The sequence below is a fragment of the Ranitomeya variabilis genome, chromosome 5, assembly GCF_051348905.1.
Source record: "Ranitomeya variabilis isolate aRanVar5 chromosome 5, aRanVar5.hap1, whole genome shotgun sequence".
NCBI lineage: Eukaryota > Metazoa > Chordata > Amphibia > Anura > Dendrobatidae > Ranitomeya > Ranitomeya variabilis.
Window position 1 is genome coordinate 585,552,549 of NC_135236.1, and position 72,089 is coordinate 585,624,637.

The window sequence follows — 72,089 nt, forward strand, 5'->3', positions numbered from 1 at the left end:
TGGCCAGCAAGGACAGCATCATGATGCTAAGCCAAAACCTTTAAGCAGAGATGAAGTGGTACAAAAGATTTGTTGATGGGAAGCTCAGATGGTACCTCCTCCTGAGCCTCGGCAATCTCAGCCTCAACCTCGGTAGTGAGAGCCGAAACCACAACACCCTTTTGGAGGATGGGTACTGGATCCTCCTGAGGTTCTGCCCCTGTAAAACACCTGGACAGAGCATCCGCCTTAGTGTTTTTAGACCCCGGTCTGTAAGTGACAACAAAATTGAACCGCGTGAAAAACAATGCCCAGAGAGCCTGCCTGGGGGACAGACGCTTGACTGACTCCAAATACAGCAGATTCTTATGATCGGTAATAACAGTAAGCTGATGAACCGACCCCTCCAAGAAGTGTCGCCATTCCTCAAAGGCCAACTTGATTGCCAACAACTCCCTGTTGCCGATATCGTAGTTACGTTCGGCGGACGACAGTTTCTTGGAAAAATAGGCGCATGGACGCAAATCACTCAAAGATGAGACTTGTGATAGTACCGCCCCCACACCAACCTCAGACGCATCGACTTCCACAACAAAAGGTTTTGATACGTCTGGCTGCACAATAATGGGGGCTGAAACAAAACTGTTCTTAAGAAATTCAAATGCGCGCACAGCAGCCTCAGGCCAAATGGAGAAATTGGTACCCTTTTTAGTCATGTCAGTTAGCGGTTTAGCAATGATAGAAAAATCCTTGATAAACTTCCTATATTAGTTAGAAAACCCAAGGAACCGCTGAAGTGCTTTCAGGTTATCAGTTCCCAATGCAGCACCACTTGCACCTTAGCGGCGTCCATTTTAAAACCAGAAGCAGACACAATATAACCCAAGAAAGGCAACTCTTGAACAGAAAATACACATTTCTCAAGTTTAGCATACAGCTTATTCTCTCTGAGAAGCTGTAACACCTGCCTGACATGATCTAAATGAGTATCACGGTCGCAAGAATATATGAGAATGTCATCTAGGTACACGATAATGAATTTCCCCAAAACATGCGAAAACACATCATTAATGAAATGTTGGAACACTGCAGGTGCGTTAGTCAACCCACATGGCATCACCAAATTTTCAAAATGACCCTCAGGGGTATTAAAATCCGTCTTCCACTCATCACCTTGACGGACTCTTATGAGGTTGTACGCCCCCCTGAAGTCAAGCTTGGTAAACCACTTAGCACCTGCCACCTGGTTGAACAAATCTGGTATCAGTGGCATAGGGTATGGATCACGAACCGTAATCTGGTTCAATTCCCTGAAATCCAAACACGGGCGTAATCCGCCATCTTTCTTCTTCACGAAGAAGAACCCTGCTGCCACAGGCGAGGATGAAGGCCTGATGTGCCCTTTGCTCAAACTTTCAGCAATGTAATCCTTTAACGCTTGTGTCTCCGGACCGGAGATGTTAAACATCCTTGCTTTAGGCAATTTGGCTCCTGGTTTAAACCTGATAGTACAGTCATAGGGGAGATGTGGCGGCAACTCTGAACAACCCTTCTCAGAGAACACATCCACAAAATCCAGAAGTGTCTCCAGAACGCTTGAAGACACAGCAGACACACATGTGGCAAGGCAATTCTCCTGGCAGAACTCGCTCCACTGAATTATGTCCTGAGTTTTCCAGTCAATTACCGGGTTGTGCGTAGACAACCATGGAAAACCCCAAACCACCTGAGCAGGAAGATTCCTGAGCACCTGCTCGGAATGTAGAACCCCAATGTGGAGTTTCACCTCAGCCACAAATTCAGTAATCTCCCCCTGTGAGAGAGGAGCAGCATTGATGGTGACCACGCAGATAGGATGAGGCAGCTTTTCAATCCTAAAACCTGCTGAGCGCGCAAACTCCTCATCAATGAGATTTGTGGCTGAACCACTATCCACAAAAACAGTAATTGGCAGCTCACTGCCAGCGATAATAACCTTAGCAGGGAGCATGCATTGAGAAACCACCATGGAGGATATACATAAGCTCAGATTGGTCTCCTCCACACCCTCTGAGCTTAGAAGTTTTCCGCCGTTGCGTTTTTCTTAGACAGCAGAGGACAGATGTTAACAAAATGACCAGTCTTACCGCAGTAAATACAGGCTCCCTGCTTCCTGAGCTCAGGGGCTCGACGCTTCACATGTGACACCCCTGCGATTTGCATAGGCTCCGTGGGCTCACCTGCAGCAACCACACGTGAACCTAAACCCTCTCCCATAGGCGGTGTCTCATGCTCCCCCTGACGCAAATGGCGATCAATGTGGACAACCAGACTCATAGCGGAATCTAGAGAAGTAGGAGTCTCGTACATCAGAAGGGCTTTTTTAACCCTTCCAGAAACCCCATGAATAAACTGACTCCGCAGCGCTGGATCATTCCACTGTGTATCGATCGCCCAGCGACGAAATTCAGAGCAGTAATCCTCTGCAACTCGCTCCCCCTGGCGAATAGTGCGTATCTTAGATTCTGCTAGAGCCATTCTGTCAGGCTCATCGTAAATATTTCCAAGAAAGAAAAAAAAACTCTCCACAGAGTCAAATGCAGCAGAATCAGATGGCAAAGAAAACGCCCATGCTTGGGGATCCCCGCTTAACAATGACAACACCAGGCCCACACGCTGAGCCTCATTACCTGAGGAGATCGGGCGCATACAGAAATATAGTTTGCAAGCTTCACGAAAAGAAACAAATTTACTGCGTTCCCCAGCAAATTTTTCAGGCAAAGGAAACTTAGGCTCAGCAACTCTACCTGTCGCTCCAGCTTGCACATTAGATACTGCTAGTCCCTGTTGCTGCACTTCCCCCCTCAACTCAGTGACCTGTAGGGACAGCGCCTCCAACTGGCGGGTTATGGAAGTCATGGGATTCATGACAAAACAAAAAAAAAGGAAACCCCTTTTTTTTCTTGTTTTTAAGGCCGATTATAATGTCACGGGAGTACTAGGTGGGCAAGAGCTAATAACCCGGGCCCCTGCAATTTCCCTCAGACTAGGGAAATCCTGACTGACCCTCTACCTAGAGTTTACAATGATGGTGTGCATGTCTAGGCCTCGACCCTCGCCCTGTCTCCTGCTTCAACCCTAGGCTGAAACCACCGCTCACCACCCAGTGAAAAGATAATACACCAATACCCACAGTTAGCACAGACAAGGATAATGGAAAATATACACCATGCCGCAGTCACTCAGGAATACACTATAAATACGCAGGGCAAAATAAATACAAATATAGGAAGGAGTAAATAAGACAAAGGGAAATACACCACCAGTAACGATACTCCAACTACTAGCTCACCACTCCAGACCGAGATAACAACGCACAAGACAGAAGCTATAATCGGCGACGCCCAATGTTCAGAAGAACTATTTAAAGGCAGTGGGCATGGCCCAGCTTCCAATCCGAGCACCAGCTAAATTAACCCCGGACCAGCTAGATAAAATCTAGCCGACGCCACTGAGCACATAGTGGACAAAAGCGGAATTACCGCTGTCTGTCAAACGCCCTGGTATGAACAGCGTCCGACATGACACAGAGGACCTGGAAGACGGAGCGGCACGCAGCAGTGGATCAGGGCCAGGTGACTATAGCAAGTGACGGGGGCCTGAGCTAGCGGCGACTCCGGCACCTGACCCCCACAGGTGTCCCCGCCTGCTCAGGCCCCCCAGCACTCGGCGCATAGCGACGATAGGTATGTTTTTGTTTTGTTTTTTATTGCAGCAGCATACAGGGCATATAATACTATGGAGCATCTTTTGGGGGCCATCAACCTTTATGGATCAGCATACAGGGCATATACTATGGAGCATCTTATGGGCGCCATCAACCTTTATGGAGCAGCGTATGGGGCATATAGATGGGAGCAGCACATTACAGAATGGGGGCGCAGGATGGGAGCAGCACATGACAGAATGGGGCTGCAGGATGGTAGCAGCACATGACAGAACTGGGGAGTAGGATGGGAGCAGTACATGACAGAATGGGGGCTCAAGATGGGAGCAGCGCATGACAGCATGGGGGCACAGGATGGGAGCAGTGTCATGGTTCCCAATGGCAAGGAAACGTCAGAGAACTTAAACTACAGACTAGCTCCTGGGTGATGGAATCTCGAGCTGACCGTGAGCTAAACCTACCACACAACTAACAGTGGCCGGGTGACGTACCTACGTTTTATCCCTAGACGCCCAGCGCCAGCCGGAGAACTAACTAACCCTAATAGAGGAAAAGACAGACCTGGCTTACCTCTAGGGAAATTCCCCCAAAAAGGAGACAGAAGCCCCCCACATATATTGACGGTGAGTTCAGAGGAAAAGACATACGTAGTATGAAGGTAGGTTCAGCAAAGCGAGGTCCGCTTACTAGATAGCAAGAAGATACAATAGGGAACTTCACGGTCAGCTGAAAACCCTATTAAAATACCATCCCGAAATTACTTTAAGACTCATGTGTCAACTCATGACACCGGAGTGGCAATTTCGGCCCACAAGAGCTTCCAGCTACAGAAAAATAACATAACTGTGAACTGGAACAAAAATGCAAAACAAACTTAGGACAAAGAGTCCAACTTAGCTGATAGTAGTCTAGAAGCAGGAACATGCAACAGAAAGGCTCTGGTTACATTGATGGCCGGCACTAGAATAACTGAGCAGCAAGGCTAAATAGGATACACCCATATCCTGATGGAAACAGGTGAACAGAGAACGTGAAGCACACAAGTCCAGTACCACCAGTGACCACCGGGGGAGCCCAAAAACCAAATTCACAACAGTACCCCCCCCTCAAGGAGGGGGCACCGAACCCTCACAAGAACCACCAGGGCGATCAGGATGAGCCCTATGAAAGGCACGGACCAAATCAGAGGCATGAACATCAGAGGCTGTCACCCAAGAATTATCCTCTTGACCGTAGCCCTTCCACTTGACCAGATACTGAAGTTTCCGTCTGGAAACACGGGAGTCCAAGATCTTCTCCACAACGTACTCCAATTCACCCTCAACCAACACCGGAGCGGGAGGCTCAACGGAAGGCACAACCGGTACCTCATACCTGCGCAACAATGACCGATGGAAGACATTATGGATAGAAAAAGATGCTGGGAGGTCCAATCGAAAGGACACGGGGTTAAGAATCTCCAAAATCTTATACGGGCCGATGAACCGAGGCTTAAACTTAGGAGAAGAAACCCTCATAGGGACAAAACGAGAAGACAACCACACCAAGTCCCCAACACGAAGACGAGGACCAACACGACGACGGCGGTTAGCAAAATGCCGAGTCTTCTCCTGGGACAACTCCAAATTGTCCACCACCTGTCCCCAAATCCGATGCAACCTATCCACCACAGTATCCACTCCAGGACAATCCGAAGACTCCACCTGACCGGAAGAAAAACGAGGATGAAACCCCGCATTGCAAAAGAAAGGAGAAACCAAAGTGGCAGAACTAGCCCGATTATTGAGGGCAAACTCCGCCAACGGCAAAAAGGCAACCCAGTCATCCTGATCCGCAGACACAAAACACCTCAAATAAGTCTCCAAGGTCTGATTAGTTCGCTCAGTCTGGCCATTAGTCTGAGGATGGAACGCAGACGAAAAAGACAAATCAATGCCCATCCTAGCACAGAACGCCCGCCAAAATCTAGACACGAACTGGGTCCCCCTGTCAGAAACGATATTCTCCGGAATACCATGCAAGCGAACCACATTTTGAAAAAACAGAGGAACCAACTCGGATGAGGAAGGTAACTTAGGCAAGGGCACCAAATGGACCATCTTTGAAAAACGGTCACACACCACCCAGATGACAGACATTTTCTGAGGAACAGGGAGATCAGAAATAAAATCCATAGAGATGTGAGTCCAAGGCCTCTTCGGAATAGGCAAAGATAACAACAATCCGCTGGCCCGAGAACAACAAGGTTTGGCCCGAGCACAAACATCACAAGACTGCACAAAAACTCGTACATCTCGAGACAGGGAAGGCCACCAGAAGGACCTAGCCACCAAATCCCTGGTACCAAAGATCCCGGGATGACCTGCCAACACAGAAGAATGAACCTCCGAGATGACTCTACTGGTCCAATCATCAGGAACAAACAGTCTACCAGGCGGGCAACGATCAGGTCTATCCGCCTGAAACTCCTGCAAAGCCCGTCGCAGGTCTGGGGAAACAGCAGATAATACCACCCCATCCTTAAGGATACCTGTAGGTTCAGAATCACCAGGGGAATCAGGCTCAAAACTCCTAGAAAGGGCATCCGCCTTCACATTTTTAGAACCTGGTAAGTATGAGACCACAAAATTAAACCGAGAGAAAAACAACGACCAGCGCGCCTGTCTAGGATTCAGGCGCCTGGCAGACTCAAGATAAATCAAATTCTTGTGATCGGTCAATACCACCACTTGATGTCTAGCCCCCTCAAGCCAATGACGCCACTCCTCAAAAGCCCACTTCATAGCCAAAAGCTCCCGATTACCAATGTCATAATTTCGCTCGGCGGGCGAAAATTTTCGAGAAAAGAACGCACAAGGTCTCATCACGGAGCAGTCGGAACTTTTCTGCGACAAGACCGCCCCAGCTCCGATCTCGGAAGCATCGACCTCAACCTGAAAAGGAAGAGTAACATCAGGCTGACGCAACACAGGGGCGGAAGAAAAGCGGCGCTTAAGCTCCCGAAAGGCCTCCACAGCAGCAGGGGACCAATCAGCAACATCAGCACCCTTTTTGGTCAAATCAGTCAAAGGTTTAGCAACATCAGAAAAACCAGTTATAAATCGACGATAAAAATTAGCAAAGCCCAAAAATTTCTGAAGGCTCTTAAGAGAAGAAGGTTGCGTCCGATCACAAATAGCCCGAACCTTGACAGGATCCATCTCAATGGAAGAGGGGGAAAAAATGTACCCCAAAAAAGAAATCTTTTGAACCCCAAAAATACACTTAGAACCCTTCACACACAAGGAATTAGCCCGCAAAACCTGAAAAACCCTCCTGACCTGTTGGACATGAGAATCCCAGTCATCCGAAAAAATCAAAATATCATCCAGACACACGATCATAAATTTATCCAAATATTCATGGAAAATGTCATGCATAAAGGACTGAAAGACTGAAGGGGCATTTGAAAGACCAAAAGGCATTACTAAATACTCAAAATGGCCCTCGGGCGTATTAAATGCGGTTTTCCACTCATCCCCCTGCTTAATTCGCACCAAATTATACGCCCCACGGAGATCAATCTTAGAGAACCACTTAGCCCCCTTTATTCGAGCAAACAAATCAGTCAGCAGTGGCAGAGGATACTGATATTTGACTGTAATTTTATTCAAGAGTCGATAATCAATACACGGCCTCAAAGAGCCATCTTTTTTAGATACAAAGAAAAAACTGGCTCCTAAGGGAGATGAAGAAGGACGAATATGTCCCTTTTCCAGGGACTCCTTAATATATTCTCGCATAGCAGCATGTTCAGGTACAGATAGATTAAATAAACGACCCTTTGGAAATTTACTGCCCGGAATCAGATCTATGGTACAATCGCAATCTCTGTGAGGAGGTAGTGAACCAAGCTTAGGCTCCTCAAAAACATCACGAAAATCAGACAAAAATTCCGGAATCTCAGAGGGAATAGATGACGAAATGGAAACCAAAGGTACGTCCCCATGAGCCCCCTGACATCCCCAGCTTAACACAGACATAGCTTTCCAGTCAAGGACTGGGTTATGAGATTGTAACCATGGTAATCCGAGCACCAAAACGTCATGTAGATTGTACAACACAAGGAAGCGAATCATCTCCTGATGGTCTGGATTCATACGCATAATCACTTGTGTCCAGTATTGTGGTTTATTACTAGCCAATGGTGTAGAGTCAATACCCTTCAGAGGTATAGGAACTTCCAGAGGCTCTAGATCAAACCCACAGCGCCTGGCAAAGGACCAATCCATTAGACTCAAAGCGGCTCCAGAGTCGACATAGGCATCCGCGGTAATTGACGATAATGAACAAATTAAGGTCACAGACAGAATAAACTTAGACTGTAAAGTGCAAATTGAAATAGACTTATCAACCTTTTTTGTACGTTTAGAGCATGCTGATATAACATGAGTTGAATCACCACAATAGAAGCACAACCCATTCTTTCGCCTAAAATTCTGCCGTTCGCTTCTGGACAGAATTCTATCACATTGCATATTTTCTGGAGCCTTCTCAGAAGACACCGCCAAATGGTGCACAGGTTTGCGCTCCCGCAAACGCCGATCAATCCGAATAGCCATTGTCATGGACTCATTCAGACCTGTAGGTGCAGGGAACCCCACCATAACATCTTTAATGGCATCAGAGAGACCCTCTCTGAAATTCGCCGCCAGGGCGCACTCATTCCACTGAGTAAGCACAGACCATTTACGAAATTTTTGGCAGTATATTTCAGCTTCATCTTGCCCTTGAGATAGGGCCATCAAGGCTTTTTCAGCCTGAATCTCTAAGTTAGGTTCCTCATAAAGCAACCCCAAAGCCAGAAAAAACGCATCCACATTGAGCAACGCAGGATCCCCGGGTGCCAATGCAAATGCCCAGTTTTGAGGGTCACCCCGCAGCAAGGAAATTACTATCTTAACCTGCTGTGCGGGATCTCCAGCGGAGCGAGATCTCAGGGAAAGAAATAATTTACAATTATTTTTGAAATTCAGGAAACGAGATCTATCCCCAGAGAAAAATTCTGGTATAGGAATTCTAGGTTCAGATATAGGAGCATGAATAACAAAATCCTGTAAATTTTGAACCTTCATAGCAAGATTATTCAAACCTGTAGCCAAACTCTGAGGATCCATTTTAATCAGGTGAGATCAGAGCCATTCAAGGATTAGAAGCAGAGAGAGAGACAAAGGCTGCAATTAGAGCAGAAATGCAACTGAGTCAACTAAAAAGCAAGCTCAGAAGAAAAAAAAAAAAAAAATCTACAGACTTCTTTTTCTCTCCTTTCTTCTGCCAACGGTTTTAACCCTTGGCCGGCCATACTGTCATGGTTCCCAATGGCAAGGAAACGTCAGAGAACTTAAACTACAGACTAGCTCCTGGGTGATGGAATCTCGAGCTGACCGTGAGCTAAACCTACCACACAACTAACAGTGGCCGGGTGACGTACCTACGTTTTATCCCTAGACGCCCAGCGCCAGCCGGAGAACTAACTAACCCTAATAGAGGAAAAGACAGACCTGGCTTACCTCTAGGGAAATTCCCCCAAAAAGGAGACAGAAGCCCCCCACATATATTGACGGTGAGTTCAGAGGAAAAGACATACGTAGTATGAAGGTAGGTTCAGCAAAGCGAGGTCCGCTTACTAGATAGCAAGAAGATACAATAGGGAACTTCACGGTCAGCTGAAAACCCTATTAAAATACCATCCCGAAATTACTTTAAGACTCATGTGTCAACTCATGACACCGGAGTGGCAATTTCGGCCCACAAGAGCTTCCAGCTACAGAAAAATAACATAACTGTGAACTGGAACAAAAATGCAAAACAAACTTAGGACAAAGAGTCCAACTTAGCTGATAGTAGTCTAGAAGCAGGAACATGCAACAGAAAGGCTCTGGTTACATTGATGGCCGGCACTAGAATAACTGAGCAGCAAGGCTAAATAGGATACACCCATATCCTGATGGAAACAGGTGAACAGAGAACGTGAAGCACACAAGTCCAGTACCACCAGTGACCACCGGGGGAGCCCAAAAACCAAATTCACAACAGAGCAGCACATGACAGAACGGGGGGGTAGGATGGGAGCAGTACATGACAGAATGGGGGCTCAGAATGGGAGCAGCACATGACAGGATGGGGGCGCAGGATGAGAGCAGCACATGAAAGGATGGGGTGCAGCATGGGAGCAGCACATACCAAAATGGAGGCGCAGGATGGGAGCAGCACATGACAGCATGTGGGTGCAGGATGCAAGCACTACATGACAGGATATGGGCGCAGGATGGGAGCAGCACATGACAGCATGGGGGTGCAGGATGGGAGAACCACATGACAGCATGGGGGCGCAGGATGGGAGCACATGACAGGATGAGGGCTCAGGAAGAGAGTAGCACATGACAGGATGGGGGCGCAGGATGGTAGCAGCACATACCAGAATGGGGGCGCATGATGGGAGCAGCACATGACAGGATTGGGGTGGAGGATGGGAGCACCACATGACAGGATTTGGGGTACAGGATGGGACCACCACATGACAGGATTGGGGTACAGGATGGGCGCACGTGACAGGATGAGTGCTCAGGAAGACAGTAACACATCACAAGATGGAGGCACACAAAACAGGATGGGGGCTTGCACATGACAGGATGGGGGCGCAAGATGGTAGCAGCACATGACAAGATTAGGGCGCAGGATGGAAGCACATACCACAATGGAGACCATATACCAATATAAATGCTCGCCACCTGGGCGTAGAAAGGGTTCAATAGCTAGTATATATATATATATATATATATATATATATACAGTGCCTACAAGTAGTATTCAACCCCCTGCAGATTTAGCAGGTTTAATAAGATGCAAATAAGTTAGAGCCATCAAACTTCAAACAAGAGCAGGATTTATTAACAGATGCATAAATCTTACAAACCAAAAAGTTTTGTTGCTCAGTTAAATTTTTATAAATTTTAAACATAAAAGTGTGGGCCAATTATTATTCAACCCCTAGGTTTAATAATTTGTGGAATAACCTTTGTTTGCAATTACAGCTAATAATCGTCTTTTATAAGACCTGATCAGGCCGGCACAGGTCTCTGGAGTTATCTTGGCCCACTCCTCCATGCAGATCTTCTCCAAGTTATCTAGGTTCTTTGGGTGTCTCATGTGGACTTTAATCTTGAGCTCCTTCCACAAGTTTTCAATTGGGTTAAGGTCAGGAGACTGACTAGGCCACTGCAACACCTTGATTTTTTGCCTCTTGAACCAGGCCTTGGTTTTCTTGGCTGTGTGCTTTGGGTCGCTGTCTTGTTGGAAGATGAAATGACGACCCATCTTAAGATCCTTGATGGAGGAGCGGAGGTTCTTGGCCAAAATCTCCAGGTAGGCCTTGCTATCCATCTTCCCATGGATGCGGACCAGATGGCCAGGCCCCTTGGCTGAGAAACAGCGCCACAGCATGATGCTGCCACCACCATGCTTGACTGTAGGGATGGTATTCTTGGGGTCGTATGCAGTGCCATCCAGTCTCCAAACGTCACGTGTGTGGTTGGCACCAAAGATCTCGATCTTGGTCTCATCAGACCAGAGAACCTTGAACCAGTCAGTCTCAGAGTCCTCCAAGTGATCATGAGCAAACTGTAGACGAGCCTTGACATGACGCTTTGAAAGTAAAGGTATCTTACGGGCTCTTCTGGAACGGAGACCATTGCGGTGGAGTACGTTACTTATGTTATTGACTGAAACCAATGTCCACACTGCCATGAGATCTTCCCGGAGCTCCTTCCTTGTTGTCCTTGGGTTAGCCTTGACTCTTCGGACAAGCCTGGCCTCGGCACGGGAGGAAACTTTCAAAGGCTGTCCAGGCCGTGGAAGGCTAACAGTAGTTCCATAAGCCTTTCACTTCCAGATGATGCTCCCAACAGTGGAGACAGGTAGGCCCAACTCCTTGGAAAGGGTTTTGTACCCCTTGCCAGCCTTGTGACCCTCCACGATCTTGTCTCTGATGGCCTTGGAATGCTCCTTTGTCTTTCCCATGTTGACCATGTATGAGTGCTGTTCACAAGTTTGGGGAGGGTCTTAAATAGTCAGAAAAGGCTGGAAAAAGAGATAATTAATCCAAACATGTGAAGCTCATTGTTCTTTGTGCCTGAACTACTTCTTAATACTTTAGGGGAACCAAACAGAATTCTGGTCGGTTGAGGGGTTGAATAATAAATGACCCTCTGAAAAGACTTTTCACAATTTAAAAAAAAAAATAAACAAAGAAATAACATTCTTTTTTGCTGCAGTGCATTTCACACTTCCAGGCTGATCTACAGTCCAAATGTCACAATGCCAAGTTAATTCCAAATGTGTAAACCTGCTAAATCTGCAGGGGGTTGAATACTACTTGTAGGCACTGTATATATATATATATATATATATCTCTAATATATAAAGCTGAATGTGTGTATGTGTGTATGTGTGTGTGTATGTCTGGGATTGGCATCTGAACCGTCGCAGCTACAGCCACAAAATTTTGCACAGTCACACGTCTGGACCCCGAGAGCGTCAAAGCTATGTTGTGAGGTGAAATTTTAACCCCGCGCTTTCCAATTCACCAAACAATTTTGCCCCTATCTACATAATGGGGAAAAAATGAAAGGAAAAGTGTTGGAAGCAAATTAACAGCTGCCAGATGTGAACAAGGAGGACTTAAAGAATGAGAGCGGTGGCGCCAAAGAGTATATACTGTACAGTTGCTAAGGTGGGGCCCCAACATGGGATAATCACCACACCACCACGGGGATATGAACACACACGCAAAATGCGCCACACACTACCACGTGCTCGAACACATATACCACCCTCAGCGCACATTTCACCACACATACACCAACCTCGCAACATAAAAGTCGAAACACAAAAGTCGTCGCTCAAAACTCGCCACGCGCAAAACTCTCCACATGCAAAACTCGCCACACGTGCAAAACTCACCTCATGGAAAACTCGCCACACGCAAAACTTGCACACGCGGAAAAATTGCCAAATGCAAAGTTGCAACACATGCAAAAGTTGCCTCACACAAAACTTGCACATACTCAAAATGGACAACACATAAAACTCGCCACGCGCAAAACTCGCCATGCGCAAAACTTGCTGCACACAACTTGCTACACTAACCTGTCACATGCAACTCGACACACAAAAAGTTGCTACACGCATGTCGCCACACAAAAATCATCTAACAAAAGTCGCTACATGCATGTCGCCACACGCAACTCAACACACACAACTTGACACATGAAACTCGCCCTAAAACACACACAAGTCTGGTATTATCCTTCAAAAATAAAAATCTGATTAATAAGCAGACAAACTACAAGAGCAACAAATGTACCATATAGGAATCCGGCAGCTGTCAGTCACATGACCTGTCTATTATGTGTATGTGTGAGCTAATATATACTGTCAGGGGGTGGGCTTACTGTTGGCTGGGGATTTATCAGGCTGCCAATTTAGCTTACAAATACTGAGGTAAAAATACTGACCAAATAAGGTGTGAACGAGGTCTAATACAGGAGATGACATACAGATATATACTATTTACAGGGGATATGACACACAGGTATATACTATATACAGGAGGAGATGACACACAGATATATACGATATATACTATATACAGGAGAGATAACACACAGGTATATACTATATAGAGGAGATGACATACAGGTACATACTACATACAGGAGATGACATACAGGTATATACTATATACAGGAGGAGATGACACACAGGTATATACTATATACAGGAGCAGATTACCTACAGGTATATCGTATATACAGAAGGAGATGACATACAGGTATATGCTATGTATAGGAGGAGATGACATACAGGTATATACTATATACAGGAGGAGATGACACACAGATATATACTATATATAGGTGAGATGACACACAGGTATATACTATATACAGGAGGAGATTACATACAGGTATATACTATATATAGGAGGAGATGACATACAGGTATATACTATATACAGGGGAGATGACACACAGCAGGTATATACTATATACAGGGGAGATGACATACAGGTATATACTATATACAGGAGATGACATACAGGTGTATACTATATATAAGGGAGATGACAAACATGTATATACTGAGGTGAAAATGAGAGGTGTGAGGTGAAAATGAAAAGGTGTGAGTGCAAAATGAGAGGAGTGAGGGAAAATAGTGGAGTGATCGGAAAATGACAGATGTGAGGTCGAAATGACAAGTGTTAGGGGGGAATGAGAGGAGTGAGGGGGAAAATAAGAGGAGTGAGGGGGAAAATGAGAGGTGTGAGGGAGAAAATGAGAGATGTGAGGGGGAAAATGAAAGATGTGATGGGGAAAATGAGAGGCGTGATGGGAAAATAAGAGAAGTGAGGTGCTATAACTAACCACAGATATTTACTATGCCCAGGCAACGCCGGGCTCTTCAGCTAGTATATACTGTATATATATATATACCTATTCTATGTGTATATTTATTCTATTCTAACCTGTCAGTGTGATTTTACTGTACATCTTGCTGAATTACCGGCTTTTCAAAGAACACCGATGCGTAAAAATCGGACAGCACTCGCATGGTGATGTGCGATTTTTTTTCTCGCACTCATTGACTTGCATTAGCGAGTCTCGTCCGAGACTCACAGCAAATTGCAACATGCTGTGATTTTTTTCTCAGTCCGATTTCGGCTGAGAAAAAAATCGCAAGTGAGATGTCACCTATTGACTCACATTGGTCCGAGTGCAATCCGATTTTTTATCGGATTGCACTCGTCCGTTTTGCTCGCAAGTGAGTATGAGCCCTTAAGTCAGTATAAAGTGAACGCCAAATTGTATAATATACAGACAGATGAAAAAGGAACCGTTGCTAAAACTTGGTCCTTAAATAGTCTAGTCCCCCTTGTGTAGGCCACCTGTTCATAGCAATCATAAACGACCAACTAACAATCCCTGTTGAAATAGTAAGGGTATGTGCACACGTTGTAGATTTGCCTGTGGAATTTTCTGTGCAGATTCTTCATCTCTTGGCAGAAAACGCAGGTAAAATTCCGCTCGGATTTGATGCGTTTTTGACGCGTTTTTGATGCGGATTTTCATTCGTTTTTTTTATGCGGATTTGTGTGCGTTTTTGTAAGCTAAATAAAGATCTATATTTAACAAAACAAAAAAGAATTGTGATGTAATTCCTTGTCCAACCTCTTCATTTACATACTCCATTGAAAAATAATATTTACACACACAGAAAGATAGATCAATAGATAGATGATTGATAGATAGATAGATCGATCTCTAGATAGATAGATCGATAATTAGATGATAGATAGATCGATAGATAGATCTATAGATAATAGATAGATATATCTATAGATAGATGGAATGATACATAATACTAAGCCTGATGTTTTGTAATAAACATAACAAAATGGTACATAAAGAGTTAAAGACACACACAAAATCTGCATTAGGCCGGGGTGACACTTGTGAGAAACTCGCAAGTGTCTCAGACCTCAATACCCGACACTGCCGCCGGCACTCGGACCGAAGCGTTCAGCTACATAGAAATACATGCAGCTTCACACTCCTGTCCGAGTTCCTGCGGCAGTGGCGGTATTGATTCGGGAGACTCGTGTGAGTTTCTCGCAAGTGTGACCATGGCCTTAAACGCAATAGCTCTTTAATTTAAAAAAAAAATTCTGCACCAGAGAGGGAAAGCCAGCGACTAGGGGCTGATGTTTATAGCGTGGGAAGGGGTTAATACCCAAGGATCTTCAAAGGCTGTGAATATCAGTCCACAGCTGTAAACTTAGCCTTTACTAAAAAAATGAAGTGGGGACCCCCTATAATTAATAGCTAGAAAAAGCTATGCAGACAGCTGTGGGCTGATATTCATGGCCTAGGAAGCGCCATGGATATGGCCCCCACCTGGCTACAAACAAAGCAGACAGCCGCCCCAGAAATGGCACATCTTTAAGATGCAGCAATTCCGGCACTTAGCCTCTCTCTTCCCACTGCCCTGTAGAGGTGGCATATCGGGTAATAGTTGGGGGTTGATGCCACCTTTGAATTGTAAGGTGACATCAAGCCAGCTTAGTAATGGAGAGGTGTCAATGAGACACCTATCCATTACTAATCCTATAGTTGTGAAGAGGTAAATAAACAAAGATACAGTCAGAAAAAAGTATTTTGATGAAATAAAACACTACACAGTTTTGCCATCTTTATTGTTCTGAGAATCCATGTGACGCCCTCGATCTCATGAAAAAAAATTTAAATAATAAACCAACACAAATACTCTCTGGTCTGATGCAGTCTATTTAATGACGACTGTCACACGACAACCTCCCCTATAGAGATGCTCTACAGGCCTCCCGCAATGCACTGACAGGAGACAATGGATCCTGCAGTGCATCACTGAAGAGTTTAGCTGAGCTCAGGCTCTCACTTTACGGCAACGCTGCGTGAGAATTTTACCACGCAGCGGTGCCACAAGTGATAGCGACCTCTGACGATGGAGTGATACAGTGCGGAGGATTACCTCCTGTCACTGTATCACCAGAGACCCTAGAGAGCGTTCGCATCTGCCGATGTTACAGCTCTCCACGGGAGATCGTCGTGGGACACTCGTTATTAAATGGATTATATCAGGTCAGGGAGTATAATGTTGTTTTTTTTATTTTATTTTTTTTTACAGGTGATCGAGGGCTTTGGGGACTAGGTGATTGGTGAGTATGTACTGTATGTTGTATGTACTGTATGTGTGTATGTGTATATGTGTGTATTTTTATATTATGGGGGTTTTTTTACACCTGAACACAGTAGCCAGATGATGGGATTACTACTGTCCCATCACCTGGCTGGCTGTCACTGTAGCAGGCATAGCCGGAAGAGACTAGTAGCCCCATCGGACGATGCCTACACACACACAGCCCCGCACACCCACACAGATGAAACACCCGCCAGGGCCGTGGGGTCCTCGGTACCGGGTTCCGTACTTAAAGAGATGTGTCATGGTCCGTGGCCCTGGGCGCCCAAGTAAAAGGGACTGTCTTTAAAGAGGTTTGTAAAATAATAAATGTTTGTGACACCACCTGTGGTATTTGGTCAGGGATGACCAACGCTGCTTAAAAAGGTCCGCTGGGGTGATGTTATGGCAGCTGGGATGGTAAGACTTCCCACAGGTGAAGCTGGGTCCCCAGGGCTCCCGATGTAGTAGGGACAGATGGTAGATGGTGCCAAAAATAAATAGAGGACTCAAGGTTGCAGTCTCTTTACCTGGTTTAGTGATGCAAGGCAGCCACAGTCCAGGGTACCGGATCACAGGTACTGGTATGGCCCGGCCGGCTTGGATGCGGATCTGGAATCCCCCTAACCAGGTGGGGTTGCAAGCCTTCCTTGTAGCTCTGTGTTGTAGTTCCTTGCTGCCTTAAGCCTCTCACAAGGTCCTCACATTCTCTCTGTCCCCCTTTAAGAAGGACACTACCCGCATGACTGGTAACTCGAGCCTTATTACAGGATCTCTATCACGAACTGGGCTCTATCTGCTACTGTGTCTTCGGGTGTAAATGGTGGAGAGGTAACTTGCAATCTGCTGTTTGCCGGTTTCTGCCGTGGGGCATAGAGTTACCCCCACAACCTCGGTTTTGCAGCTACCGGTATCTGCGCTTCAGCGTGGAGGAAGCCCAGTTGCAGCTTCTCTCTCCAGCTCTTAACTCTCCTTTGCTCCTTTTCCTCTTTCACATTCTCTACAGCTTGTTCTGTCCTTTTACCTCTCCTTTCCAGGAGCTGCAGCACCTCATACGGCTGCACGGCCCCACACTTTCCTCACAGGAGCTGCAGATCTTCTCGTCTGCACGGACCCTTTCCTCTGTCTCTCTCACAGACAGACTCACTACTTTCCCTCAGCCAGAATATATATAGGGGAGCCACACAAAAACTGGATCAGAGCTCCCCCTTCTAGCCTGGAGTAAGAACATTTTGCATGTTTGTGAATACCTGATAAAGGGATCCTTCCTCGCTTACAAGCATGACATCACTCTCCTCGTGAGGAAAGCAATGCCACTGTAAAAACCAGGAACCTGGGGTGTTACACTGACACAGACACACACCCGCACACAGACACACACATCTTCTCACACAGTGTCCACCCACACACAGCCACGCACACACACACAGCCCCGCAGACTCCTGCAGACACACACAGATACAAACACCCGCACAGACACGCACATCTTGTCCGCACACTGTCAGTATTCATGGTTTTCCAAGTCACCTTGTGAATGATCTTGCCCTTTGTTAAGATGGAGTTTGTTGTTTTTGTCTGCCCTACTTCCGGCTCCTTTGTTTAAAACCCGGCTCAGGTGTCAGCTTCCTTGCTGGAGTATTCTGCTTCCGTTCCCCTTCAGCTCAGCTGCTTGTTCTTAGTGTGCTTCTACTGCTCTGGACATTTTCTGCATGTTATCTTTAGTCTGTTGACTTTGGAACTTAACCCTTGGTTCACTCCTCCTGGTAAGAACTGTGTTTCTGAATTATGTTTCTGAACTGTGCTTCTGGACTGTGTGTTGCTACTTAATCCTTCATTACTCCCCCTGGTGGGAGCTGCTGGAACCAACACCAGTATAATACTGTGAACCTGTTTCTGGACTTACCCGTGATCATGCCACATCTGGGATCAACTTGTGAACTAGTTTCTGGACTTACCCGTGTTCTTTTCATACCTGGGATTAACCTGAGGACATGTTCTGGACTTCCCTGTGTATACTACATACCTAGATTTGACTCTTCCTGCACTGCCAGTGTTTTGATCCGCACCACGTCACCGTTCACACTCACCTTTTGATCACCTTGCTGAGGATTCTGTCTTAAGAACTCCGCCGTTTTGCTGTATAAGTTAAAAGGACTTGTTTCATTGCAGTTCACTGCTGGTTATCAGTATATTGTTTTGGGTGTTATTCGCTGTTATACAAATACACTATTTGCACTAAAGAAACCCTTCTCTGTCTGTTCATTGCCCCACGCTACCAGAATCCTCGAGTTCCTACAATAGTATTACACACACACAGTCTCCGCCCACACACATAGTCTCTGCCCACACACATAGTCTCTACCCACACACTCTTCCCCCTCCCGATCTGCAGCATTTCTCGCAGGCACATCCGCAGCAAATCCACAGATCTTTTTTAAACTTCTGGTTTTGCTGCAGATTGGCCTGACACAATGGTAGTCAATGGGTGCAGAAACGCTGCAGATCCACAAAAATATTGACTTGCTGTGTAAAATAGTAGCTGCAAATCCATGCGTTTTTTCCGCAGCATGTGCACAATTCTCAATTTCACATTGACTAACATTGCTTGTGCACTACACTGCAGACTTGATGCAATTCCGCGTGTCCAAAAATGCTGCGGATCCGCATCAAAATCCGCAACGTGTGTGGAGCGCCCTACCAGGGCAGGGGGGTACTCAGTATCGGGTCCAGTCTTAAAAGGAATGTCAAAGTGGCTGTGACCTGGTCCGTGGCCCTGGGTGCCCAATTAAAGGAGAAAGTCTTTTAAGGGAATTTGTAATGTTCGTGATGCCACCTGTTGTGTTGGGTCAGTGGTGACCAACGCTGCTTAACCCCTTTACCCCCAAGGGAGGTTTGCACGTTAATGTCCGGGCCAATTTTTACATTTCTGACCACTGTACCTTTATGAGGTTATAACTCTGGAACGCTTCAACGGATCTTGGCAATTCTGACATTATTTTCTCAAGACATATTGTACTTCATGATAGTGGTAAAATTTCTTCAATATAACTTGTGTTTATTTGTAAAAAAATGGAAATTTGGCAAAAATTTTGCAATTTTCAAACTTTCAATTTTTGTGCTCTTAAACCAGAGAGTTATGTGACACAAAATAGTTAATAAATAACAGTGCCCACATGTCTACTTTACATCAGCACAATTTTGGAAACCAATTTTATTTTTGTTAGGGAGTTATAAGGGTTAAAAGTTGACCAGCAATTTCTCATTTTTACAACAAAATTTACAAAATCATTTTTTTTAGGGACCACCTCACATTTGAAGTCACTTTGAGGTGTCTATATGGCAGAAAATACCCAAAAGTGACACCATTCTGAAAACTGCACCCCTCAAGGTACTCAAAACCACATTCAAGAAGTTTATTAACCCTTCAGGTGTTTCACACCAGGTGAAGCAACATGGTAGGAAAACATGAACATTTAACTTTTTAGTCACAAAAATGATCTTTCAGCAATAATTTTTTTATTTTCCCAAGGGTAAAAAGAGAAAATGGACCTCAAAAGTTGTTGTCCAATTTGTCCTGAGTATGCTGATACCCCACATGTGAGGGGGAACCACTTTTTGGGCACACGGCAGGGCTCAGAAGGAAAGGAGCGCCATTTGACATTTTCAAGCTAAAATTGGCTGGAATTTAGATCGGACGCCATGTCACGTTTGGCGAGTCCCTGATGTGCTTAACCAGTGGAAACCCCCCACAAGTGACCCCATTTTGGAAACTAGACCCCCTAAGGAACTTATCTAGGTGTGTGTTGAGCACTTTGTACCCCCAAGTGCTTCACAGAAGTTTATAACGCCCGGCCATGAAAATAAAAAATCCTTTTTTTTCCACAAACATGATTGTTTAGTCCCCAATTTTTTATTTTCCCAAGGGTAACAGGAGAAATTGGACCCCAAAAGGTGTTGTCCAATTTGTCCTGAGTACGCTAATACCCCATATGTGGGGGGGAACCACTGTTTGGGCACATGGCAGGGCTAAGAAGGAAAGGAGCGCCGTTTGACATTTTCAAGCTAAAATTGGCTGGAATTTAGATTGGATGCCATCTCACGTTTGGCGAGCCCCTGATGTGCCTAAACAGTGGAAACCCCCCACAAGTGACCCCATTTTGGAAACTAAACCCCCTAAGGAACTTATCTAGGTGTGTGTTGAGCACTTTGAACCCCCAAGTGCTTCACAGAAGTTTATAACCCCCGGGCGTGAAAATAAAAAATCCTATTTTTTCCACAAACATGATTATTTAGACCCCAATTTTTTATTTTACCAAGGGTAACAGGAGAAATTGGACCCCACAAGTTGTTGTCCAATTTGTCTTGAGTACGCTGATACTCCACATGTGAGGGGGAACCACTTTTTGGGCGCACGGCAGGGATCAGAAGGAAAGGAGCGCCTTTTGACATTTTCAAGCTAAAATTGGCTGGAATTTAGATCGGACGCCATGTCGCGTTTGGCGAGCCCCTGATGTACTTAAACAGTAGAAACCCCCCACAAGTGACCCCATTTTGGAAACTAGACCCCCTAAGGAACTTATCTAGGTGTGTGTTGAGCACTTTGTACCCCCAAGTGCTTCACAGAAGTTTATAACGCCGGGCATGAAAATAAAAAATCCTATTTTTTCCACAAACATGATTGTTTAGTCCCCGATTTATTTTCCCAATAGTAACAGGAGAAATTGGACCCCAAAAGGTGTTGTCCAATTTGTCCTGAGTACGCTGATACCCCATATGTGGGGGGAACCACTTTTTGGGCGCACGGCAGGGCTCAGAAGGAAAGGAGCGCCTTTTGACATTTTCAAGCTAAAATTGGCTGGAATTTAGATTGGATGCCATCTCATGTTTGGCGAGCTCCTGATGTGCCTAAACAGTGGAAACCCCCCACAAGTAACCCCATTTTGGAAACTAAACCCCCAAAGGAACTTATCTAGGTGTGTGTTGAGCACTTTGAACCCCCAAGTGCTTCACTAAAGTTTATGACTCCCGGCGTGAAAATAAAAAAAATTCTATTTTATTCCCACAAAAATTATCTTTCAGTCCCCAATTTTTTAATTTTCCAAGGGTAACAGGAGAAATTGGACCCCAAAAATTGTTGTCCAATTTGTCCTGAGTACGCTGGTACCCCATATGTGGGAGAAAACTACTGTTTGGGCACACTTCAGGGCTCGGAAGGGAAGTAGTGACGTTTTGGAATGCAGACTTTGATAGAATGGTCTGCGGGCATCATGTTCCATTTGGTGAGCCCCTGATGTGCCTAAACAGTAGAAACTCCCCACAAGTGACCCCATTTTGGAAACTTGACCCCCTAAGGAACTTATCTAGGTGTGTGGTGGGAATTTTGAACCCCCAAGTGCTTTACTAAAGTTTATGACGCCCGGCGTGAAAATAAAAAATTCTATTTTATTCCCACAAAAATTATCTTTCAGTCCCCAATTTTTTATTTTCCCAAGGGTAACAGGAGAAATTGGACCCCAAAAGTTGTCTAATTTGTTTTGAGTATGGTACCCCATATGTGGGAAAAAACTGTTTGGGCACTTCAGGACTCAGAAGGGAAGCAGTGACGATTTGGAATGCAGACTTTGATGGACTGGTCTGAGGGCGTCATGTTCCGTTTGCAGAGCCCCTGATGTGCCTAAACAGTAAAAAAAAACAAAACACAGATGACATCATTTTGGAACCTAGACCCGCAAGGAACTTACTTAGATGTGCCCCCTCTTTGGAACTAATCTACTGGTTCCTGTAAAGTAAATTAGTAGTGCATGGAGGTGTGGTACAATTTGAAGCAATCCTTCATACATAGGCCAGGTTTGTCGGGGCAGGTGTCGCATTGATAGATGGTGTCCTTGCGTACTCCTCTTTTGTAGCACACTCGGCACATTTTTTGTGGCTTAACTTTTCTATCAGTTGGCGGGACCACCCCCGGAAAATGCTGACCTGCTACGATACGAGCACCCTCAGTTCCGGAAGTACTGGGGCCCGCTCCTTCCCTCGTGCCAAACATCAGGGCATTAACAACTACATCCTGGAACTGAAGGTACGAAGTATCGGTGTGGCGTGCACATCGTGACAGCAAGAAAGCGTAGAGCATTGCCATTTGTACGATGTACACAGACAGCTTTTTGTACCACACCTTGGCCTTTCTCAAAGCACTGTACGGTTGGAGGAGTTGATCAGAGAGATCAACGCCCTCCATGTTTTTGTTGTACCCCAGTACACAGTCCGGTTTGCTGACCTGTGTAGAGGTACCCCGTACACTGCTGAGGGCACTGCCATCACCGTGCATGGTGGTCAAGAGGAGGACATCCCTCTTGTCCTTGTACTTGACCACCAGCAGGTGGTCGCTACATTGGGCTTTGCTCTCACCTTTTCTGAGCATCTGCCCAAGTAGCATCTTCGGGAGGCCTCTCTGATTTTTGCAGACAGTACCGCAGGCTGCGGTACCTCGCGCAGAGAGGGATTTGTAGAGTGGGATGCTGGAATAAAAGTTATCGGTGTAGAGGTGATAACCTTTATCCAGCAGTGGGTGCACCAAATCCCACACAATTTTCCCAATCACTCCCAGGATGGAAGGACACTCAGGCGGTTCAATCCTGCTGTCCTTCCCTTCATACACTCTAAAGCTGTAGGTGTACCCTGAGGTACTCTTACACAGCTTGTAGAGTTTGATTCCGTACCTGGCCCTCTTGTTGGGCAGGTATTGACGGAATCTGAGCCGCCTCTTAAAATGAACCAAGGACTCATCCACGCAGATGTCCTTTTGGGGCACGTACACTTCAGCAAACGTTTTGCTGAAGTGTTCGATGACCGGCCGAACTTTGAACAGACGGTCAAAATTGGGGTCATCTCGTGCGGGACACCGTGCATTATCGTTGTAATGCAGGAACTTATGGATGGTCTCAAAATGCGTCCGAACCATGACCATTCGGAACACTGGAGTGTTATATAAAATATCAATGCTCCGATATTGCCGAATTTCTGGCTTCTTCACGATCCCCATGTGGAGGACCAGGCCCCAAAACTGCATAATTTCAACTGCGTCTACAGGAGACCAGTTAGAAAATGATGAACCGGGGTTTTGCTCCAAAAATTGGCGAGCATACAAATTAGTTTGCTCCACCATGAGGTTAACAAAATCCTCAGAGAAAAAGACTTTGAAAAAGTCTATTTCTATGAGGCCGGTGGTGTCAAACTTGATTCCTGATTCTGCCACAAAATCAGGAATCAGTGGCTCGTAATTTTCAGGGGGCGAGGTCCATATGGGGTTTGAAGAGGGGCGCGCTGGTTCATCTTCAGGAGTGGGCGCTGCCTGATCTTCTGTCCTGGGGCATCTGCGTGGCGGTTCCGCAGGACCTAGGGAGGAAGGTGAGGAGGAAGAGGATGAAGAATCTGAAGAGTAAAGGAATGTGGGATCCTCTCCCTCGCTATGGGACGAACGGGACGAACGGGACATTTTTTTTGTAAGTGTGGTGCTTGGGTAACTATGTGTACGTGTGGGGGGGGATAGTGTTTGGTGCAAACTATTCTGAAAAGAAAAAGCTAAAGAAAAAAAAAAGCAAATAGGGAGAAAAAAAATACCTGTGAAAGGAAAAGTCTAAAGCAGTAGGCCCTAGCTCTGATAAGTGAACTGCGTCACTTATCAAAGTTCGACGCCTGCTGGGTGTGTGAACGGGGATGTGAAAAAAAACGGCAGGCACGAGAGCTCTGATAAGTGAACCGCGTCACTTATCAAAGTTCGGCTGCGGTGGTTGGGTGCGCGCAAAGGGATGTGGAAAAAAAAAAAAGAAAAGAAAGGCACGGGTTCAGACGCAGCAGCGGGGTGCGCGCAAGGGGATGTGAAAAAAAAAGAAAAGAAAGGCACAGGTTCAGACGTAGCGGCGGGGTGCACGCAAGGGGATGTGAAAAAAAAAAAAAAGAAAAGAAAGGCACGGGTTTAGACGCAGCGGCGGGGTGCGCGCAAGGGGATGTGAAAAAAAAGAAAAGAAAGGCACGGGTTCAGAGGCAGCGGCGGGGTGCGCGCAAGGGGATGTGAAAAAAAAAAGAAAGGCACGGGTTCAGATGCAGCGGCGGGGTGCGCGCAAGGGGATGTGAAAAAAAAAGAAAAGCGGGTTGTTAGAAGCAGGGCACAGCGCGGTAAACCCGCCGCTGTGCCCTGCGATTGGCGCGATCGATGTGATCGTCGATCGCGCCAAACCGGGGGGTTTTGGCCGATGCCTGGCATTGCCAGGCACCGGCCCCAGGATCGAGTACATCGGTACTCGATCCTAGCCTGGGACCTCACTGTTTCAGCCAATCTAATTGGCTGAAACAATGAGAAAGGCTGTGATTGGCTGTTCAGAATTGAACAGCCAATCACAGCGATCGGGAGGCTGGAGGGGCGGCGCCATACCCCAAGATGCCGAGGCCATCTTCCGTAAGGTAAGATGGCGTCGGAATTTTAATGCGATCACCGCGACTTAACTCGCGGTGTCGCATTAAAGGGCATGATGTACTATCCCGTCGGTGGTCATACGGGCCCACCCCACCTCGACGGGATAGTACGTCTAATGTCAGAAAGGGGTTAAAGGGGTCCTCTGGGGTGATGGTATGCAGCAAGATGGTGACGCTTCCCACAGTTGGAGCGGAGTCCCTAGGGCTTCCCAAGTGTAGGGCACCAATGGTGTGGTGGATGGTATAGCAAAGAACGAGGACACAGGTTTGCAGTCTTTACCTGGTTTACTGACGGTAGTAGTAGTCCTCAGTCCAGGGTACCAAGTGCAGGGTAGCGGTGGTCCGGCCGGCCTGGAGGCAATAGGAGATCCATCTCCCAGGTGAGGTCCGTAAGCCTTTCCTACTTGCGCTACATAGTTGATTAGGTCCCTGCCACTTGAAGTTCAGTGCAAGTCCCCTCTCTCCTGTCTTAAGGCAGATGTCTGTACGATAGGCAGTTCGAGTCGGTTTATAGGGACTCTATCAAACCCCAGGTTCTAAAGTTACTGGTTCACCTCAGACTTGATGCAGGCAATTGACGTACAGTCCTATGCCCTCCGGTTCTGCTAAGTGTCCTCGAGTCCCACTATAGCCTCGGGCTCCCGGTTCCCGATTCTGCACTCTGGCTCACAGGGTAGCCTTCCGCTGTTCCCCTGATGAGCCTCTTCCTCCTCTGTGCTTCTTCCCTCTAAGCTCCTCCACAATTCAACTCTCCTTCTGATTCTCACTCTTTCCAGGGGCAGCAGTTCCCTCGTGGCTGCTCGGCCCCTACGTCTGCTCCAAATGTCCTTCTCCTCTCCTCACTCCTCTACAACTAGCTAAGACTGACTGGCTCCTCCTCCAGACCAGGAAACAAAGTGTAAGGAAGCTCCCCTGAATCCGGGTCCTGAGCTTCCCCTCCTGGCTGTAATAATTATAGGGGATAATTCAGGAGACTCTTTGCGTGGAACAAGACAACAGGACACAGTTTTATAAGTGGTAAAGTTTATATTATCACACGGTGATTCAAGCAGGTGCAGAGAGAAACTCAAGTCCACAACACTTGGTGCAAATAATAAATGCAGCTTAGCAGTCAATAGGAAACTTCAGAGGTAGATGCAAACAAACAGAGTCTATGAAGCACAGTTATTCTTGAGGAAACTTGACACGAATAGATCCTTGACTTAGTCCAGACACAGAAAGATATGCTATTAGGCAGTTCAAATCATATCTTAGCTCAACCAGGGAGGCCTGGTTAATAGTCTCAGGTTTTGCAGAGCAGAAACAGCTTACATGTCCAGCAAATGCAGATGGAAGTAACACGAGCAACAGATGAAGGAGGATTACTGAACACTGGTGTATGCAGCAGGAACTCAGAGCAGAGTGGCAGGATCTCCAACACAGGTTCACAGGAGCAGGTGCAGGTGCAAGGCCAGGGAGTAATCAGGAGCTGGATGCAAAGCAGAATAATCTAGCACAGACTGAAGGCTGGGGTGGAGTTTTATAGCAAGAAGACAAGTGCACATGAGACCAAAGACGCCATGTTGCAAAAGGGCAGTAATGCACAAAAGGTAATAAAAAATGTTCAGAGTCCTGACACTGGATTTTGCTGTGTATTTCTTTCCCTAAGAAGACACAGCAAACCCTATTTAGAAGGTAAACTTTCACGAAGGTCACTTACCCTCCTTCTGTAAGGGGGATAATGGTTCTGGCGTAGGAGTTGTTTCCACGACTTGAACCACTGATGGCCTTGACACTGGCCTAGATTCAGATGTGTTGAATGCCAGTGCCTTACCTGACAGAGAATCTCCCTTGCCTCCAAGCGTGACATCACCCCCGTTAACTCCAGTACTCCCGGACTGGGAAAAAGGAAACATAAGCAACAGGTTACAATAAGACATGCAAAACATTTTTGGAATGCTTATAAAAAATTAATATAAACTTGAGTTTCCCTTTATGGCAGCAATTGATATTTGGAACGTTGCAAACATATTTAAACCAATAAATTAACTTTCAGAAATATAAACATACTTTCATGAAATATGCAATGCAATTACCCTCTAAGGGTTTACTAACTTCACGATTAGAGTGCTCAACTTTTCTCATAACCATCAACTACCTTTTCAGGTATACTATCTCACATATATATTATTTTATTTCAAAAGTGCAAAACTCTCTCTAGCTAATTCTCTAACATATCAAAATTAGTGATGAGCGAGCACTAAAATGCTCGGGTGCTCGTTGCTCGGGTCCAGCAGATTGGAATACTCGGCCAGAACAACGAGCCCAATGTAAGTCTATGGGAGACCCGAGTATTTTTACCGTGATCCCCCCAGGGGTCCTTTTAAGGTCTAAAAACATCTGAAAATTATGGAAACACTGCTCAAATGACACAGGAACATCATGAGGATCACCCCTGGAAGCATTCCTGACTCCTAGTTCACAGCTTTAATCAATTAAAGAGATTCATGCCATTTTTCCCCCTGCCACAAAAAACACATTAAAACAAAACCAAAACAGGTTTTGCTGGGAAATATGTCAAGGTACCTCCTTTGCAGGTTAATGACTGGTCGGTAAGGCCAAATATGTAACCCCAGAACGAAAATTTCCTCCCCCACTTAGGCTTAGTTCAGACGCAGAGATTTTTAAGCGTTTTTCAACTTTAACATTGCTTTCAACCACTACAAATGCATTCACTGGGAAATGTGATTGTAACATTTAACAACCCTAGCTGGCCATGTGATGTGTGACAGATAAGCAGACCCATCTTGTTTCATTTAGGAAGGAGGGACTCTCAAAGTCACAAAGCCTATTTTTAGAGGGGCATCAGGCGGCATTACGGTAATATTCTTAAAGGGCCATTATTAAACGGTGGGTCTCTTATGCTGTTATTGCCTAGCCAGTGAGTGGCTGGGCTGCCAAGAATTACGACGCACCCCAATACCCCTTTCACGAGAGGTACAGGAAGGCTTCCTGAAAAAATGTTGCATTGAATGCAAGGCCTACCCTGCTATCAAGTCATATTCACCCCAATAAGCCTTTGAACCCAGGTACTGGATGGCCACAGGAAAATACACTTCACATTATTCAGTTGGTCCTGCCATACTGTTTTCTTATGTATTAACAACAAGGCCTGCCCTGCTACCAAGTCATATGCACCCCAATAAGCCTTTGAACCCAGGTACTGGATGGCTACAGGAAAACCTACAGGTGAAAAAGGCGGTACCTCTCTCCCACATCAGTTCTGCCTTCTGTCCCTGATGGGGAACCTACAGCATGCCTGATTGCAAGTCGTCGTGGGATGCTGGGGGTCCATCTGACCGATCTAGGCAGTGGGGAGCCCTGCCTCGGGCATGGTGGTCTTCTCCTCTCCCCGAAATGCCACGGTTCCAGAGTCGGCGGGCCTTATGCGTGTGCAGAGGGAGAGGCAGTGAAGCAAAATCGAGTCTGCCTCTCCCTATGGATTCCTACGGCCAGTAATAGGTGGCGGCGGTCACCTAGTGTTACACCGCCGGTCCACCTGTGGCCCAGGAGAGGATGGTAGCGGTGGCTGCCTGCAGGGAAGGGCTGCTGATAATTGGGGTATCGGCGGCTTCTCCCGGCACTTCAGACGCTCCCTCCTGGTGGCCGGACGCCAGGGAAATGAGCCGCACGTGCAGGTGCTGGCCACAAAGCGTCTCTGGGAAATCCAGAGTGCGCAGGCACGGGGTGTTGTTTCCGGAGTGGTGCGCTGCATTACTGGGTAATCGGTGCTGCGGCATGCCGCCCGCATGAAAAAGATATGTAAAGTCAGCAAATGGAAGATCCGGTACTCAGTTTCACTATGAGTGACCAGGAGCAACCGGTAGAGCAGACCCTGCAGTCCCCTCTAGGGTTGAACGAAACGGATCGTTCATTTTCATAAGTCGCCGACTTTTGGCAAAGTCGGCGTCTCATGAAACCGACCCGATCCCTGTGTGGGGTCTGCCATGCCGTACGCGACTTTCGCACCAAAGTCACGTTTCAATTACGCTAAAAGCGCCATTTCTCAGCCAATGAAGGTGGACGCAGAGTGTGGGCAGCGTGATGACATAGATCTCAGTCCCCACCATCTTAGAGAAGGGCATTGCAGTGATTGGCTTGCTTTCTGCCGCGTCACAGGGGCTATAAAGGGGCGTTCCCGCCGACCGCCATCTTACTGCTGCTGATCTGAGCGTAGGGAGAGGTTGCTGCCGCTTCTTCAGAAGCAGGGATAGTGGTAGGCAGGGTACATAAAGCCACAAACCGCTTGTGCTGTAGCGATTTCCACTGTCCAACACCACCTTTTGTTTGCAGGGACAGTGGAAGCTACATTTTTTTTTCCTCAGCGCTGTAGCTCATTGGGCTGCCCTAGAAGGCTCCCTGATAGCTGCGTTGCTGTGTGTACGCCGTGCGCTGTGCAAACCAACTGCTTTTTTCAAAGCACAAATCCTGTTGTTCCTTGAATTCTGCACAGCTATCTTGTGTGTTTGTCCCCACTTTTGTGTGCAGCAGTCCTTTTTATAGCTGCCTGCCATACTTTCCTGAGATTACTGCAGGGAGATAAAGATTGGCAAGTCTGCCTCTGTGCCAGTCCTGTGTGTGGCATCTGTCTCTCATTGTGTGCCACCAAAAAGCACTGTGTAATACTGGCCTTTTTTTTTTTTTTCTAAATTCTCCCTTTTAAAAAAAAAAATAATTAGTGGGAGATAAAGATTGGCAAGTCTACCGCTGTGCCAGTCCTGTGTGTGGCATCTGTCTCTCATTGTGTGCCACCGAAAACCACTGTGTAATACTGGGCCATTTTTTTTTTTTTTTTTTGGGGGGGGGGGTAAATTCTCCCTGTAAAAAAAAAATAAAAAATTAGTGGGAGATAAAGATTGGCAAGTCTGCCGCTGTGCCAGTCCTGTGTGTGGCATCTGTCTCTCATTGTGTGCCACCGAAAACCACTGTGTAATACTGGCCTCTTTTTTTTTTTTTTTTCTAAATTCTCCCTTTTAAAAAAAAATTATTAGTGGGAGATAAAGATTGGCAAGTCTGCCGCTGTGCCAGTCCTGTGTGTGGCATCTGTCTCTCATTGTGTGCCACCGAAAACCACTGTGTAATACTTGGCCATTTTTTTTTTGGGGGGGGGGGTAAATTCTCCCTGTAAAAAAAAAATAATTAGTGGGAGATAAAGATTGGCAAGTCTACCGCTGTGCCAGTCCTGTGTGTGGCATCTGTCTCTCATTGTGTGCCACCGAAAACCACTGTGTAATACTGGGCCATTTTTTTTTTTTTTTTTTGGGGGGGGGGGGTAAATTCTCCCTGTAAAAAAAAAATAAAAAATTAGTGGGAGATAAAGATTGGCAAGTCTGCCGCTGTGCCAGTCCTGTGTGTGGCATCTGTCTCTCATTGTGTGCCACCGAAAACCACTGTGTAATACTGGCCTCTTTTTTTTTTTTTTTTTCTAAATTCTCCCTTTTAAAAAAAAATTATTAGTGGGAGATAAAGATTGGCAAGTCTGCCGCTGTGCCAGTCCTGTGTGTGGCATCTGTCTCTCATTGTGTGCCACCGAAAACCACTGTGTAATACTTGGCCATTTTTTTTTTTTGGGGGGGGGGTAAATTCTCCCTGTAAAAAAAAAATAATTAGTGGGAGATAAAGATTGGCAAGTCTGCCGCTGTGCCAGTCCTGTGTGTGGCATCTGTCTCTCATTGTGTGCCACCGAAAACCACTGTGTAATACTTGGCCATTTATTTTTTTGGGTAAATTCTCCCTTTTAAAAAAAAAAAAATAATTAGTGGGAGATAAAGATTGGCAAGTCTGCCTCTGTGCCAGTCCTGTGTGTGGCATCTGTCTCTCATTGTGTGCCACCGAAAACCTAGTGTGTAATATTGGTTTTTTTTTTGTTTTTTTTTTACATTTTCCCATAAAAAAAAAAAAATAGTGGGAGATTAAGATTGGCATTTCTTTCTGAGTGCTGGTCCTGTGTGTGCCATCTGTCTCAAATTATTGGGGCACAGAAAACCTAGTGTGTAACATTGGGCCTGATTTTCCTTTCAGTGTCAGGCACCTATAAAGGTATATATAAATCCAACAGAAGTTTGAGTTCACCTTATAAGTTGTTTTACAGTAACAAATACCGTTACTTTGGTTACGTTTTGCAAACAATGAGGAAGTCTAGTGGAAGAGGTCGTGGCCGTGGGTGGTCATTGTCAGCTGGTAATGATGGTAGTGGTGGTGGAGCATCAGGTGGTCGTGGTAAAAGCAGTACAGCACCTAAGTCTCGAGTTGTTGAGCCAGGTTCGTTGTCTGGCTACACAAGGCCTCGAACGCTCTCTTTTCTGGGAGTAGGAAAACCACTTTTGAAGCCGGAGCAGGAGGAACAAGTATTGGCTTTCATTGCTGACTCTGCCTCTAGCTCTTTCGCCTCCTCCTCGGAAAGTGCAAAATGTCAGAGCAGTGCATCCTCAGTGGATGCTCCCGGTCAGGAACAAGTCGCTTCCTTGTGTCCTTCACCCAGAACAACAGTGAAGGATGCGTCAGTCGACAGAACAGGTTACTCCATGGAGCTCTTTACACATACCGTTCCTGGGTTAGACAGTGAAACAGTTAACAGGCCATGCCCATTCGAAGTTGAATCGGACATGGAGTGCACAGATGCACAGCCACATTACTATGCTGTTCCTTTGACTCAGACCAGAACATTGCCCTCGCAGTGTACTGAGGCAGAATCAAACCCAGCGGAGACTATGGTGCCCCGTCACGAACGCAATACCACCGGCTTACACGGTGACACAGACGAAGTTGCACACGACATAGAAGAGGAGGTCATAGATGACCCAGTTGTTGACCCCGATTGGCAGCCATTGGGGGAACAGGGTGCAGGCGGCAGTAGTTCTGAAGCGGAGGAGGAGGAGCCGCAGCAGGCATCAACATCACAACAGGTTCCATCTGCCGGGCCCGTATCTGGCAAAAAACGCGTGGCAAAACCAAAAGCAGTTGGGAGGACAGCGTGGCCATCCGGTTAAAGAAGCTCAGTCTGCAATGCCTGAAAAGGTATCCGATAGTAGAAAGAGTGCAATCTGGCATTTTTTTAAACAACATCCAAATGATCAGCGCAAAGTCATCTGTCAAAAATGTTCAACTACCTTAAGCAGAGGTCAGAATCTTAAAAGTCTAAATACAAGTTGCATGCATAGACATTTATCCACCATGCATTTGCAAGCCTGGACTAACTACCAAACGTCCCTAAAGGTTGCAGCACCCTCGGCCAATGAAGCTAGTCAGCAACGCTACATCCCTTCCCTCACTGTAAACCCACCATTTCCCGCACCACCTGCAGTATCTGTGCAGCTTTCGTCGCCAGGCCAAAGCAGTCAGGGAATCACCAGGTTTGCAGTAGGAAACACTGCATGTAGGGCACCGGCAAGAATACCATCTCCAACCCTCTCTCAGTCACCCATGTCCACCGGCACCACCGCTAGTTCCACGATCTCCAGCTCTCCAGTCCAGCTCACCCTACATGAGACTCTTGTTAGGAAAAGGAAGTACTCATCCTCGCATCCGCGTACACAGGGTTTGAACGCCCACATTGCTAGACTAATCTCATTAGAGATGATGCCCTACCGGTTAGTTGAAAGCGAAGCTTTCAAAGCGCTGATGGACTACGCTGTACCACGCTACGAGCTACCCAGTCGACACTTCTTTTCTAGAAAAGCCATCCCAGCCCTCCAACAGCATGTTAAAGACCGCATCGTCCATGCACTCAGGCAGTCTGTGACTACAAAGGTGCACCTGACAACAGATGCATGGACCAGTAGGCATGGCCAGGGACGTTACGTGTCCATCACGGCACACTGGGTGAATGTGGTGGATGCAGGGTCCACAGGGGACAGCAATATTGGGACAGTTCTGCCTAGCCCACGGTCAAGGAAAGAGTTGGCTGTAGGCGTTCGCCCCCCTCCTCCTCGTCCTCCTGCAGAAGTGAGAGCTCGTCCACAGACCGCAGTCGCAAATCCACTCCATCCGCAGCTGCCACTGTTGCACACCAGGTGTGCCATTATGGGACAGCTAGTGGCAAGCGTCAGCAGGCTGTATTGGCAATGAAGTGTTTGGGCGACAACAGACACACCGCGGAAGTTCTGTCCGAGTTCTTGCAGAAAGAAACTCAGTCATGGCTGGGCACTGTACATCTTGAGGCAGGCAAGGTAGTGAGTGATAACAGAAGGAATTTCATGGCTGCCATAGCCCTTTCCCAACTGAAACACATTCCTTGCCTGGCTCACACCTTAAACCTGGTGGTGCAGTGCTTCCTGAAAAGTTATCCGGGGTTACCCGACCTGCTCCTCAAAGTGCGCAGACTTTGCTCGCATATCCGCCGTTCGCCCGTACACTCCAGCCGTATGCAGAACTATCAGCGTTCTTTGTACCTTCCTCAGCATCGCCTAATCATCGACGTTGCAACAAGGTGGAACTCCACACTGCACATGCTTCAGAGAGTGTGCGAACAGAGGCGTGCTGTTATGTATTTGTGGGAGGATACACGGGCAGGCAGTTGGATGGCAGACATGGAGTTGTCAGGTGTGCAGTGGTCGAAGCTACAAGACCTGTGTCAAGTCCTTCAGTGTTTTGAGGAATGCACACGGCTGGTTAGTGCAGACAACGCCATAATAAGCATGAGCATCCCCCTAATGCGTCTGCTGATGCAAAGTTTGACGCACATAAAGGAGCAGGCGTCTGCAGCCGAGGAAGAGGAAAGCCTTGATGACAGTCAGCCATTGTCTGGTCAGGGCCGTGTAGAGGACGCGGTAGCGGGCGAAGAGGAGGAGGAGGACGAGGAGGATGATGGGGATGAGTACTTTTTTAATGAGGAAGCTTCTCCTGGGCCAACAGAAATTAGTGGCGTTGCAAGGCCGGGTTCTGTTTTTTTAAGGGAGACAAGTGACGTAGATTTGCCTGTAACTGCCCCTCAAACCAGCACAACCGCAGATTTGACAACTGGAACTTTGGCCCACATGGCGGATTATGCCTTACGTATCCTCAAAAGGGACCCACGCATTATTAAAATGATGAGCGATGACGATTACTGGTTGGCCTGCATCCTTGACCCTCGCTATAAAGGCAAATTGCTAAATATTATGCCACATGAGAACCTCGAACAAATATTAGCAACCAAACAAGCTACTCTTGTAGACCGTTTGATTCAGGCATTCCCAGCACACAGCGCCGCTGATGGTTCTCACACAAGCTGCAGGGGGCTACAGGGCAGAGGTGTTAGGGTACCGTCACACAGTGCCATTTTGATCGCTACGACGGTACGATTCGTGACGTTCTAGCGATATCGTTACGATATCGCAGTGTCTGACACGCAGCAGCGATCAGGGATCCTGCTGAGAATCGTACGTCGTAGCAGATCGTTTGGAACTTTCTTTCGTCGCTTGATCACCCGCTGACATCGCTGGATCGTTGTGTGTGACAGCGATCCAGCGATGTGTTCGCTTGTAACCAGGGTAAACATCGGGTAACTAAGCGCAGGGCCGCGCTTAGTAACCCGATGTTTACCGTGGTTACCAGCGTAAACGTAAAAAAAACAAACAGTACATACTTACATTCCGGTGTCTGTCCTCCGGCGTCTCAGCTTCCCTGCAGTGTGAGCGCCGGCCAGCCGGAAAGCGAGCACAGCGGTGACGTCTGACGTCACCGCTGTGCTTTCCGGCTATGGCGCTTACACAGTGGAGAGAAGCAGAACGCCGGGGGACAGACACCGGAATGTAAGTATGTACTGTTTGTTTTTTTTACGTTTACGCTGGTAACCAGGGTAAACATCGGGTTACTAAGCGCGGCCCTGCGCTTAGTAACCCGATGTTTACCCTGGTTACCCGGGGACTTCGGCATCGCTCCAGCGCCGTGATTGCAAAGTGTGACCGCAGTCTACGACGCTGGAGCGATAATCATACGATCGCTGCGACGTCACGGATCATGCCGTCGTAGCGATTAAAATGGTACTGTGTGACGGTACCCTTAGAGGTGCACAGTTCAGAAGTGGCGTTGGACAGAGGGGTTTTCTGACCAGGTTGTGGAGTGATTTCGCAATGACCGCAGACAGGACAGGTACTGCAGCATCTATTCAAAGTGACAGGAGACATTTGTCCAGTATGGTTACTAACTATTTTTCATCCCTTATCGATGTTCTCCCTCAACCGTCATTCCCATTCGATTACTGGGCATCCAAATTAGACACCTGGCCTGAATTGGCAGAATATGCATTGCAGGAGCTTGCTTGCCCAGCAGTTAGTGTGCTATCAGAAAGAGTATTCAGTGCTGCTGGTTCAATATTAACCGAAAAAAGGACTCGTCTGGCTACCCAAAATGTGGATGATCTCACCTTCATTAAAATGAACCACTCCTGGATTTCAAATTATTTTGCCCCACCTTTCCCGGCTGACACCTAGCTTTCCTATAAAAAGGTCTTGCTTGTGGACTGGTCCTACTGAGTGTTCCAATCTCTTAATTTGCAGCAGCTGTTTGTCCAGCATACGACATGTTTACACCTCCCACAATGGGAAAATTCCCCCCACGGGGCCGTGGGCTCGCCACTTGGCGCAAGCACCCGTTACAGTGCTGTTCGTCTGAAGAGGTGGTTGTGCCCGCTTTTGGTCGACGGCACTGCCGCTGGGTCCCTCATAGTACAATGAAGTGTCTCTGGCGGTGGTGGTGCGCACCCAACATCAGACACACCGTTGTAACATGAGGGGCCCTGGGACGGTACCGCCGGCCACAAGAGAGTTCCCCCCCCCAAGCTCAAACTGTGCTCTACCACGTGCAAAATTATCTCACTCAGCTCCACCAATGTTTAGTCTATGCGCTGAGATCATTCAATGCCTGGCACTGACAATACCAATTTGTTGACATCTATGATGCTAGTTAAAGTAGTCTGGGTCAGTGTCCTATATTGACACCAGTAAATACTTACTGCCAAATTACTTTGTCAGAAACTCAGCAGATGAGCCCACCCCTGTACCTAAGTATGCCACACTTTTTTTTTTTTTTGTTTTGCGAGACATTAACATCTATTTATTTTTTGTGAGTACTAACTGTGTCAGACACTCCTTGCAATCCTCCTCCACTGACCACAATGCTGCCTGTGTATCCATGTAACCGATTTAAAACTGCCTTGAGACTAATTTTTGTTATTTTAGGCCTTCGTTAGCCTGTCTGCTGTCCCTCCTTGCAATACTCCTCCACTGACCACAATGCTGCCTGTGTATCCATGTAACCGATTTAAAACTGCCTTGAGACTAATTTTTGTTATTTTAGGCCTTCATTAGCCTGTCTGCTGTCCCTCCTTGCAATACTCCTCCACTGACCACAATGCTGCCTGTGTATCCATGTAACCGATTTAAAACTGCCATGAGACTAATTTTTGTTATTTGAGGCCTTCGTTAGCCTGTCTGCTGTCCCTCCTTGCAATACTCCTCCACTGACCACAATGCTGCCTGTGTATCCATGTAACCGATTTAAAACTGCCATGAGACTAATTTTTGTTATTTTAGGCCTTCGTTAGCCTGTCTGCGGTCCCTCCTTGCAATACTCCTCCACTGACCACAATGCTGCCTGTGTATCCATGTAACCGATTTAAAACTGCCATGAGACTAATTTTTGTTTTTTGAGGCCTTCGTTAGCCTGTCTGCGGTCCCTCCTTGCAATACTCCTCCACTGACCACAATGCTGCCTGTGTATCCATGTAACCGATTTAAAACTGCCATGAGACTAATTTTTGTTATTTTAGGCCTTCATTAGCCTGTCTGCTGTCCCTCCTTGCAATATTCCTCCACTGACCACAATGCTGCCTGTGTATCCATGTAACCGATTTAAAACTGCCAATGGACTAATTTTTGTTATTTTAGGCCTTCGTTAGCCTGTCTGCTGTCCCTCCTTGCAATACTCCTCCACTCCTCCACTGACCACAATGCTGCCTGTGTATCCATGTAACCGATTTAAAACTGCCATGAGACTAATTTTTGTTATTTTGGGCCTTCGTTAGCCTGTCTACGGTCCCTCCTTGCAATACTCCTCCACTGACCACAATGCTGCCTGTGTATCCATGTAACCGATTTAAAACTGCCATGAGACTAATTTTTGTTATTTGAGGCCTTCATTAGCCTGTCTGCGGTCCCTCCTTGCAATACTCCTCCACTGACCACACCAATGCTTCCCGTGTACCCTTGGAACCTATTTAAAAGTTCATAGAGCCTATTTATATATTTTATTTAATATTAATAAAGCCATGATGGACTACGCTGTACCACGCTACAAGCTAACCAGTCGAAACTTCTTTTGCGAGAAAAGCCATCCCAACCCTTCACCAGCATGTAAAAGACCGCATTGTCCATGCACTCTGGCAATCTGTGAGTACAAAGGTGCACCTGACAACAGACGCATGGACCTGTAGGCATGGCCACGGAAGGTTACGTGTCCATTACGGCGCAATGGGTTAATGTGGTGGATGCATGGTCCACAGGGGACAGCCTACTAAGTCTGTCTGCAGTCCCTAATTCAAATTGTCCTCCACTGTCTAAATCTGAGCTTCAACCTTCTGGCTCTCATTAAGTGCTGTTTTTTTAAAAAACTTGGTGGTTAGGGCCTACTAACGGTGTCTGCCGCTCCCTGGTGTTTTCCTCAACTGAATAAATCTGAGCTTCAACCTTCTGGCTCTCATTATGTGATGTTTTTTAAAAAATTGGTGTTTAGGGCCTACTAACGGTGTCTGCCCCTCCCTGGTGTTTGTCCTCAACTGAATAAATCTGAGCTTCAACCTTCTGGCTCTCATTAAGTGATGTTTTTTAAAAAATTGGTGGTTAGGGCCTACTAACGGTGTCTGCCCCTCCCTGGTGTTTGTCCTCAACTCTATAAAGCTGAGCTTCAACCTTCTGGCTTTCGGCCTATAGTATCAGATATTAAACTGCATTTGGCCTTCAACTTTGGTTACGGCCTACTAACGGTGTCTGCCGTGTTGTCCTCAACTGAATAAAGCTGAGCTTCAGTCTTTAGGCTTTTGGCCTATAGTAGCAGATATTAAACTGCATTTGGCCTACTAGTGTGGTTGGGCCCTTAAAACAGTGTCTGCTGCTCCTGGGTTTGCTCCTCCACTGAACAAAGCAATGCCACCTGTTTAGTCCTGTTACCAATTTTGAACTGCATTTAGCCTACTTTATTCTTTGACCCTATATCTGTGTTTCCTCCTCATCCTGCCCATTGCCCAGCCACTGCTAGATGAGTCTGCTGGTACATTGACCTAGACCACTACATTCCCCTTGCACTCTACACAGCCAGAATCTGACCCTGCTCAATGTAAGGTTCCCCTTCCCGCATGTTATACCACCTTACACAGGGACAAAGAGGAAGGTGCAGATGAAAGTGCAGGTTCCTTCATCAGGTGGGGGGGCATACTCGTTGGCGACGTCACTGGCACAGGGCTCCTCAGAGTACGCAAAAGTGTCGCTGCTGGTGGGAGGCGACCCCGCCGTGCAAACACACCGCTGTACTTTGAGGGGCCCTGTGCCAGTGCCAATGCCAACGAGTGGGCCCCCCCTGCTTGCTTAGGATCACAGCACTTGCAAACTTGACATACTTACCTCTCACTGCTCCACCGCCGTGACGTAGTCCACGTTTCCTGGGCCCACTAAAACCTTGAACCAGCCCTACCCCCCACAACGTTTGCCAAAAGACCACCAATTTCCAATGCCCAACTATTATTATAAAGTTAATTAAGATTGACAAGCTTCAGAAAACAAGAATGGATGTTTTTGGCATTAAAATGGGCACTGTAGGCGTTTTCCTGGCCTCCACTCACTGCCGACTATGCTTCCCCATTGACTTGCATTGGGTTTCGCGTTTCCGTCGATCCCCGACTTTTAGCGATAATCGGCCGACTGCACTCGACTCGACTCTGGACAAAGTCGGGTTTCACAAAACCCGACTCGATCTTAAAAAAATGAAAGTTGCTCAGCCCTAGTCCCCTCCAAAGAATTACCGGCAGCAGCAGCCGCAGCGCCATCACCCGCAGCGATGGCAGCAACAAGGTGATGTCTTTTGCCAGCATCGCAGTTCGGGATCCCAGCACAGCAGAGGCTCCAGTGGATCCGAAAGGCCATCAGTGGTTCAAGTCGTGGAAACAACTCCTACGCCAGAACCATTATCCCCCTTACAGAAGGAGGGTAAGTGACCTTCGTGAAAGTTTACCTTCTAAATAGGGTTTGCTGTGTCTTCTTAGGGAAAGAAATACACAGCAAAATCCAGTGTCAGGACTCTGAACATTTTTTATTACCTTTTTGTGCATTACTGCCCTTTTCCAAGATGGCATCTTTGGTCTCATGTGCACTGTGTCTCCTGCTATAAAACTCCACCCCAGCCTTCAGTCTGTGCTAGAGTATTCTGCCTTGCATCCAGCTCCTGACCTCTGGTGACTCCCTGGCTATATACCTGCTCCTGTGAACCTGTGGGGGTTACCCTGCTACTCTGCTCTGAGTTCCTGCTGCATACACCAGTTCCAGTAAACCTGCTCGTGTTTGCTTCCATCTGCATTTGCTGGACATGTAAGCTGTTTCTGCTCTGCAAGAACCTGAGACTATTACCCAGACCTCCCTGGTTGAGCTAAGATATTATTTGAACTGCCTTATGAGCATATCTATCTGTGTTTTGGACTAAGCAAGGACTTATTCGTGTCAAGTATCCTCAAGAATAATTGTGCTTCATAGACTTTCTGCGTGATTGCATTTTCCTCTGAAGTTTCCTATAGACTGCTGGGCTGCATTTGATATTTGCACCAAGTGTTGTGGACTTGAGTTTCTCTCTGCACCTGTTTGAATCATCGTGTGATAATATAGACTTTACCACTTATAAAACTGTGTCCTGTAGTTGTCTTGTTCCACGCAAAGAGTCTCCTGAGTTATCCCCTATAATTATTACAGGATACTATAGCCTAAAAAAAAAAAAAGGAGACTGCTGGAACAATGACTGCAGAAAGCATACTAGAGCAGGTGTTTTCCATAATTAGATCACTGCAGAAAGATGTGGAAGGTCTGCAAAAGAAGTTTGGAAGCTTTGAACTCAATCAACAAGTGTTTGGACAGACTTTGCAGGACTTAAGCACCCGCATGGCAGCCCAGGAAAACAAACTTGCTGGCATAGAGTCCCAGTATGGACGGGCTTTTCAGGACATAAGCATGCAAATAGCTGCACAAGCGACTTTTCCCTCTGGGCAACCGCCACCAGCTAGCCCACCTAAGTTGCCCCCATTCAGATTTAATGGTGATCGCGACAAATTTCATGGCTTTATGAATCAATGTATGCTATATTTTGATGTGCATGCTGACCGTTTTCCTAATGATAGACCCAAAGTATTGTGTGCAATAATGCTGCTGACGGCATGAGCGCTCGCCTGGGCGAATCCGATGATTGAGTCTTGTGACCAACGGTTAAATAACTTGGATGATTTCTTGGCTGCTATGGCATTAATGTTTGATGATCCTAATTGCCGTGCAACCGCTAAATCTGCTTTATTGTCTTTACGCCAGGCAAAACGTTCTGTTATTGAGTATGCTACTGAATTCAGGAGATTAGCGGTAGATACCAATTGGGACAGTTATGCACAATTGCCTATTTTTAAAAGGGGTCTGTCTAGTATTGTAAAAGATGAACTAGCTCACTCTGAGTCACCACAAGAGCTAGAGACATTTATACAGCATTGTGTGCGCATTGACATTCGCCTTACTGAGCGTAGGCAGGAGAAGTTTGCTGCATATAAACGTATTTCTAACTTTTCCCTTCCTTCCAAACAGCCTGCAGGTAAAACATCTCGGGAGGTGGAGGAGGTGCCCATGCAAATTGATTCCGTTCAGAGGCGCGAGATCAATGAGCGCCGGGAGCATCGCCTTCGTGAAAGTCTATGTTTCTACTGCGGCCAGTCTGACCACTTCTTGATCAATTGTCCTAAGTGTCCTAGACGGCCTAACAAGGTGCTAGCAGCAGTAGGGGACTATGACAACTGTGATGATGAATCTGACATCTCTGAATGTAGCCTGCCTTTAAACGCTGTATTCCATTCGCTTTCTATGACTTCACCCCCCAAGGAGCTTAAGGAAAAGAACTCTCACTGTTCTCTCCCTATTAAGATCCTGTGTTCAGGACAGTGGATTTCCAGTGCAGCTATGATTGACTCTGGTGCAGGTGGCAATTTCATGGATATCGCATTTGCCAAGGAACATGGTATTGAAATTCAGCAAAGAGCCTCTCCAATTACCATGGAAAACAGTGGATGGGTCACCTTTAATCTCTGGGCCTGTGGATCAGGAGACTGTACCCCTTGAAATTTTGTTGGAGCCTAATCATCAGGAGCAACTTTCTTTCTTGCTAATTTCTTCTCATTTTCCTGTGATTTTAGGCATTCCTTGGTTGCGTTCTCAGAACCCAATTATCAACTGGGACACCAAGGAGATTATCTTTCCAACAAGGAGCAACTCAGCGTTAACAGAACCTGTCCCTGAGTCCACGGCTATGGAACCACATGTACAGGTATTTTCTTTACCTCCAGCATATAAAGAGTTCTCTGACATCTGTGACAAGAAGAATGCAGATCAGCTTCCTCCACACAGGCATTATGACTGTCCCATTGAGTTGCTTCCTAGGGCAGCTATTCCTTTTGGTAATGTATACCCTTTGGCGGCACCTGAGCTTCAAGCCTTAAAGGAGTATATTGATGAAAATCTGGCCAGTCTTCATACGTCCTTCTTCCTCACCAGCAGGGGCACATATCTTTTTTGTAAAGAAGAAGGATGGGACCCTGAGACCCTGTGTTGACTATCGGGAACTCAATAAGGTAACCGTACAAAACCGTTACCCTTTGCCTCTGATTCACAAATTACTGGAAAGAGTCCGCCATGCTAAGGTGTTCTCTAAACTGGATCTTCGTGGGGCTTATAATTTGGTGCGTATTCGTCCAGGGGATGAGTGGAAGACAGCAGTCAGATGCCGGTATGGACACTTTGAATCTCTTGTGATGCCCTTCGGGCTTTGCAATGCCCCTGCAACGTTTCAACACCTTGCTAATGACATTTTCAGAGATTTGTTGGACCGGTTTGTAGTGATCTATTTGGACGATATACTAATCTTTTCTGACTCTCTACAGGAACATGAAGAACATGTCAAAACTGTTTTAAGACGTCTGAAAGAGAACCATCTGTATATTAAGCCGGAGAAATGCGAGTTCCATCGTTCCATACAGTTCTTAGGTTATATCATCTCTCCCCAGGGGCTGAACATGGAATCTGGTAAGATTCAGGCTATCCTTGACTGGCCGGAACCCAAGAACGTTAAGGAGGTCCAACGTTTTATTGGTTTTGCAAATTTCTACAGACGCTTCTTTCGAAATTTTTCTGATATTGTCCGTCCCATTACTTCCTTGACAAAGAAGGAAAAGCCCTTTAAGTGGTCATCACAGTCTCAAGAAGCTTTTGATCGGCTTAAGATCTGTTTCACATCAGCACCGCTGTTGATACACCCAGATCCAACACTTTCTTTCATTGTGGAGGTGGACGCTTCTGATAATGCTTTGGGGGCTATTCTCTCCCAAAGAACTGGAGAGAAGGGTCTGCTACATCCTTGTGCTTTCTTTTCCTGTAGACTAACCTCAGCAGAGAAGAATTACGACGTGGGAGACAAGGAATTGCTGGCTATTATTGCGGCTTTCAAAGAATGGAGGCATCATCTGCAAGGAGCTGCACAACAGATGATAGTGCTAACTGACCATCGCAATTTAGAGTTCCTTAGATCCGCTAGATGTCTTTCTCCTCATCAGGCTCGTTGGAACTTATTTTTAAATCAATTTAACTTTGTTATCTCGTACCGTCCAGGTTCTCGTAATGGGAAGGCTGATGCTTTATCCCAAATCCATGCTGCGGATTCCGTAACTGGAGCCCCATCCAAGACCATTCTATCTGATGCCAATTTCATCTGAGTTATCCATGATCAGGACTTGTAGAAGGAGTGCAGGGAGGCCTATGACGGTGATATATTTCTGGCCAACCCACCTGTGGATATTAATCTTGTCTTTAAGGGTGGCATGTGGTTCAGAGATCGACGTATCTACGTCCCTGAGGTCGTCCGTCTGCAGATCCTCAAGTTGGTACATGACTCCAAGTTGGCTGGTCACAGGGGGGTACAGAAGACACAAGAGTTCCTGAGCCGATTCTTCTGGTGGCCAACTTGCCTGAAGGATACCAAGGACTATGTTCTCTCTTGTGAGGTATGTGCTCGTTACAAGACTCCTCATGTGCCACCTACGGGTCTTCTACAACCATTACCTGTTCCGTCCTGCCCTTGGGGGTCTATATCAATGGACTTTATTGTGGAGCTGCCTACATCGGGGGGCATGAATACAATCATGGTGGTAGTTGATCGCCTGACTAAAGCTGCTCATTTTGTTCCATGCACCGGCCTCCTCTCAGCTAAAGATACAGTGAACTTGGTTATACAGAATGTCTTTCGGTTGCATGGGGTTACGGATGAGATCATCTCTGACCGTGGAGTGCAGTTCACTTCAACTTTTTGGAAGGGGTTTTGCTCTGCACTCAATATTAATGTCTGTCTCTCTTCCGCTTACCATCCCCAGACAAATGGTCAGACTGAGCGTACCAACCAGACGCTGGAACAATATCTAAGATGCTATGTCAGCCATCTCCAGGATGATTGGTTGGAGTTGCTGCCATTAGCCAAATTTTCATATAACAATTCTCAGAGCGCCTCCACTAAATTTACACCTTTCTTTGCCAATCTGTTTTATCATCCTTGTATCTTACCTAGGTCTCCGGTTCCAGCAGTGGAGGAAAGGCTGACTGCGATGAGGCAAAATCTGGAGGTTCTGAAGGAATCCCTGACCACAGCTCAAGAACTTTATAAGAGATCGCCTGATAGATTCCGTAAACCTGCACCCATGTTCAAGGTAGGAGATTCCGTGTGGTTAGCAACTAAGAATCTGAAGTTAAACGTTCCTTCACAAAAACTTGGACAGAGATTCATTGGCCCTTTCAAGATCAATGGTATTGTGAGCTCTGTGGCCTGCCGGCTGAAGCTGCCTAGGACTATGAAGGTACACCCAGTTTTTCATGTATCTTTACTCAGGCCTGTATCTCCTAATACCTTCCAGGGACGTGTTGTGCCACCTCCGCAGCATGTGGTGATTGATGGGCAAGAACAATTTGTGATGGAGGAAATTGTTGATTCCAGGATTCGCAGGAATCGGCTCCAATATCTGATAAGATGGCAGGGATATATACCTGAGGAAGACTCTTGGGAACCTGTGGAAAACATCAATGCCCAACAGAAGATTTCTCGTTTTCATCAGAGATTCCCTGATAAACCAGGTCCAGGATCGTCCTGAGGCCGCTTCTAAGGAGGGAGTAATGTCAGGACTCTGAACATTTTTTATTATCTTTTTGTGCATTACTGCCCTTTTCCAAGATGGCGTCTTTGGTCTCATGTGCACTGTGTCTTCCTGCTATAAAACTCCACCCCAGCCTTCAGTCTGTGCTAGAGTATTCTGCCTTGCATCTAGCTCCTGACCTCTGGTGACTCCCTGGCTATATACCTGCTCCTGTGAACCTGTGGGGTTATCCTGGTACTCTGCTCTGAGTTCCTGCTGCCTACACCAGTTCCAGTAATCCTCCTTCATCTGCTGCTCGTGTTTGCTTCCATCTGCATTTGCTGGCATGTAAGCTGTATCTGCTCTGCAAGAACCTGAGACTATTACCCAGACCTCCCAGGTTGAGCTAAGATATTATTTGAACTGCCTTATAAGCATATCTATCTGTGTTTTGGACTAAGCAAGGACTTATTCGTGTCAAGTATCCTCAAGAATAATTGTTCTTCATAGACTTTCTGCGTGATTGCATTTTCCTCTGAAGTTTCCTATAGACTGCTAAGCTGCGTTTAATATTTACACCAAGTGTGGACTTGAGTTTCTCTCTGCACCTGTTTGAATCACCGTGTGATAATATAGACTTTACCACTTATAAAACTGTGTCCTGTAGTTGTCTTGTTCCACGCAAAGAGTCTCCTGAGTTATCCCCTATAATTATTACATCCAGGCACAGAGTATGCACAATCTGCTCGATAGAGCTGCCCACTACGTGGGTGAAAAAGCTCTGTACTACATGTATAGAGCATACCATATGTGAAGACAGGGCCGTATTTAGAGTTTATGCTGCCCTAGGCACTTTTAGTGCTGCCTCCCCCATTTGTGGGTATGAATAAGGCTGGAGTTACACTAACGAGGAATACGGACAAGTGCTATGTGAGAAAAAAAACAATCGCATAACACTGGGATCAGTATTAATCTATGGGGCAGCTCCCATCATCGTTTTTTTTCTCGGCCGTATTATCCGTGCGAGTGATTTCACCCGTATATCAGCTGAGACTCGTCAATGCAAGTCAATGGGTGCGAGAAGGAAAAAAAAATAAAAAAAAAATCGCACAGCACTCGCACCATGCGAGTGCTGTCTGATTTTTACGCCCCGGCGTCTTTTGAAAAGCCGGTAATTCATGTGCGGTGTACAGTAAAATCACACTGACAGGTTAAAATAGAAAAGATAGAATAGATATATACAGTACACACAGTATACATAGATTATATATATACGTCAGTGACACCCATACCGTATTTTCCGGCGTATAAGATGACCTTTTAACCCCTGAAAATCTTCTTAAAAGTTGGGGGTCGTCTTATGCGCCAGGTGTCGTCCTATAGGGTGGGTGCGGACCAATGTGCATATGGTGGGTGGGGGCGGCGTCTCACAGGGAAGGAGCAAGTGGAGTATCCCCCTATTACCTCATTGTGGCAGCAATGCTCTCTCTGCTGGAGGGCGGCTGCGGCATATTTTTGTGCAGCGTCGGTGCTCCGCCGGCATTTCCTCAATGCCCGGAGGCCCCGTCAGCTCCATTGCTGCGATGCGGTGGCCTCTGGGAAAATGGCTGCTGGGGGCGGTGCATGCTCAGATTCAGATCTCGTCCCGAGATCTCGGGAGATGAGATCTGAATCTGAGCATGCACCAACCCCAGCGGCCAGTTTCCCGGAGGCCACCACATCGCCACAATGGAGCTGCCGAGGTCTCCAGGCTTTGAGCACAAAGATATGCCGCAGCCGCCCCCCAGCACAGAGCCCCCACGCTGCACAAAGAGGAGCCACCGCCGCCCCCAGCATAGAGACCCCACGCTGCACAAAGAGGAGCCACCGCCGCCGCCCCCCCAGCACAGAGAGCATCGCTGCCACAATGAGGCAATAGGGGGATACTCCACTTACACCTTCCCTGTGAGAAGCCCCTGCTCTTCGTCATCGGGACCACCCCACCATATGCACATTGGTCACCCGTCCTATAAGCCGACACACGGCGTATAAGAAGACCCTCGACTTTTAAGATTTTAGATTTTAACCAGAAAAGTTGGGGGGGTCGTCTTATATGCCGGAAAATACGGTGTATATATAAAGGCTCCAAAGGAGCCGAAACGTCGCCTGCCATGTGGGTCTAAATAAAAAACACAGAATTTCACTGAATGGAGGAGTGCTGCCTATTTTTTCTAATGGTATTATGACTATTGCAATGTGGACAGATTGCAGAGAAGGCCTGTGCACCCAAAGAAAGGTAATGTGCTGTTCCATTTTTCTCTCTCTCTCTCTCTATATATATATATATATATACAGTATGTATTGCATACAGTATATACATACAGAATAGGTAGTTATATAAATGTGTGGGGCAAATACAATTAGTATGCTATGTGTTCAGCTTACTGTAAATGTATTGAATTAATAAAACATTCTTTTTGGGGAAAAATGGCGTGGGCTCCGGCGCCATTTTCCAAACCAGACAGAGAAAGCCAGAGACTAGGGGCCAATGTTTATAGCCTGGGAAGGGGTTAATATCCATGGATCTTCCCAGGCTACGAATATCAGCCCGGCGCTTTATACTTAGCCTCTACTGGCTATTAAAATAGGGGGAATCCCCCAAAAATGACGTGGGGTCCCCCTATAATTAATAACCAGAAAAGGCTATGCAGACAACTGCAGGCTGATATTCATAGCCTAGAAAGGGGGAATGGAAATTGCTCCCCCCGGCTACAAACACCAGCTCTCAGCCGCCCCAGAAATGGCGCATCTGTAAGATGCGCCAATTCCGGCACTTAGCCTCTCTCTTCCCACTTGCCCTGTAGCGGTGGCAAAGTGGGGTAGTAGTTGTTTTTTTTTTTTCACCTTTGTATTGTAAGGTGACATCAAGCCGGCTTAGACTACATTCACACATCAGGTTTTTTGTTTCAGGCTGAATCCGGCTACTGTTCCAAGAAACAGATCTGTTGCAAATAGTGAAAAAACTGATGCAACGGATCCTTTTTTTCTGACTGATCCGGTTTTCTATTTTTACCATGGAGTTTACAGTGACTTCCATGTGCATGATTTGAATGGAAAACCGGATCCAGAGGCCAGATTCATCGTTTCACATCTCCGTTTCACACGTTTTTGGCCGCCTCCGTCACTCTGCGCTTTTTTCGCCGGACAAAAAAACGTTCCTCTGGACGTTTTCTCCGTCCGCCGGAAACGACTATTTGGACGGACGCGGAAAAAAAGGATGAAACGTCTGGCCATCAGGCGCAATCCGGCGCGAATACAAATCTATGAGAAAAAAACGGATCCGTTTTTTTCAAAGCTCGCCAGACTGTGCCTGAAACAAAAAATCTGATGTGTGAAAGTGACATTAGTAATGGAGAGGCGTCAATAAGACACCTATCCATTACTAATCCTACAGTTGTTTAAGGGGTTAAAAAAAAAGACACCGCCAGAAAAGTCCCTAGTGAATCAACCACAGGGCATGCTGGGATTTGCAGTCCCTACAGCATCAACCACAGGGCATGCTGGGATTTGCAGTCCCTACAGTATCAACCACAGGGCATGCTAGGCTTTGCAGTCCTTACAGTATCAACCACAGGGCATGCTGGGATTTGCAGTCCTACAGCATCTCCATAATTAGAATGACAGGACATGTTGTAACTTGTAGTTATCCTGCAGCTACAGAATAAAAAGGCAGGGCGCAAAGGGACAAGTCCCCCTTAGACAAAGATTGGGAATGCTGGAACTTGTTTTTCTGATTCCGAAGCTGCTGTAGAACCATAAGACATGCTGTGATGCTGGAACGTTTACAGGGGCGGACACATACTGCAGAGGCCCCCTTATAGTGATCAGGACATGGTTAATGTCCTGCTTCAGCGATGTCTCTCTCAGCACCTCCCCCTCTGTTCATATGGCACAGCACAGGCAGCAGCAGAGGGAATCACAGTGTGAGGCTCCGTGTGATCAGATGCTCCTTCCCTCCCAGCAGACCGCATCATCAACACTAACAGATCGAGGGACAGAGCCCCTCTCAGCATAATCTTGTGTAGTCTGCAGCAGAGTGGGCCCAGCCTCTACTGCTAGCGTTAAAGCTGCCAGACATGCTGGGACTAGTAGTTCCACACCAAGCACTGCACAACTGACCTGGACACAACAATCCGCACCATCCTCCCCCGCAGCTGCTCCGTCACTCAGGCAGGAACTGAACTTGGCGCCACTGCAAGGAGGGGACGGGGCCTGCAGTGTGACGTGCTTCCTCTTCCAGCTCCCTGTGCAGTACACGCGACAGCGCGGGATACGAGACCCACGCAGCAGCCAGAAGATGTGGGAGGGATGGAGGGCTGGTGGGAGGTAGGGAGGTCTGGTCGGAGGGAGGTAGGGAGGTCTGGTCGGAGGGAGGAAGGGAGGGCGGGTTGCTTTTCGGTGGTTGGGCCCCGGCCTATAAAAAAAATAAACAACCTTGCTCGGGCGCTGCCCTCCCCGCATCCTCCCTTCCTAGGCACGTACCCTTAAGTGCCTAGTGGCAAATACGGCCCTGTGTGAAGAGTCCCCGAGAATCGCATCTGACTTAGTCTACGTTCACATTTGCGGTCTGCGCCGCAGCATGCGTCATGCGCCCCTATATTTAACATGGGGGTGCATGGACATGCGTCGCACTTGCGTTTTGCGCCGCATGCGTCACTGCGGCGCACGCGTCCGGGCGCAGAGGACGCAGCAAGTTGCATTTTTGCTGCGTCCAAAATCAATCAAAAAAAGGACGCATGCGGCGCAAAACGCAGCGTTGTGCATGCGTTTTACTGCGTTTTTGTTTGCGTTGTGCGTTGCGGCGCCGACGCTGCGGCGCACAACGCAAATGTGAACGTAGCCTTAAAAGAACTGATCAAAAACCAGGTGGAAGATGCGATTAAAGGTATTAAAAGTTCAAAAAGAAAGCGCAAATTCAGACATAGATCCCGGGACTCGAGTGTCAGTGAGGAAGATAGCGAATGTTCCAGTTCCAATAGCTGACTCTCTTCACCCTCGTCCTCTTCGTCCTCGGAAGGGGGTCGCAATTGCTTCCCTATTGAAGAAACGGATGCCTTAGTAAAAGCTGTTAGAACAACAATGGGGCTGGTAGAGTCCCGGCCCAAAAGAACGGCACAGGACTTTATGTTTAGCGGACTAGAGCAGAGGAAACGAAGAGCGTTCCCATTAAACAAGAAAATACAATCCCTAATAAAAAAAAGAACGGAAAAGGTCAGACAAAAAGGTCCTCCTGACCCCAAAGAGAAAATACCCCTTTGATGATCCCGTTTGTTCTTTCTGGGGAAAAGCGACAAAATTGGACGTAGCTATTGCAAAAGCCTCCAAAAATTTTGCCTCGCCTTTTGAGGACATGGGGACCCTGAAGGACCCCATGGACAAAAAGGCTGAAGTATTTCTGAAAGGCTCTTGGGAGGCTGCCGGGGGGGGAATAAAACCAGCCATAGCTGCCACATGCACCGCCGGAGCCTTAATGGTGTGGTTAGAACACCTAGAGTCACAATTAAAAGACAAATCCCCGAGAGAATCAATATTGGACTCAGTCTCGATAATGAAAGGAGCAGCTGCGTTCCTAGCAGATGCCTGTATAGACTCGATTAGGATAGCAGCAAGATCTGCTTCCTTTTCAAACACGGCGAGAAGGGCCTTATGGCTCAAATGCTGGCCGGGGGACCTACAAATTAAAGCTAAACTATGCTCCATTCCCTGCGAAGGGGAATACTTATTTGGGCCAACCCTAGATGACATTCTCGATAAAGCAGGGGATAAGAAAAAAGCCTTCCCAGGGTTTCCCAACCAGTCCTATAGACGGCCCTTTCGGAGCAGGAGATTTATACTCAGAAAGCCCCCTAAAGGTCAAAAGGAGGGATGGGAGGATAAAAGATTTAGAGAGAAAGGGTTCATGTTCAACAAACCCGACAACAAAAAATCACCCCAATGAAGGTGTGCCCCAGGTGGGAGGGAGATTGGCATACTTTCCTCCAGCCTGGGAAAAAATTTCGGGTAGCGCATGGATCTTAAATATAATAAGAACAGGTCTAAAGCTGAAGTTCCATGCTATCCCATCCCGCCACTTTGTCATAACCCCTCAAAGGAAAGTAGAAGCAGAGCAACTAGGCATCCAAAAAGAAATTCAAGGTCTGTTAGCAAAGAACGTCCTGCAAGAAGTCCCAGACGGGGAGAAAGGCATGGGGTTTTACTCCCCTCTATTTCTTCGGACAAAACCGGATGGAACTTACAGGACAATTATAAATTTGAAAAAAAACTAAACAAATATCTAGTGTCTCAACAATTCAAAATGGAGACAATAAAGACATGTGTGAGAACGCTTTATCCATCTTGTTTCTTGATTGTCATCGATTTAAAAGACGCATATTACCATGTGTGTTATGGACCTGGTGGTTAGGAGCACCCAGAAAGACCTGATGAGTAAACTCAAAATCGGGACTAGCTCTGGGGAAGTGGGAACTCTGCTGACCGCAAACCCTACTCCTATCACACACACTAGAAATAGCTGTGGAGCGTACCTAACTCTCCCTAGACGCCTCTTCACAGCCTAAGAGCTAATGTTGAGGGAGGATCTAAAGTGATCCTTCACGGTTAACCCAGTGATTTCCAAATTAATATACAAGGTGTTGCCGGCAACTGAAAATGACCAGACGGAGACGTGTGTCTCTGTTTGGGGGGGATCAAGCTGATCTCTCTAGCCCCCGTTTAATGAGTATGAGTTTTCATAGTCATAGAAATTATACTTCAACCAATCAGCATAAGAACACGCTCACAGTTCTTAGCCTATAAGAATGCAGGAACAATCTGTGCGTCAAAGCTTCATAGAACAATACACCCTCAGTCTCATATTCTGTTTAGATTGCAACAATCAAGGTCTCATAACAGCTGTAAACTTTAGCCTACTAACAAAATTTATATCAAAACAACAAAATGGAGTCGAAAAGCACAAAATGGAGAACCTTTCTTAATTTCTTCCTTCACATTCCCCCCTAGATAAATTTTGTTAATGTCCAGCATCAGAGGTACTATCCCAAGCTATAAGCTCGAGGGGTACTGGTCTTCACATGGCTGGTGCCTTGTTACCAGCCATGGCTGTTGCGGCGTACCCGTCCCCCCTGTATACTAGAATTTACGAATAACAATTATTGATAACAGTAGTGGGGATCTTTTGAAGATAGCCATGCGCTTGGCTTCAACATCTTCATCAGGTAACTTTGTGAAATCGGTGTAGAGAAGAGCAGAGGCGGCAAAGCTTTTGGTCTCATCACTAGTTGTCCTAGTGCAGAATTTCCTAATACACACAGAAATACACCAAAAAACAAGTTTTAGTATTACATACATAACAAGAATAAAGACAACAATATATAACAAACTTTGAAAGATTCCAGCTATCCAGCCCCCAGGTCCCTCAAACCAATTGGCTGGATTAAGAAAGGAGAAGGTGTCTGCCCACCAACTGTCCCTATTACAATCATTGTCTTTATCATATTAATCTCTGAGTCTTTGAATGTCCTTTAACTTTAACTTCATAGTACTATTGGGATCTATATAATGACAGCATGCGGGTCCAATAATCTGACACATACCACCCTGTGCTGCTGTTAAGTAATCCATTACTACAGTATGTTGATTAGTGACTATGATAAATTGGTTTTGGACAACAACAGTAGTATTAAGTATATCCAATATATCCCAAATGTGATCATCTAGATAATCTGTGGCCCTAACCAATGTATCCCACATTTGTGTAATCATAGGGTAAATGGAAATAGAACTGACAATTTTATTGGCTATACCCATCTGTACTACTAATCTTTCATGATATTTGACAAACTTATTATTCAAGGATATTGGGGAATTTAGGCTGTCCCATGTGGTTACCAATATTATTATATGGAAATACGAAAAACCAAAACATTATGTCCCCTTATTTGCTACTAGTCTGTTTGACCAGCTTGCAGTCCGATACGTGGATCCATGTCGGCCTTCCTTCCAGCTTTACTGACATTGGAATAATACTGAGGACTTGGTAAGGACCGTCATACAAGGGTTCTAGTCCGTGTTTTCTGACATGGCTTTTCACGACCACGAAACCACCAAACTTTAAGTTGTGACAAATGTCGGTTTCTGCTGAATCTGGAAGGGAAGGAAAAAAACTAAAACATAGATGTTAGCAAGATTTTTACTAAACTGAATAACATATTGAACAGGACTGTCAGTTTCCTCTGACAACTACTGAGACTGGAAATTTGCAACTGTGGGCCTAGCACCAAACAATATCTCATATGGGGACAGGCCATGTTCTGCCTTAGGTGTAGTACGAATGTGGTACAGTACAATGGGTAGGAGCTCTGGCCATGGAGCCGTAGTCTCCTGCATCTTTTTGGTCAATTGTCCCTTCAGTATGCCGTTCAGCCTCTCAACTCTCCCACTGGATTGTGGATGGTACAGAGTATGGAGGGCTACAGTGGATCCAAGCATTGTCAGAACCTCCTGATACACATAGGACTTGGTCACTTTCAATGACTTCTGGAACACCATATCTGCATATAACTTCCATCACCAGTTTCTTTGCTGTAGTCTTTGCAGTCATGTTGGTAACCGGGAATGCTTCAGGCCAACTGGAGAACATGTCGACAACCACCAGACAATATTCATACCTTCCAGACTTAGGCAACGTGATGTGGTCCACTTGGAGCCTTTGGAAAGGATAGTCAGGCTTAGCAAGGTGCTTCGAGGGTACACATTGAAGTTGACCGGGATTGCAGGTCTGACAGATATTACATGCACGGTTGTGTGCTGTCAGGACTGGAGAAATACCTGGAGCCCAGTAGAATTTTGTACCAGGGCTAGGGCCTGGTTTTTTCCTCGATGTATGGGCCCATGTGCCCACGTGGCAATAGCAGGATACATCCGCTTAGGGAGACACAAAAATTGGTCCTTTCTCCAGAGACCATGTCCATACGTGCTCCATCTGCCTTCCACTGCTTCACTTCTTCCTTTGGGGACATTCTCTGCAGCGTCATTAAGCGGTCTCACGGGGTCCGACAGAAAACCTCAGTCTGGCTTGGATCATCAGCTTTCTGTAGAGTCAGTGTTTCTTGTAACTGTTTACGCTGAGAGCGTGTGGTCACCATAGTTGGTATGGTCAGGTCAATAGGTAGGAGAGCAGCAGCTTTTTCTTGCATATCCACAAAGGCGTTACCAACAGTGTGTGGACTGTTCCTAGGACCGTGCGCCTTAACTTTGATAATGGCCACCTGCGTAGGTAATTTGATTGAGTCCATGAGGGTTTTAACAGCTTCAACATTCTTCACTGGAGTCCCGGCGGTGGTAATAAACCCTCGATTGGCCCACAGGGCTCCGAAATCATGAGCAATACCAAATGCATACTGTGAGTCCGTGTATATATTAGCCCACCTGTCTTTGGTCAGAACACATGCAGTAGACGGAGCCTGAAGTTCTGCTTCTTGTGCTGACAGTGAGGGAGGGAGTGCAGCTGCGTGCACTACAGTATCTTCCGTAGTAACAGCGAATCCGGGTGGAATCTGCCAAATCATCAGCATATCTTTCAGGGCATTGTAGAGAGGTTGCATTATACGGGATGCGTCCGGTATCCACTGACGACAATAAGTACATAGTCCAAGAAAAGCTGGAGTGCAGTCTCATCTTTTGGTAAAGGAAGGGAGCTGACGGCTATTTTTCTTTCTTTTGTGAGGTGTCTGGCACCCTGAAGGAGACAGTGACCCAAAAATATCACTTGACCAAGGCAGAACCGAAGTTTAGAGGCCGAAACCCGACAGTTCAGATCTGCCAGATACTTGAGAAGGCTAACAGTGGCAACAATGGCTTCCTGCTCTGTCTGTGCACACAACAAAAGATTATCCACATACTGAAGCAGCGTGACGTAGGGGTGTTCTAACTGCCAGGATAAAAAACACTCTCCCATATTTTTATTTTTTTTTTCTGTTTGCAAACTGATTGGGACTATTTTGGGCCCCTTGTGGCATAACTGTCCGCGTCAATTGTCATCCATGATATGTGAATGCAAACAGAAACTGGTAATCTGAGTGTAATGGAATGCTGAAGAAGGCATTGGTGAGGTCGATGACTGAACCAAGCAGCATCCTGAGATATCTGGGACAAAAGAGTATGTGGATTAGGCACCGGAGATTGCAGAACAGTAACTGCATTAACTGCCCATAGATCTTGTACCAGCCGGTACACAGGGGGTTGGCCGGGTGGGGTCTTTTCTTAATGGGAAACAAGGGCGTGTTCCATGGGGAAACACAGGGTACCAGGGCACCATTATCGAGTAACATTTGTATTTGCCCCTTGAGGCCCTGCTCCTGATCATGTTTCAAAGGGTATTGATGGACTTTAGAAAAAGGGGCACCAGGTTTGAGAAACACTTTTACTGGTTCTACAGGCATTATTGGGGGAGAATCTGGGTCTATCAGGGCCATCATAACCGTAGGAAGAGCATGTAGGATACAGATCTCATTATATTCATCTGCATAGGGGTTATATAACATAAGGAACATCTGACCATCATCTTGGAATTGTATTCTGGAGCAGAACTGTAATAATAAATCTGCCCCCAGTAAATTTACCGAACATATATAAGAGATTACGAACTGAGCAGTAACTTCAGGGAAAGGGTCCCACAGGGATAGGTTTTATAAGAGTATATTTATTGGGTCTGTCATCTACTCTAATTAAAACAAGCTCTTGATCTGAGAATTAACATGGAGGGCTTGGGAGGGAGTGAGATTCCCAGACATAGGGTTAAAAAAGATATTGGATTTGTGTAAGGTGGGGAGGGCAGGAGCTGAAGTCTGTGGGCCACTGATAAGGAACGTCCTTGTACTGCGGTGGGGGCTAGAGCAGTGTTTGGAGCGGGAATTGCTGTGGCTGCTGGTTTAACCCTTGCCTTTCCTGCTGGGCTAAATTCTTTTGAAAACTCTTTACTATTTTCAATGCATCATCTGGAGTGGAAGTCTCGATATCAGATTTAACTGACATTATTGCCTCTTTCAATTCAGATTTAAGGCCGGACATTAAAGCTACTACAAAAAGGTGTGAATGGGCTTTACTTTACAATGAGAATCCCAAATCTTTAAACACTACCATAAGATGCCCATAGAACTTCTCGGCAGTCCAGGATATATTGGTGCCTTGGGGTTAAGGGGCATAGGGCTTACAGTCGGGAGTAGAGGCTTAATTTCCTGGGGAGGGACCATATCATCTAATAAGGACTTTCTCAATTCCTTCCGGTACCACAAAACATCCAGTTTTTTGTCATAGGAGTAGACAGCTTTCATTTTTCAACGTAATTCACTTCCTCTGTTGATCCTCAATTTGCTATATATCAACCACTCAACTTGAAGCAGGTGAATCTTTTACCAATCTTTCAATTACACTGATAATCAAACAATCTCTTACAAGTTTCCTTCTAAAACTAGGCACTAGATTTCACTTTCAAATTTCCATATTATATTTCTTTGTACTTCAAAACAATATTGTCGCCTTAAACAAAACACAGATCTACCAGCGCGTACTACACCAAGAAAATACAGAGAGACTCAAGAGCGCAGCCACATGCTGCTGCCCCCTCCCTACCAGAAACACGGAGATAAGAAAAATCACAGCATTCCTCAACACAGAAGAAAGCCATAACGCAGCTGCATAACTCCCCCCTTCCATTGGGTACACAGCACTGATAAGAGCTCAGTATCTTCTACACAGAAATGGAATACAGCAGTTTTCAGACTTAATTTCTACAAAATCTTCATCACACAATTCACATACCAGAACACCTTAGGAAAAAACAATAATTGAGAATATTTTCCCTGCATTCCTGACAGATTTTTTTCCCCATCTTTGAGCTAACAATATCAAATTCATCACACAATTTAAAATCTTCTTCCACAGAAACTGATTCTCCTTTAGAGCTAAATACCCTTACTTAGTCGTGCATAGATACTAGAGCGGCCGTATAGTCTATTCCACTAGGGTTTACCTGTCCCCCGCTGGGACACCCAAAATCGCGGTACTCAGCGAAAGGAGGAGGGCGTCTCAGACTAAACCCTCCGGACATACACATATATATCTATATATTCCTGAGTTACGTATCCTACCCAATCTTCGATCACCTCACCGCGCCTGATTCTAACAGTGATCAGGAATTCAGGATATTTTGACTATAAAGAGAATTACATCACTGGTCAATCCGGGGTGTCCGTCCCTTATGAGGTACGGTTCGAGCACTGGGCTTCCAACGGAACTACACCTCTATATGATTCCACCCAAAAATCATCCCACCTCCGGGGACAAACCTCAGATCCTCTTTGCAGCAACAAACACAGGAAAACCACACCAAATGGTCAGTCTGGACAGTATAACTGCCAACTTACCGTGGTTGTTGGGGATGATCAGTCCCAATTTTCCAGTGCCTGTGTCCGGTCCGAGGATCCTTTGTCTTGTTGTCCTCCGGGGGGCAGAGGCGTTCCTGTTTGGTGCCCCACGTTCTCGGGCGCCAACTCTTGAGGGAGGATCTAAAGTGATCCTTCACGGTTAACCCAGTGATTTCCAAATTAATATACAAGGTGTTGCCGGCAACTGAAAATGACCAGACGGAGACGTGTGTCTCTGTTTGGGGGGGATCAAGCTGATCTCTCTAGCCCCCGTTTAATGAGTATGAGTTTTCATAGTCATAGAAATTATACTTCAACCAATCAGCATAAGAACACGCTCACAGTTCTTAGCCTATAAGAATGCAGGAACAATCTGTGCGTCAAAGCTTCATAGAACAATACACCCTCAGTCTCATATTCTGTTTAGATTGCAACAATCAAGGTCTCATAACAGCTGTAAACTTTAGCCTACTAACAAAATTTATATCAAAGCAACAAAATGGAGTCGAAAAGCACAAAATGGAGAACCTTTCTTAATTTCTTCCTTCACACTAACTACACCTAAAGATAGAAATAGAAGCCTTACCTTGCCTCAGAGAAATTCCCCAAAGGTAAAGGCAGCCCCCCACATATATTGACTGTGAGTTAAGAGGAAAGTCACAAACACAGGAATGAAACAGGTTTTAGCAAAGGAGGCCAGACTTCACTAAATAGTCAGAGGATAGGGAAGGGAACTATGCGGTCAGCACAAAAAACTACAAAAAAACCACACAGAGTAAGCAAAAAGACTCCCCCACACCGACTCACGGTGTGGAGGTGCCACTCTGCACCCCCAGAGCTTCCAGCTAGCAAGGGAATATCATGATAGCAAGCTGGACAAGAATTTAGCAGTACTAAGAAATATATTCAGGAAGCAGTAACAACAAATGAACTAGCAAAGACTTAGCTTCTGCTGGAGTAGACAAGTAGTCAGAGAAGTCCAAGAGAGATCTGAACCAATACTGAGACATTGACAGCTGGCATGAAGTAACGATCTGAGTGGAGTTAAATAGGGAAGCCAGCATAGCAATAAACGAGGGCAGCTGGTAAAGCCAACCTCAGTGACCAGCAGTTCCGCTCGAAGCCACCAGAGGGAGTCCAAGAGCAGAACTAAACAAAGTACCATTCATGACCACAGGAGGGAGTCCGAGAACGGAATTCACAACACATGTGCCCATCCACTTAGATCATCAGAGATTCCTCAGGGTGGCAGTAACGATGCAAGGGGAGTTAAAACATTACCAATTCAGGGCCCTCCACTTCGGCCTAGCCATAGCCTCGAGGGTGTTTACAAAACTAAAGGCGGAGGTCATGGCTCACATAACAGAACAAAATATTCTGATAGTTCCATATCTGGACGACCTCCTGGTGATAGGTGAATCCTCTCACCATTGCAGTCAACAGCTGGACAAAGTGATGACAACCCTGACAAACCTAGGATGGCTGTTAAACCTAGTAAAGTCCAGGATCATTCCAACCCAAGTACAGTAGTACCTGGGAATAATGATAGACTCAAGCAGGCAAGAATGCCATCTCCTGGGGGGGGAAATTTCAAACATGACGCAGCTGGTATCCCAACTATCGGAATCCCCGGTCATCACCTTGCGCAAAGCAATGTCCATACTAGGATCAATGACAGCCTGTATTCCAGCGGTCCGATGGGCCCTTAGCCATACCAGGGACCTTCAGTGGGAGATATTAGAGGCAGAGTCTCGTTCAAAGGGAGATTTAGAAAAGCACTTAAAAATCTCATCAAAAACAATACGTTTCCTAGCTTGGTGGATGAATCCAGACAAGCTAGCCAGGGGTGTCCCATGGGTGTGGCCAATATCGATAACACTAATCACAGACGCAAGCCCCTGGGGCTGGGGGGGCCGCATCAAGACAGACAGATTGCTCAAGGTCCTTGGTCAGAAGAGCAGAAAATTGGTTCTTCAAACATGAAAGAACTCCTGGCGGTGAAATATGCTATCAGCCACTTTCTACGCTCCCTTCAATCCCATCATGTAAGGGTTTTATCAGACAACAAGGTGGTGGTGGCATATTTGAATCACCAAGGGGGCACCAGGTCTCGAGCATTGATGGACGTAACAAAATCCATTCTGCTGTTAGCAGAGACCAATCTAGCTTCATTATCAGCTCTTCACATCAAAGGCACAGAAAATCGGGCTGCAGATTTTTTAAGTCGAACACAACTGAGACAGGGGGAGTGGGAATTAAACCAGGACGTATTCAACCGCATAGTAGAGCTTTGGGGTCTCCCGGAGATAGACTTGTTCGCAAACAGTCTAAACAGGAAGACACACACCTTTTGCTCAATTGACCCATGGGGAGCCCAGTGACCCTAGACGCCTTCTCAATTTCCTGGGATTTTCATCTAGCCTATGCCTTTCTCCCAATAGTGTTAATTCCCTTAGTATTGAGGAAGATTTGGGAGGACAGAGCAAGGATGATTATTATAGCCCCCTTTTGGCCGAATGGAGCATGGTTTTCGTGGCTAAGGATAATGTCCATAACAGATCCTTGGGTTCTTCCAGACATTCCAAACCTTCTGTCCCAGGGACCGATAGTTCATCCGCAAATACAAAGCCTGCATATGACGGCCTGGAATTTGAAAGGGAACTTCTGATTAAGAGAGGGTTCTCTTCAAACCTAGTTTCCACTCTTCTTCTAAGTAGGAAACCTGTGACTATTAGGGCGTATGGGAAGGTTTGGAGGAGATTTTTGTCAGTCTCGGGTGCCAGTTTAGCGGGGGAGAACCCAATCAAAAAATTCTAGAAATTCTTCAGAAGGGGCTGGAAAAGGGTTTAGCAACAAGCACACTTAAAGTTCAAGTTGCAGCACTAGGGGCCCTCTACAACTGCAACCTAGTGACAAATCGCTGGGTAACGAGATTTATTAAGGCCTCAAGTAGATCTAGACCCATTTTCCACCACGCTATGCCCCCTGGGATCTAAACTTAGTACTCTCTGCATCAACCAAAGCACCTTTTGAGCCTTTGTCACGAGCCTCTTTAAAAATCATATCCCTTAAAACCTCTTTGCTGGTAGCACTAACGTCAGCTCGCAGGATTAGTGATATACAGGCTTTACCAGCGTACCCGCCTTTAACCCAGATACTAGATGATAGAGTGGTCCTTAAGACCGACCCACCCTATCTGCCTAAAGTGGCATCACGATTCCATAGATCACAGGAAATCTCTCTACCCTCTTTCTGCCCCAACCCCAAAAATAAAAAGGAAGAACTTCAACACACATTAGATGGTAAGAGGTGCCTGGTCCAATATCTGTCAGCCACGAGGGACTGTAGGAGGGATAGGTCTCCTTTTGTGTGCTTTCAGGGTCCAAAGAAAGAATATAAATCATCAAAGGCCACATTGGCGAGATGAATCAGAGAGGCTATCATCCTTTCGTATTCCTCATGTAAAGAAGCCATTCCAGAGGGGGTCAGAGCTCATTCAACCAGACTGGTGGTGAACTCATGGGCAGAGAGAGCTGGAGCCTCAATTGAGCAGATATGTAGAGCAGCTACTTGGTCTTCTCCCTCTACATTCTTTAATCATTACCAACTAGATCTGACCTCTTCTTCAGACCTCACCTTTGGCAGAAGGGTCCTGGAGGCAGTGGTCCCCCCCTAATGTACATTCTATGAAATTCTCTCCATGGTGCCGTCATGGGGGAAAGAGAAAATCGTTGTTACTTACCGATAACGGTATTTCTCAGATCCCTTGACGGCACCCGTACATTCCCTCCCATCACGTGTGGGTGTGCACACTAGGATCACATATTAATGTTTACGCAGTGCCTCTACTAAGTCTGAATTAAAATATTTTTGTTTGGTTTAACCGTTTAAGTTACAGCTGAAGTTCTGTTTAATGCTCTGTAAACCAACTGATGTGAGAGAGAGGTACCGCCTTTTTAACCTGTAGGCTTCCTGTCCCTGAGGGCGAATCCCTCTTTCTCTGTGGTGCCGTCATGGGATCAGAGAAATACCATTATCGGTAAGTAACTACGATTTTAATATGCAAGGCCTGCCCTGCTACCAAGTCATATGCACCCCAGCAGGCCTTTGAACCCAGGTACTGGATGGCCACAGGAAAATACACTTCACATTATTCAGTTGGTCCTGCCATACTGTTTTCTTATGTATTAACAGCAAGGCCTGCCCTTCTACCAAGTCATATGCACCCCAATAGGCCTTTGAACCGAGGTACTGGATGGCCACAGGAAAATACACTTCACATTATTCAGTTGGTCCTGCCATACTGTTTTCTTATGTACTAACAGCAAGGCCTGCCCTGCTACCAAGTCATATGCACCCCAATAAGCCTTTGAACCCAGGCACTGGATGGCCACAGGAAAATACACTTCACATAATTCATTTTGTTCTCCCGTACTCCTTTGTTTTACACATTGGCAGCAAGGCCAGGCCTGCTGCATAGTCATATGCACCCCATTACGCCTGGGAACCCACATTTTTGATGGGCCCATGAAAACTCACTCGTATTTTTTAATGGTATGATGGTTCCCTCTTTGCAGAATTATTTACAGGAGAATTTGGCAATTATATTTGCCATGTTTTTAACACTAAGGTTCAGATAAGGCTTTAAATAAGGCTAATACTTGCAATCCAATGCAATTTTATTGCAAATTACAAGTCAAGGAATAGTATGATTGAGTAGTGTGAGTGCGTACACTTTTGTATATGTTAACATACAAAGATTAATAAGTACATATAAGGATTAAATACATACAGTGATTACGTATATATGAAGATTATCTACATACAGTATACTTAGATCATCACCAAGAGGCTTTTAACCCCTTTCTGACATTGGAAGTACTATCCCGTCGAGGTGGGGTGGGCCCGTATGACCACCGACGGGATAGTACGTCCAGCGCGATCGGCCGCACTCACGGGGGGAGCGTGGCCGATCGCGGCTGGGTGTCAGCTGACTATCGCAGCTGACATCCGGCACTATGTGCCAGGAGCGATCACGGACCGCCCCCGGCACATTACGCTCAAACATGATAGATGTGTTCCGGCGGTATAGGGAAGCATCGCGCAGGGAGGGGGCTCCCTGAGTACTTCCCTGAGACCCTCGGAGCAACGCGATGTGATCGTGTTGCTCCGAGGGTCTCTTACCTCCTATCCCTGCAGGCCCCGGATCCAAAATGGCCGCGGGGCTGCATCCGGGTCCTGCAGGGACTACTTCCAGGTCCAGAGCAGGCGCTGGTAAGCCTGCAGCGCTGTAAGTCAGATCGCTGATCTGACAGAGTGCTGTGCAAACTGTCAGATCAGCGATCTGTGATGTCCCCCCCTGGGACAAAGTAAAAAAAAAAAATTCCACATGTGTACAAAAAAAAAAATTCCTAAATAAAGAAAAAAAAAAAATTATTCCCATAAATACATTTCTTTATCTAAATAAATAAAAAAAACAATAAAAGTACACATATTTAGTATCGCCGCGTCCGTAACGACCCAACCTATAAAACTGTCCCACTAGTTAACCCCTTCAGTGAACACCGTAAGAAAAAAAAAAAAACGAGGCAAAAAACAACGCTTTATTATCATACCGCCGAATAAAAAGTGGAACAACATGCAATCCAAAAGACAGATATAAATAACCATGGTACCGCTGAAAACGACATCTTGTCCCGCAAAAAACGAGCTGCCATACAGCATCATAAGCAAAAAATAAAAAAGTTATAGTCCTCAGAATAAAGCGATGCCAAAATAATTATTTTTTCTATAAAATAGCTTTTATCGTATAAAAGCGCCAAAACATAAAAAAATGATATAAATGAGGTATCGCTGTAATCGTACTGACCCGAAGAATAAAACTGCTTTATCAATTTTACCAAACGTGGAACTGTATAAACGCCTCCCCCAAAAGAAATTCATGAATAGCTGGTTTTTGGTCATTCTGCCTCACAAAAATCAGAATAAAAAGCGATCAAAAACTGTCACATGTCCGAAAATGTTACCAATAAAAATGTCAACTCGTCCTGCAAAAGCAAGACCTCACATGACTCTGTGGACCAAAATATGGAAAAATTATAGGTCTCAAAATGTGGAGACGCAAAAACTTTTTTGCTATAAAAAGTGTCTTTTAGTGTGTGACAGCTGCCAATCATAAAAATCCACTATAAAAAATGCTATAAAAGTAAATCAAACCCCCCTTCATCACCACCTTAGTTAGGGAAAAATCATAAAATTAAAAAAATGTATTTTCATTTTCCCATTAGGGTTAGGACTAGGGTTAGGGTTAGGGCTAGGGCTAGGGTTAAGGTTAGGGCTAGGGTTAGGGTTAGGGCTAGGGTTAGGGTTAGGGTTGGGGCTAGCGTTGGAGCTAAAGTTAGGGTTAGGGTTGGGGCTAAAGTTAGGGTTGGGGCTAAAGTTAGGGTTAGGGTTGGGGCTAAAGTTAGGGTTAGGGTTGGGGCTAAAGTTAGGGTTAGGGGTAGGGCTAAAGTTAGTGATAGGGTTTGGATTACATTTATGGTTGGGAATAGGGTTGGGATTAGAGTTAGGGGTGTGTCAGGGTTAGGGGTGTGGTTAGGGTTACCGTTGGGATTAGGGTTAGGGGTGTGTTTGGATTAGGGTTTCAGAATTGGGGAGTTTCCACTGTTCAGGCACATCAGGGGCTCTCCAAACGTGACATGGCGTCCGATCTCAATTCCAGCCAATTCTGCGTTGAAAAAGTAAAACAGTGCTCCTTCCCTTCCGAGCTCTCCCGTGCGCCCAAACAGGTGTTTACCCCAACATATGGGGTATCAGCGTACTCGGGACAAATTGGACAACAACTTTTGGGGTCCAAGTTCTCTTGTTATCCTTGGGAAAATACAAATTTGGGGGGCTAAAAATCATTTTTGTGGGAAAAAAAGATTTTTTATTTTCACGGCTCTGCGTTGTAAACTGTAGTGAAACACTTGGGGGGTTCAAAGTTCTCACAACACATCTAGATAAGTTCCATGAGAGGTCTAATTTCCAATGTGGGGGTCACTTGTGGGGGGTTTCTACTGTTTGGGTACATCAGGGGCTCTGCAAATGCAACGTGACGCCTGCAGACCAATCCATCTAAGTCTGCATTCCAAATGGCGCTCCTTCGCTTCCGAGCTCTGCCATGCACCCAAACAGTGGTTCCCCCCACATATTGGGTATCAGAGTACTCAGGACAAATTGAACAACAACTATTGGGGTCCAATTCATCCTGTTACCCTTGGGAAAATACAAAACTGGGGGCTAAAAAATAATTTTTCTGAAAAAAATATATATATATTTTCACGGCTCTGCATTATAAACTTCTGTGAATCACTTGGTGGGTCAAAGTGCTCACCACACATCTAGATAACTTCCTTAGGGGGTCTACTTTCCAAAATGGTGTCACTTGTGGGGGGTTTCAATGTTTAGGCACATCAGGGGCTCTCCAAACGCAACATGGCGTCCCATCTCAATTCCAGTCAATTTTGCATTGAAAAGTAAAATGGCGCTCCTTTCCTTCCGACCTCTGCCATGCGCCCAAACAGTGGTTTACCCCCACATATGGGGTATCAGCGTACTCAAGACAAATTGTACAACAACTTTTGGGGTCCATTTCTCCTGTTACCCTTGGTAAAATAAAACAAATTGGAGCTGAAATAAATGAAGTGTGAAAAAAAGTTAAATGTTCATTTTTATTTAATATGCAAATTGCCTCTTCTGAGAAAAAGAGGACTTAACTCTATAGCGCCACCTGTTGGAAGTAGCGATCCTACAAGTCACAATCATCCCTCTAACGAGTCGTGCAATATGACTTAGGATAAAAGCCAAATCAGTATCCAATTCGCATTTTTATTTAAACATTCCAAAAATTCCTGTGAAACACCTGAAGGGTTAATAAACTTCTTGAATGTGGTTTTGAGCACCTTGAGGGGTGCAGTTTTTAGAATGGTGTCACACTTGGTTATTTTTTATCACATAGACCCCTCAAAATGACTTCAAATGAGATGTGGTCCCTAAAAAAAATTGTTTTGTAAAAATGAGAAATTTCTGGTCAAATTTTAACCCTTATAACTCCCTAACAAAATAAAATTTTGGTTCCAAAATTGTGCTGATGTAAAGTAGACATGTGGGAAATGTTACTTATTAAGTAATTTGCGTGACATATCTCTGTGATTTAAGGGCATAAAAATTCAAAGTTGGAAAATTGCGAAACTTTCAAAATTTTCGCCAAATTTCCATTTTTTTCACAAATAATCGCAGGTAATATCAAAGAAATTTTACCACTACCATGAAGTACAATATGTCACGAGAAAACAATGTCAGAATCACCGGGATCCGTTGAAACATTCCAGAGTTATAACCTCATAAAGGGATAGTGGTCAGAATTGTAAAAATTGGCCTGGTCATTAACGTGCAAACCACCCTTGGGGGTAAAGGGGTTAAACATCAGCTGTCTAGAATATCAGAGATGCAACACCAAGACAGAGAACCCCTGGAAGATTACCTACACTGCATGGGCGTCCCCAATTATGCAGGTATCAGCACACTGTACATGTACAGGTACCCCAGTTTTGGCATCTGTCTTATTCATGTTTCTCTGGTCTTATATAGTGAATAACACTATGTAGTAACTCTAATTTCACCCAGACCTGCAAGTGGCCACTTTTCAAGGTTGGATGAAACTGAGATATCATGGAGTCTTCAGACGAGGGCCATAAACCCCTAGAAAATAAAAGCCACAAGGATTTAGATCAAACCACCACAGGCCTAGTTTCAGTAAACCTTCATGTTTTACAATGACAAACAGCAAACATATAGAGGCTTAGAACTGTTTGTGAAGTGAATAAACAAACATTTCTCAAGATTGTGTCACTATGAGCATTGTCTGTCAGATCTATAAATGTTTTACAGGAAAGGCAGCTATGTGATTGTCTGAATGCATTTGGTATGCAGTATTTTAATCTGGATTCCAAATCACCATTGGTATATTCGCCATTTGTACATTTGAAGCAGCCAAAGTTATGGCTCTCAAGGAAAGAAAGTAATATAGTGGACAAATAAATATTTTTAATGAACTACTGAGCCAAACTAACAGCATTGCTTTATCAAATTTATATGAAGTGTATTGTGTCCAATGTGAGCAACCAGGAAACACAAAAAGGAGCTTTTTAAATGAGCTCTTTAAGGTACACAAATGTTATGAAGTCTTTGCCAACAAAAATGTGGTTTCACCAATGGGGGGTACCTTTCTAAAAATATACTATTGCCATCACAGCCCCCCTTGCCCAAACTTCACCGGCCTACAACAGTACAAACCACGTTCACCCTAGTGATCTAGTGGCAGTTAAAGAAGAGACATTGCAGGAGACAGAGTTAAGAAGTAGGCCCAATGTAGTGGTGTGGGTCTTTGAGACTTGTAATGCAGTGCATGAGCTGCCAAACAATTCCCCAATGAGGGTACCTTTTTTAAAAATAGACTAGTGCCATAGCAGCCCCCTTGCCCAAACTTCACCGGCCTATAACAGTACAGAGCATGTTCACCCTGGTGATCTAGTGGCAGTTAAAGAAGAGACATTGCAGGAGACAGAGTTAAGAAGTAGGCCCAATGTAATATCATGCCCAATTCCCCAATGTGGGGTCCTTTTTTACACAATAAAATAGTGCCATCACCAGGGCCGTATTTGCCACTAGGCACTTGCACGTGCCTAGGGCGGGAACAAATGGGGGGGGCGGCACCTGAGCAAGAGTTGGTTTTTTTTATACTAGACCTGGCTGTGCGTCTCTTCCTGAAGACAGGGGGCGGCAGAGCGGCAGCCAGCCAGAAGACGTGGTGCTGGTGCTGACTCTCCCTACTCCCCCTACTGAGACACAGTGATGCCCCTGCTCACAGCCTCACTGGTGCCGGCCGGAATGTGACTGTGACTGACTGCTGAGGTGGAGCGGTGGCGCCCTGTGTCCTGACCCTGGGTCCTGTCCTCACATTGCTGGCCTGGAGGACTCGCAGACAGTAGAGCAGTACATACACAGTAAGTAGTGTACTGTCTCTGTCTGTAATGATCTCCCTCCTTGCTCCTGCCCGCGCGCTGCCTGCTGCACGGCTCTGTCTGTGACTCACCTCACGGACTTCACCCCTTCCCTTCCCTCACATTCCTCAGCCTCGTTTCTTCCTGTAGTGCCTGAGGCTGGAGGAGCCATGAAAACACAGTCAGCAGCCCTTGATGTTTGATCTTTGCTCCCGGCAGACGGACCCAGAGAGTGAGTGGTGAGGGTGGGGTATAATACACCCCCAGTCACTCTATCTGGGTCCTGGGAGCAAACATTGCCAGTGCTGGTGTGTGTGGCTGTATCATATGTGTGTGTGTGTGTCAGAGCGGAGCTGTATGTGTGTGCTGGCAGCGGAGCTGTATGTGTGTGCGGGCAGCAGAGCTGTATGTGTGTGCGGGCAACGGAGCTGTATGTGTGTGCGGGCAGCAGAGCTGTATGTATGTGCGGGCAGCGGAGCTGTATGTGTGTGTGGGCAGCGGAGCTGTATGTGTGTGCGGGCAGCGGAGCTGTATGTGTGTGCGGGCAGTGGAGCTGTATGTGTGTGCGGGCAGCGGAGCTGTATGTGTGTGCAGGTAGCGGAGCTGTATGTGTGTGCGGGCAGCGGAGCTGTATGTGTGTGTGTGCGCAGAGCTGTGTGTGTGGAGCTGTATGTATGTGTGTGGAGATGTATGTGTGTGTGTGCGTGGAGCTGTATGTATGTGTGTGTCTGTGGGGTGCTGTGTGTGCGTGCGGAGCTGTATGTGTGTGGGGCTGTATGTGTGTGTGCGGGCAGCGGAGCTGTATGTGTGTGCGTGCACACAGAGCTGTGTGTGTGTGTGTGCAGAGCTGTATGTGTGTGGGGCTGTATGTGTCTGTGTGGGGCTGTTTGTGTGCGGAGGTGTGTGTGTGCGTGGAGCTGTATGTATGTGTGTGTCTGTGTGGTGCTGTATGTGTGTGTGGAGCTGTAAGTGTGTGCGGAGCTGTGTGTGTGCGGCGCTATATGTGTGCGTGTGTGCAGAGCTCTGTGTGTGTGTGGGCAGCGGAGCTGTATATGTGTGTGGGGCTGTGTTTGTGTGCGGAGCTGTGTGTGTGTGTTTGTCTGTGCGGTGCTGTATGTGTGTGGTGCTGTATGTGTGTTTGGTGCTGTATGTGTGTGTGGTGCTGTATGTGTGTGTGGAGCTGTAAGTGTGCGGAGCTGTGTGTGTGCGGCACTGTATGTGTGTGCGGGGCTGTGTGTGTCAGGTATCATCCAATGGGACAAATAGTCCCATCTGGCTATGCCTGCTACAATGACAGGTAGCCAGATGATGGGACAGTAGTAGTCCCATCACCTGGCTACTGTGTTCAAGGGTAAAAAAAAAACAACACACATATATACATACAGAACATACAACATACAGTATATACTCACTATACACCTAATCCCCGAAGCCCTTGATCACCTGTAAAAAAAAATAATTAAAAATAATAAACCAACAATATACTCCCTGATGCGATCTAATCCATGTAATAATGAGTGTCCCACGACGATCTCCCGCGGAGAGCTGTCACATCGGCAGAAGCGACCGCTCTCCAGGGGCTCCGGGATACAATGACGGAATGTATCCTTCCGCACTGTATCCCTCTGCCGCTGTGAGTACAGTATATTTCATACTGTTACTTGCGACACCGCTGCATGGGAAAATTCTCACGCAGCAGTGCCGTAAAGTGAGAGGCCATTGAACACTCAGTGATAACACTGCAGTGGCCATTGTCTCCTGTCAGTGTGTCACTGGAGGCCTACAGAGCTGTCACATCTGATGTGACAGCTCTATATGGGAGATCGTCGTGCGGAATGCAGAAAAACGGCCGGATCTGCCGTGAATGGTAAAAATCGCTGATGTGAAAGTAGCCTAAGTCACTGCCGACAGTGTCTGCATTAGTCATACTCACCAATGGGGAAGGCAGCACGAAAAGTGCCTAGGGCAGCATAAACTCTAAATACGGCCCTGGCCATCACAGCCCCCGTGCCCAAAATTCACCGTACAGAGCACGTTCACCCTGGTCATCTAGTGGTTCTAGATGATTAGGATGAGGATAAGGAGGGGGATAACAGCAAACAGACCAAATCTCGAAGCGTATACCCATGTGTGGCTGTGAAGAGGTACATGAGAATACACCTCCCAAAAGACAGAATGTATTTGAGGTTATGTTTCGCTGCTTTCGCTTGGTAGTGTACAGAAGTCTTTCCCAATCCAGTCCTTGTTCATTTTTATAAGAGTCAGCCTGTCCACATTTTCAGTTGACAGGCGGATGCGGTTATCGGTTATAATTCCACCAGCGGCACTAAAAAACCCCTCTGACAGAACGCTAGCAGCAGGGTAGGCCAGGACCTCCAAGGCATAGAGAGCCAGTTCATGCCACGTGTCCAGCATGGATATGGAGCTAAGTAGGGCAATGGGGTACTCGGTACCGGGTCCTGCGGTTCGGGGGATGTCACAGTGGCTGACCCGGTCCGTGGCCCTCAGGGGTATCCAGTAAAAGAGTTTATATATGGGCAAGGTGCAATAAAGAACGAGGAGACAGGTTTGCAGTCTTTTACCTTGTTTACTGAAGACTTCAGGTGGTATCCTCAGCCCGGAGCACCAGATGACAGGGCAGGCAGAGTCCGGTCGGTCTGAAGGCAATTCCAGAGTCCCCTTATCCAGGTGGAAATCAGTAGCCTTCCTACTAGCGCCTGTGTGTTGTAGTACCTCCCTGCTGAGCCTCTCGGTAAGGTCCTCACAACTCTTTTAGATGTTCTAGATGTTGTTATTTCTTCCTCTCTGTCCCCCAGATGGTATGGATAGGACAACCCGTATGACTGGGATAGCCTGGGGCTTGTTTGTAGGGACCCTAGGGACACCCCGACCCCCACTGGTTGTAGTCCCTTTCTTGTTTTTGTCTGGCTTGGGCTAGACTTCTTTCCACGCATTCCTGTACTTTGCGGTACCTTTGCTGCCTTTCTGTATCCCAATCTGCATCTGGCGAGGTATCTTCCGGGGTTAGGACTCCCATGTCTAGATCAACAGGTAACTTACTGGATCTTCCTCGCATCAGGTATGCTGGAGTGCAGTTGGTAGAATTCACTGGGATGTGGTTGTACATGTCTACCAAGTCAGGCAACTTTGCTGGCCATAAGTTCCGTTCCTCCACAGGCAAGGTCTTCAGTAAGTCGATTACCACTTGGTTCATCTTCTCGCACATCCCGTTGGTTTGTGGGTGATACGGTGTCGTTCTGATCTTCTTACACCCGTATAAATTGCAGAATTCCTGGAACACTTCCGCTTCAAATGCTGGTCCCTGATCAGTCAATACCTTCTCTGGGTACCCGTGTGGTCTACAGAAGTACTGCTGGAAGGCTTTGGCTGCTGTCCTAGCCGTCAGATCTTTGACAGGCACAACTACCAGAAATCTAGAGTAGTGGTCCACGATGGTTAGAGCGTAGACATAGCCTGACCGGCTGGGTGTTAGCATTACATGATCTAGCGCGACCAGTTCAAGCGGCCGTTTGGTGATTATAGGCTGCAGAGGAGCCCTTTGGCTGTCACGGTCCTTCCTGCGTAGGCTACATGGACCACACTCTCGGCACCACTTTTCGATGGCTTTCTTCAAGCCAATCCAGTAGAACCTTCCACGGAGTAGACTCTCCAACTTCCTCCATCCGAAGTGTCCTGCTCCATCGTGGTACGCTTCCAGAACCATTGGCGCATCTTGTCTTGGGACTACTATCTGCCATACCAACTCATGAGTGTGTGGGTCGATGCTTCTTCGGCACAACTTACCATCGTAAATAAACAGTTTGCCTCTCCCCTTCCACAGTTGTTGCGTCTCTTGTGGGTCATCCGGGCCAGGGTGTGAATGTGCCTGCGTCAGGAGCTCTTTCACCCGACGGACCGTGGGGTCACTGTCCTGGGTCTCTGCCCATCAATGGTGGGGCAGGGAATTCAGCGTGGTGTCCTGCTTGTTTTTGCACCTGTTCCCCACATGATGGGAATTGTTATGACCCCAATGGCGAGGGTCTCAGAGAAATCAGCAAGTCTGCGAAGTACAAAAATCCAGCTCATAGGGCAGTGGTAACTGGGTTGACCATATATCTACTCCTAACGCCAACACTAGAAGTAGCCGGGGAACATGCCTATGTTGGTCGCTAGATGTCTCGCGCCAGCCGGAGAGCTAACTACCCCTAGAAGAGGAAAACAAAGACCTCTCTTGCCTCCAGAGAAAAGACCCCAAAAGTAGGATACAAGCCCCCCACAAATAATAATGGTGAGGTAAGAGGAAATGACAAACACAGAGATGAACTAGGTTTAGCAAAGAGAGGCCCACTTACTAATAGCAGAATGTAGTAAGATAACTTATATGGTCAACAAAAACCCTATCAAAAATCCACGCTGGAGATTCAAGAACCCCCGAACCGTCTAACGGCCCGGGGGGAGAACACCAGCCACCCTAGAGCTTCCAGCAAGGTCAGGATACAGATAATATGCAAGCTGGACAAAAATGCAAACAAAAACAAATAGCAAAAAGCAAGAAAGCAGACTTAGCTTAATCAAGCAGGAACCAGGATCAGTAGACAAGAGCACTACAGATTAGCTCTGATATCAATGTTGCCAGGCATTGAACTGAAGGTCCAGGGAGCTTATATAGCAACACCCCTGACCTAACGACCCAGGTGAGCATACAAGGGATGACAGACATACCCAGAGTCAAATCACTAGTAGCCACTAGAGGGAGCCAAAAGGTAAATTCACAACAGTACCCCCCCCTTAGTGAGGGGTCACCGAACCCTCACCAAGACCACCAGGGCGATCAGGATGAGCGGCGTGAAAGGCACGAACTAATTCGGCCGCATGCACATCAGAGGCGACCACCCAGGAATTATCCTCCTGACCATAGCCCTTCCACTTGACCAGGTACTGAAGCCTCCGCCTGGAGAGACGAGAATCTAAGATCTTCTCCACCACGTACTCCAACTCGCCCTCAACCAACACCGGAGCAGGAGGCTCAGCAGAAGGAACCACAGGCACAACGTACCGCCGCAACAAGGACCTATGAAATACGTTGTGAATGGCAAACGACACCGGAAGATCCAGGCGAAAGGATACAGGATTAAGGATCTCCAATATCTTGTAAGGACCAATGAATCGAGGCTTAAATTTGGGAGAGGAGACCTTCATAG

At 46.4% G+C, this 72,089-nt stretch overlaps 1 protein-coding gene across 1 annotated transcript; it reads right to left on the reverse strand.

Annotated features, from left to right (window-relative positions):
• Nucleotides 1-26,003: 26,003 nt before the first annotated feature.
• On the reverse strand, nucleotides 26,004-48,676 carry LOC143773863 (uncharacterized). The gene is made up of 3 exons (XM_077261182.1): nucleotides 48,543-48,676; nucleotides 26,781-26,844; nucleotides 26,004-26,610 (listed from the first exon to the last, which is right to left on the reverse strand). Exons 1-3 carry the CDS (start codon nucleotides 48,563-48,565, stop codon nucleotides 26,392-26,394), a joined length of 306 nt encoding a protein of 101 aa, XP_077117297.1. The 5' UTR covers nucleotides 48,566-48,676; the 3' UTR covers nucleotides 26,004-26,391.
• Nucleotides 48,677-72,089: the final 23,413 nt, after the last annotated feature.

Coding starts and splice junctions, on each gene's coding strand:
- LOC143773863 (XM_077261182.1), bottom strand. CDS start 48,565: ATGGTGCGGATTGTTGTGTCCAG. Junction 26,845..48,542: donor GTGCGGATTGTTGTGTCCAG/GTCAGTTGTGCA, acceptor CCTTTTTCCCAG/TCCGGGAGTACTGGAGTTAA. Junction 26,611..26,780: donor CAAGGGAGATTCTCTGTCAG/GTAAGGCACTGG, acceptor GTGTCTTCTTAG/GGAAAGAAATACACAGCAAA.